The sequence below is a fragment of the Clupea harengus genome, chromosome 1 (assembly GCF_900700415.2).
Source record: "Clupea harengus chromosome 1, Ch_v2.0.2, whole genome shotgun sequence".
Lineage (NCBI taxonomy): Eukaryota > Metazoa > Chordata > Actinopteri > Clupeiformes > Clupeidae > Clupea > Clupea harengus.
Genome location: NC_045152.1, coordinates 32285978 through 32355977, shown reverse-complemented (window position 1 = coordinate 32355977; position 70000 = coordinate 32285978). Strand labels below are relative to the sequence as shown.

Below are 70000 nucleotides of genomic sequence, written 5' to 3'. Positions count from 1 at the left end.
CAGACTACCGATAGCTGGGCCGGCCCTACTCCAACGATACGCGTCAGAGAGGATGGATGGGAGGAAGAGGGGCTGAAAAAGCCAGGTTGAAAAAAAGAAAGGCATTGGAGGAGGATGCTGCCAAATGTGCCAAGCTTACCGATTTATTTTCAAGAGGACAAACACAAGTGGCAACTGGTAAAGAGAGACATAGGCCTAGTGCAGGGGTGGCGAACCTGCGGCTCGCGAGCCGCATGCGGCTCTTTGCCGGCTGACGTGCGGCTCGGGTCCAGCTCGATTGCTTACTGACTTTGCTCTTGGTGTACAGAATTTTCATATTGTAAAATAAACATCTAAAATGCATATGCATATATTTGGCAATACAGACAAAAAGCTGTCCGATTTGAATGTGGTATTTATTCATGTATATTTTGTCATCACGCGATCTTGAGAGATGTCTAACGTTAATGTTCCAAACATGAAACATTCTAATGTGTGCACCGTCTCAGAGTTACTAGCCAGACTAGCAGTAGCTACCTACTGACATAATGCCATGGATCCAGGAAGCGTAAAGCTAAACGAAAATATGAAGATGAACACCGGACGTTTTTTGCCTGAATGGGAGGAATTATTTGCGCAGCGAAATGGAAAACCCCTCTGCTTAATATGCCAGACGTCACTGTCGCATTTCAAAGCCTCAAACTTGGAGCGCCGTCTCTTCACACACCATGCTAACATAGCCCAGGAGTTCCTAAAGGCACAGAGCTGTGCAAGCACAAGGTAAATACTTTGAAACGTCAGTCAGAGAAAAAGACTCAGCTTTTTCGGAAATTCACGAAGTACTCTGAAACGGTCACGTTGGCATCGTATCAGGTGGCATGGAATATTGCTCGAGCAAAAAAGTAATATAGTGAGGGAGAGTTTGTGAAGTCTTTAGTGTACGTGATGTCGTTGCTATCCTCAACCCTGAAAATGACGGATCATAGCGGTCTGTGTCAGACCTGCAGCTGTCAGGCACGAAAATTGAACAGAGGATATCTGACATTAACAACATAATTGAGACACAGTTATGTACAGATCTTGAGAAGTGATCCCTGGAATAGCCCCCCCAAAAGTTTCTTTAGCCCCACCGAAAAATATATATGAAGTTTAAAATAGTAAAAGAAACGAAATGGTTAAATCATCTCAAGTTAATTGTAGATGTCGTGGCTCTCTTTTATCATGCCGGTTCATTGATCCTATAACTAGCTAGTGAACTCTAGCCTACAATGTTAACCTACTCACTTGAGCTGCAAATTCCTACCATGCTACAGTATAATTAGCACCTATCTCAGTAGATGTCTTCAATATGTTTATTTTTGTGCCATATTTTAAATCAAAATGTGTTAATTTCTCTTCCTAAAACCCACTAGAGGACACTATTTAAAAGGTTATTTTCAAAAAAATCTTATGGGGGAGCATGCCCCCAGACCCCCCTAGTTTTGCTGGGTCACAGGAAAAATAATAGGTTTTATGTAGGGGCTTTCCCCCCCCCCCCCCCAAACCTAGATTTGTGTGGCTCTTCGAAATGGTGTTGGGTTTTGTTGTGGCTCTTTGAGCTGGCCTGGTTAGCCACCCCTAGGCCCTAGTGATTAGCAACGTAACTATTAGGCTAACGTTGTAGCGTTGGTTAATATCGTTGTAGCGTTGTCAACCTATTCGCAAGCAAAATATTACCAGAGATGGAGCTTGAAAGCAGGACCTGTTCCTCCTGCAAAAACTGTGCCATTTGTGTCCATTTCTCACTCACGGTACAACCTCCTCACAGATGCTTATCATGTCATTGGCATATAAGTTTCTGTTGACTTTGTCCATCACACCGGTTGCATGTGAGAGAAGCTTCTCAACCTTAACATTTGTGAAGAATAGGCTACGAAGCTCATTGAGTCAGGACAACTTGAAGGCTTTGATGTTAATGTGCACAGAGAAGGAAATAATCATGTCTATAAGCAACGACACAGTTATAGATTAAGTGGCTGAAACCAGTGCACTGCTTAGGCGGTTACTGATGCTGTAGATGCTGTTGGTGCTATTCGCAATGTAACTGTATACTGTACTGTGAGTTGAACTGTAAACATTAGTTCAATATGCCTCTTTGTTGAAGAGTAGGATACGTTTCAAATGCTTTATTTATTTATTTCTGCTTTTGTTAATTTATCAACCTATCCTTGTGGAATAGTGGAATATTTTTTGTTAACTTCTCAGTTTAAGTGGATTATTATTTAACCTTTACATTATTTGTTGAACCATGGTATTAATAAAGAGAAAACTACAGGATAGTAAGAGCTGAACTGTTGCTTCATTTATCCAATTTCCACTACCATGGAAAAAGTGGGCCGGTCTTGGGCCTGAAATTCCCGGGCTGAAAAGTGGCCCCACTCCGGCCCTGTCTGCAATGATGATTTACATTCCTTCATTTAGCATAGGCGTTTATTCAAAGACAGGTAGAGAGGGAGAGAAAGAGGGAGAGAGAGTGAGGTGAGAAAGGTCAGAAAGGAAACCTGAGTTTGTGTGTGTGTGTGTGTGTGTGTGTGTGTGTGTGTGTGTGTGTGTGTGTGTGTGTGTGTGTGTGTGTCTGTGTGTGAAGCAGACTGAATGACATTATTGAAAATGCATGGCATAAGTTTCACAAAGCAGCCATTTGCCATTTCCATGTACAGTACGTGAGCGTTAAAGAGTCGGCCATATTGCTTCAGTTATTCGACTGTCTCGACTGCCGCCATTCTGCTTGTGCGGTATTGTGGCAGATCAATGATCATTGTAGCAGATCAACAGTAAGCCAAAACAGCGATCATCGACTCTAACTTAGGAAGTATGGAATATGCTGGAAGACACCACACATCAAGTAGTCCAAGTAACATATGTTAGTGTAAATGAATGGTAAGGAAATGACATACAGAGTAACATATGTTAGTGTAAATAAATAGTAAGGACAGACATACAGAGTAACATATGTGAGTGTAAATTAATACTAAGGACAGACATACAGAGTAACATATGTTAGTGTAAATTAATAGTAAGGACAGACATACAGGATAACATATGTTAGTGTAAATAAATAGTAAGGACATACATACAGAGTAACAGCAGCATGTGATTCCTGAGACAGGTGACGAGACTGGAGCCAGTGTACGCAGCACATATGCAGCAGAGGAGTTTTATCACAATGTTAGAGACACAGACACAATGCTCTTCTTTTACAAAAGACTGCATTTGAATGTAAACAGGGTGGTTCATGTACTAACTCTCCTGATTCCATCTCACTGTCCTCTCTCTCCTCACCTGTGGCACGTCCTCCACTCTCCTCCTGTCTCTAAACTGCTCTCTCTCTCATGTTGCTCTCTTCATTGCCCCCTCCCTCCCTCTCCTCTCCTCTCCTCCCCTCTCCTCTCCTCTCCTCCCTCTCTCTCTCCTTACGTCTCACATGCATCTCTCTAGGCTCCAGCCTGAGCGTCAACATAACAATAACAATATTAATAATATAAAGTACACATGCTTTGTTACTGTGAAGGACCCAACTTTTCAGGCCAGGCTGTGTTGTATCTAAATGTATGTGACTCTTAAGTACAAAATGCTAGGATAAAGAATGGACTACTTTATTTTATATAATTCTTTTGTCTTTGAGTTATACATAAATAAGAAATTTGAGAAAAATGAGTCAGGCCGGCATAATAGATGTACTTAATAATAATAATAACAGGCATGATATGGGCAGACTACAGTAGTAGGCTACTTAATGTACAACATTTAAATGTAGAGCAACATAGCCTATGTATGATTATTGTTGTTGTCATTTTTTTTTTTATTACTATTTATTACTGTTGTTGTTATTGTGTTTATATTCATATGAATGCACAGGAAAAGGGAATGTGAGTTTGATGGGCCATTTTGACAATCCTGCCGAGTTTTTAGGATCATTGCATTATTTGTATGCATTCATTTTGAATGCGTAGGCTTATGGTCTCAGTAGATTTTAGTACCCCAGCCTTTGCTGGGGGGGGGGGGGGATTCCAGGAAGTGTTTTTTGTTAAAAGTTTGTTTACCCTGAGATTAGAGAAACTGTGTTTTCCATTCCATTCCAAACTTTGGTTCAGTTACCATAGTAACTGACTAAATGAACTTAAAAACGATCCGAATTTACAGAAGTAATAATAAGGAATGATTGGCTTATATAGCAGGACCTTTATTGGTCTTTGAGTAACAATTGATTCTAGGCTATAATTAAAGTTAATCAGCCTCTTTGTTACACATGCTCTCTATCATTTTCTCGACCTTTTTCTTTTTCCTCACGTTTTTTTTCTCTCTCTCTCTCTCTCTCTCTCTCTCTCTCTCTCTCTCCTCTCAACTCTTTCTGAAGTTTCTCACAGCTCATGTCAAACTTTCTCTCCTCATTCACAGGAGCTTGTGGGAACTGTGCGTGTGACTGCCTGCAGACATCAGTAGGCGGTTGCACATCTGTGGCGGCAGAGACTCATAATGAGTTTGATTGCCATGGCAGCTGGAAGCAGGTACAACTTAAATCATTATCCAAGTGGCAGGGAGACCCCCCCCCCCCCCCCCCCCCGTTTCTTGGAACTGGCATACACACGTGTTATTTCAATTTCTCTCTCCACTACCTCGTCCTCTCCTATATTTCACTCACTCAAGACCACTATCTTGCACTACCCATCCTCTCAAGCACAGGAACATTATTTATATTTTTTGCACTATCCACACCAGCAGCACAAGATCACTTTCCTCCTGGACACAGACACTGTCAAAATCATTGCACATTACAATAGGGTTTCCTGTATCTGGAAACACTCTGTGTGAAAATGTTCTCCCTATGTGTATGTATATATGTTCTCCCTATGTGTATGTATATGTGATTTATGTATGTATGTCGGTGAGGTGTATAAGTGTATATGTGTATAAGCTACTGGATGACCTAAATTTCCCTCAGGATTAATAAAGTATCCATCTTTCCCAGATATAGGGTTTATTTTGTTACGTGTGATATTCCAGCCTGAAATCTCCCTCTCCCTACATGTCCTTGACACCAGATCCTGCTTCTGTGCATGACATACATTTTTCATTACATTCATTTTCTATTTAGTCATTTAGCAGACGCTTTTATCCAAAGCGACTTACATATGTGCGACTTACAATGTATACATTTTACATTTACACTGATGGCACACTGCAAATCAGGAGCAATTAGGGGTTCAGTGATAGGTTCGCCTCGACAGGGAATCGAACTAGCAACCTTCGTGATTACTAAACGACTTCTCTACCTCCTGTACCACTGTCGCCCCCATCATTCCTGCACTGTGGAGACGACACGAGGAAAAGCCACGACATCTCTGCAACCTTCTGCGACTGCATACAACAAGAGTCGCGACTTCTACTAAGGCCACACTATTACAGCCGTTCACGGAGCTTCTGGAAGGTCACATTGAGCTTCTGGAAGGTCACATTGAGAAGTACAGTAGGTAAATGCCAGCTGTCACCATTCAGAAACGAAACACAATTATCTTGACTGGTGCCAGGTTAGCGCCCCACTTCTAAGATTGACTGTTACATAAGCCACAGATGGATTTATGTAACCACCATTTTCCCCCCTCCTACTGCCCCTCCATCTGAAGGTAAAACACAAGCACCTCTCTCTCTCTCTCTCTCTCTCTCTCTCTCTCTCTCTCTCTCTCTCTACCTTTCTTTAAGCCAGAATAACATCACAATGCAGCATTCTCAGAACCATACACGCTCTGTGCTGCAATAAACAACGGCCAGCTCAGGGAGAAGAAAAGACTCCCTGATTGGATCGGAGCCAACCTGTAGAACAGCACAAAATACCCTAACAAGAGAGAGAGAGGGCAGCGTGCTGGCGGTGGTGCCTGGGGAGGACAATGGGAAGTGATGCGCGTGTACTGAAATGAAATGGCACACAGGCGATGAGAGTAAGCATACAAAGCCACAAACATCTCACACACACACACACACACACACACACACACACACACACACACACACACACATAACACACACACACACACACACACACCCTCTAAGCTCTCCACGGACAGGTGAAAACATCCTCTGAGAGGGCTAGGGCTGACAATGTGCACAGGGAACATGTGTGCCATTATTATTACTGAGGCGAGGAACCTGCAGATTATTTCAGAGATGTACACAATACACAGTAGCAAATGAGACACACACACACACACACACACACACACACACACACAATACACAGTAGCAAATGAGACACACACACACACACACAATACACAGTAGCAAAGGAGACTGAATAGGGTACACATAATGGAGGTGACTGGAAGAGATGATCACTGGTCCATGGGTGATGCCTCTACCTAGGCTTTAGAGTGTGTCGTTCAAATGACAGACACAACATATAGACACACAAAAACACACACACAGACACAGACACAGACACAGACACAGACACACACAGACACACACACACACACACACACACACACACACACACACACACACACACACACACACACACACACTAACACACACACACAAACACACAGTTGCCTGAACTGTGCATTTCCTCAACTGGAGTCTACTGCCAAAATATCTCTTGGTCTTCCTGCATAGAAAGCTCCCAAAGATGTGCTAAGTGTGTCACTGTGTGACGCAGAAGAAGCAGGCTATGAGAAGTAAGGGTCAGCCCTACCCCACCTGCCACCTGCCACTGCTTGAGGTTTGGACAGTGTGTATGAACAGTATGTTCCATATGTAGCTTGACGTTGGCGAGAACAACGAACACTGCTCAGATGGAAGCAGATCTCACACTCTCATGGGTTAGCTGATGCAAATTATCCCTTTTCTTGGACTGACGGCTGAGTGTGTTTATTTAAAATTCTTACTCTATGGGGTTACAATTACCATATCTTCCCTCCCTTTACAGTAGAGATGTCCTCCTCATTTTAGAGCCCTATTTGGTTGATGTGTGGTATTTAAATACAGGAAAAGGAGTATACAGAGACTGAAAGTAGCTTACAATGATGCTTTTAGATTGCTGCTTCATGTGCCTAGGTGGCATAGTGCTAGTCAGTTGTTTGTGTCTAAGCACGTACCAACCTGTGAGGCGCTCTTGAGACAATTGATGTATGGTTTCATGTGTCGACTGGACAAATCTGAGAACTGTATAGTAGAGGCTCTGGTCAACCCTCTAAAGAGCTGCTATCGATTTACTTCGACATTAAGACGACATTGGCACAAAAGTCTTCATACTTTTTAATGAACTGTATTATGTATGTTGTATCTTCTTGTTTTTCTCTCTTTTTTATAGTTGTATGTCTGTTATTGTATATGGAACTTGGCGTCTGAAATAAAGATTTATGTATATTTAAGCACAAGTGTCAGCAGCACCTCGCCTCACTATATTCGAGTGTTTTATTTGTCACATACAACGAATGTAGTGAAATGTAAAAGGGTCTACGCTCCACACTGTTACATTTCACTATACATTCGTTCCTCAGGGCGGAGGAAGGACTAACCCTGATTGGATCGGAGCCAACCTTGTAGAACAGCACAAAATACCCTGACAAGGGAGAGAGAGGGCAGCGTGCTAGCGGCTATAAATCTATAGAATTCATTCGTGATGATAATTAACATTATTTTGGCAGAATAGTTTATTAAAGGAGACTTATAAGTGTACAGAATGGCACAGGTGTACATTTGTATCCGTATCAGTACCAAAGCAGAACAATCAATTCAAAGAGTGGTCAAAGAATCGACAGCAGCTCCTGTGTGCAGTTGCCCGGGGAACAGCTGTGTGTGTGTGTGTGTATGTGTATGTGTGTGTGTGTGTGTGTGTGTGTGTGTGTGTGTGTGTGTGTGTGTGGGTGTGTGTGTAGGTGTGTGTGTGTAGGTGTGTGTGTGTGTGTATGTGTGTGTAAGTGTGTGTGTGTGTGTGTGTGTTTGTGTGTAGGTGTGTGTAGGTGTGTGTGTGTGTGTGTAGGTGTGTGTGTGTGTGTGTGTGTGTGTGTGTGTGTGTGTGTGTGTGTGTGTGTGTGTGTGTGTGTGTGTGTGTGTGTGTGTGTGTGTGCAGCAGCAGCCTGACCCCTGGTCAATACAGACGTGTAAGCAGGGCAGGATCAGCTCATTACCAGGAAAGATTTGACTGCTGAGCAGGACCTCGTAATGAATCACACACACTACACACTACACACACACTACACAAACACTACACACACACACTACACACACACTACACAAACACTACACAATAATAATGAATAATAATGAATCTAATGGTGGCATTAGCACTAATGAAAGTGAGCTGGCCATGCTCTCTCTGGATGTGAGAGAGAGACCAGTGGAGAACTGGACAATGGTCCTTTCACATCTTCGTAAAAAGGAGTACAAAGACTCCACCGGGGCATTGTTTGCCATTTCCCCCATTCATCCCAGCCAGCGGGTTTCATTCCCACCGGTCAAAATAGGTTTGTTTACATTTACTTGTTCCTACTCCCCTTACCCCTGTAACAGTAAACCTTTGAGCACAGTGTATACCCACTAAACTGGTCTTGTTTGTATCATGTATTTACCACCGGATGTCTGTATATATATTATGTACACCTACCAAATGCAGGATATGTACAACACCTGTTGTTTCCCATCCCCTTCTGCCACACAACCCTCCCCCATCCCCCCCTTCCTATCTCCACCCGGCCGACCTCAAGCAGATGGGTCCCCTCTTATGTGCCGTGGTTCTGCTTAAGGTTCCTTCCTGACTAGCAGGGAGTTTTTCCTTGCCCGTGTTGCCAATGTGCTTGCACTAAGAGGGTTCAGGCTCTGGGCTCTGTAAAGCGCCTAGAGACAATTGTATTGTTATGGCGCTATATAAATAACATTGAATTGAATTGAATTGAATTAAAGTGCAAACATCAGTTTCTGGTACACCAAACATGTGCCATAAAGTGTAACTTCACCCCCAGCACTGCACGGAGCCTAACTCTACCTACTGCATCATTTTAGAAAAACGCCAAAAAGAGGGAAAGGGGCTGAGAGGGGGCGCAGAGTAGGGCTTAGGAGGAGGAAGAGGAGGAGGAGGAGGAAGAGGAGGAGGAAGAGGAGTAGGGCTTAGGAGGAGGTGGAGGAGGAGGAGGTGGAGGTGGAGGTGGAGGAGGAGGAGGAGGAGGAGGAAGAGGAGGAGGAAGAGAAGTAGGGCTTAGGAGGAGGAGTGGGAGAGGTCTGTGTGCTGTGTGAGATTGAACGTCCCATCATAGCTACAGAGCGACTAGGTCTGTGTGCTGTGTGAGATTGAACGTCCCATCATAGCTACAGAGCGACCAGGTCTGTGTGCTGTGTGAGATTGAACGTCCCATCATAGCTACAGAGCGACCAGGTCTGTGTGCTGTGTGAGATTGAACGTCACATCATGACTGGGGCCCTGTGGAGCTCAGAAGGAGTGAGCTCCTGATCTCAGGCCACTTTGACCTGCGCTGTGCTGACCTCCACTCAGTCATTCGGACAAATCACTGCTTAATGCAACAAGGAGGGCGTAACGTCCTCATTAAAAAGACCAAGACAAATCACTGCTTAATGCAACAAGGAGGGAAAACACGCCCTCATGGAAGACCCAGTCAAGGGAGACATTATTGGCTCCACTCAGAGAGAGTGACTGACTGAGCAGCTGCTGCAGAAACAGAGAGACCTTATGTTTGATAGATTTCTGTTCTATAGACTACTGGGGAACGCTTGCACTTACTGATGATTTATCAGATCTGTTGACACAGGGACACAGTGTTGTGTCAAACCAATCACTATTACAAATCCAACAGTTAAATGTAGTTAATGTAATGATTAATAAAGTTCAAGATTTTTGTTACATTTGTAATTCTAAGTGCTTTTGTTATTTTGTCTTGTAAAAGAGCACTTATTGTATTGTGTGTATTTATTAACGTATTGGATTCCCGAAGAATCATTGCATCACCAGGGGGGAGAAGATGTAGGACTTGAGGCAGGGGGCCTAGACCCGTGTGTCAGCTGAGGGTGCTCAGTACTGCCATGATGCTGTGTGTGTGTGTGTCATCAGTCAGCCTTATTCTGAGCCGTCTGCCATCTGCATAGCAACATCAGGCTGCTCATCTTCTCCGTCACACCTTTGCTGCCCCAGCGTAAACTCTGTCTTGTGTTTGGTGGTTACGCAAGTATTTCTCTTTGTGACAGCAGACTCAAGATGAACGTCATCCCTTAACCCATTTCTGGTATTTATTTACTGAATATGAAATGTGAATAATAATGCTCCATGGCCTTCCTTTATGCTTCTATTGCATGTTTGCTTTGATAAGATTTACTTTAAGAGGGACTTTAAGAAGGACACATTCACATACTCAACATTCTTAGTTCAGTCAAATTGGCTCTTCTAGATTATTCCTTTAGATTTATTCCGTTTAGAGTATTTGTTTGCCCTTTACCTCAATCGTATTCTTAATTTTTTTTGTCCATTCCTTACTACTTTGTCCATTCCTTTTGTCCATTCCTTACTTCTTACTTTCTCTTGTCAGTAAACCTGTCTGGCCTGTTTAGTATGTTACAAGTGTGCACGCACCAGGTACAGATTCCTTGTATGTGTAACATACTTCGCGAAATAAAGTGATTCTGATGAATGTAATCTAATATGCAGCATCCATTGTTATTGCATTTATCTTATGTTGTTTATTATCTTTTTGTTTTTACATTGTACAATTATACAGTCATATATGACTAGTGGTAGTAATTAAAACCAGCAATGCCAGTAAGCTAAAAAAAATAAACTATCCAAGGTACATTATTGCAATCTGTGTAAGCAAAACATTTGTTTATTTATTATTATTCTAAAACTAAAGATATTTTAAGGTAAGTTGCGTTAAGTCCAATATATTATCCTGCTTCAGGGAACCAAAATGCTTTAGAGTGTTCAGAGCCCTCTCTTTTCAAACACCCTTACCAGAGTGTATTATCAGAAAGACACCATAATGTTTAATCAGCAGTGTCCGACAGTTTCCTCCCATTTAGTCTATATCCTTGATGATCTTGTGACCTGTCACAGCTCCCAACGTCACAGCTCCCAACGCCAACCATTATCATGCCACATTACTCTAACCCAATACTGGATACTGAGTTAATGGGCTCACTTTACAAACAGGTTCAGAACGGGTGAGCGTTTGTTTTGGTGGAGACGTCACCGGCATACCCTGAACGTGCTGGTCAGTTGAGTGAGTTGTGAGTGTGTGTGTATGTGTGTGTAGGTGTGTATGTGTTTGTCTGTCTGGGTGTGTGTGTGTGTGTGATTGTGTTACTCACGTATCCCATGGCTGCACTGTGCCTGAAGTGCAGCTCTGTGTGTATATTTGAGTCCATTCAAGCGAACGGTAAAGCTAAACACACAGGAGCAGCAGACACACAGGAAGGCTGATAAAACCGAGCCAGAGTCATGTGAGAGGAGTGGAGAGGTAGCGGGCTGGTGTGAAAGTGGCTCATGGTTAACAGCGGAGCGGAGATTTTGGGGAAATCCCCCCGAAGCCGTGAGGGAACGGGCGAGGTGCAGATCGACTTGCATGTAATCACGTGACTCTCTCCATTTCAAATGAGCACACTCATGAATACATTCATGGCACGAGCTGAATCAGTTCGGTGGTTGTGCATACTGTATGCCTGTAGAGGCCCCTGAATACAATTGGTTCATTACAGAGCATCAGTTATGAATGTGTTTATGGGAAAAAGCAAAAGAATAGATAAATAGATAAGTTCACAATAACGTCCATACCACGCAACATATCCACACTACTCAATAGCTAAATGTGTGTTCTGTAGGACACAGAATTAGACGTTACGTGTACATTGAATGTGTCGTAAATATTTGTAAATCTAAATCAAATAGTTAGAGTTTTAATGTTGATGGTGTCACAGAAATAGGAACATATTTCTGCCGTCAACATAAGAGATGATCCTTGTTTTCAAGGTTGAGCACTCTTCTCAGGATAGTATGACTGTTGTAACAGTATTAGAAGAACAAGTGCATTCTCTCTCTCTCTCTCTCATACACACACACACAGATCCTACAAATAGCGCTTCCCAAAATCTCATTAACCATTTGTGTGTGTCTTTGGTCAATAAGTTGCATCATAATGGCACCTTCTGGAGTCTCCAAGGAGACGGGCATAAACAAGGAGACAGGATAGCAGGCACAGCAGGGCAGAGACTTCCAGAGCACCGCACATCTCTCCCTCAATCAAGGACTCTACAGGGAGGCCAAGCAGCAGCCATTTACATGTCCAAGTCTTCTGTTCCTCACTTTTTCTGCATAATAGCTGGACTCGTTTTAGACCCCCCCGTCCCCCCCCCCCCCCTCTCCGTCAGAGACCCTGTAAACAGAATTCAGACGTGTTGACAGCTCAGGGGTAGAAAGCCCAGCGGGGTTGTTTGTAATGGACGGTGCACGGCGGACTGAGGAGTGCAGCATTCTGTGTATGCAGCGACCCTGAACACATAGCTGGCCACATCAGCACGACCTATCAATCAATCAATTCAATCTTATATAGCGCTTCTCTATATACCCGAAGTCGCTTTACAGAGTCCAGCAGTCATTCATACACAGTCATACCGGTGGTGGTAAGCTACCTCAGTAGCCACAGCTATTGTGCTATATAAATAAAATTGCCTTGCCTTGCCTTGCCTCTACATGGAGGCTTGAACACCTCCAGCCTCCATGTGATGCTCTGGCAGCTTCATTCCTCTCTCTATGTTATGGTTATGGTAGATGCTTTTACAAAACACACAAAAAGATAGAATATTAATAATGACAAAAATAAAGCAGAATGCATAATACAACAAAATGTAAATAGCAAAATTGAACATCAGATTATAGTGCAATTAATAACTAGAAATACCAGTGCATGAAATGCAAAAGTTAAGAAAGGAAAGAAGAAAGGAAAGAAGAGTGAACAAGATTGAAAGAAGAAAGGACAAAAGAGTGAAGAAGAGTGGATTATGGATAAAGACAGTAAAGACAGAGTGAAAATACTGAAAGAAGGAGAGAAAATGGAGTGAAGCAGAGAGATGGAGTGTGAGTAAGAGGAGTTGGAGAGGGATAGAAAAAATAAGTGGATGGAGGTTCTACAGAGAATAAGTGAAAATAGGAAAGAGAATGGACTGGAGGATGTTAGAATGATCGATGGAAAAAGTGGAAGATATAGACATGGCATGGAGGATGTAAAAGAAATGGAAGGGAGGATAGAGGACTGTAAAGTCAAAGAAGGCTGACAAAAAAGTTGAAAAAAGTAGGAATTGAGTAATTGAAAGAAGAACTGAAAGAAGAGTGAACGGGAGTGAGAGAATTATTCTGCCTATGAGAGAATGAATCGGACTCTCACAGACTGCTTGCTCTCTGTGAAACTGATCCTTCTGCAGAAAATCTTTTTTGTAATCTAGCGTTCTCTGATGCATACTCACACCTGTGCTAATATGTAATTTAGCTAACATTACTGTAATAGACTGGGTTTCTCAGGTTAAGAGTTATCAGTAATGTGATTGGTTCTCGAAGTCACCTGACTTAGTGTAACGAGTAAGCTAAGAAGTTAGTTCTGGAGCGGGAGACTTGTGTGTATGCTAGTGATTTCTATCTGTCTTAGTAAACGTGTTCAGTTATATAAACCATCGACTGAGTGCTTAATATAAACCCACCAAGATATCACAATTACTGTGGAAACATAAAAATGAGTTGCTTATTGTTATATTTGTACTGTGTGTTGGTTTAAAATAAAAAAAGATGTATATGTGAGATATGAAGTATTGTGTGATGACAGGAAAAAAGATGCCAGTCATTGATTGGAAACTAATAGCGTTGAGTCCAGATGATTGCTAACTCCTCTGGTTCCTGGCCTCAGTGAACAAACATAGGGTGAGAGTCAATCACCACATCTGCAGTGGTCTGTGCCAGGGAGATTGGAGACCTGTGTTTACTACCCAGTGTTCTCCCCCAAACAAACCAGAGATGGACTTGACAGAGGTTTAAGTGCTCCTGTGCTTCCATTTCCTCTGCACATGTTGTGAGGCAAACACATTTTTGAACTGGAGCCAGGGACATTGTTTTCGACAGAACTAGTTAAAAGGATGGGAGGTTTGCTGAAAGCCAGTAGGGTTTTTGCAACAAAGCAAATATTTCAGGACATAAGGAAGTTCAAAGTACGCAATAAAGTGTGTGTGTGTGTGTTTATGTGTTTGTGTGTGAGAGAGATTTCGCATTCAACAACGATTGCACTGTAATTAGTAAGGTATGGAAGGTGTCCCTTATTAATATTCCTAGTTATACAGTTGAATGGAGAGGGACAGAGAGAAGAGGAGCCTTGGAATTTGCGCAGGCGTCAGTGAAGCACAGGTGCAAGCCAGTTTAATGACCCTATTATGAAAGTATTTTGGATAATTTGTATTAGTTTTTCTTTAATATCTTAAAAAGAAGAAAAATTAAAAATACATAGCTGAAGTGTCCTTTAGAAGACCTACGCAACAAAGTTTGAACGAAGTTTCTACGGTAATCGCATGTCATACACTGTAATTACTTCAAACCTCATAATAATTCAGCTTGGTATACAATGAGTGCATGGATCTGAAGCCTCATACAAACTGCATATGCTTACAAACACAGGGCTCAAATATACACGAGCATCAAAAGGAAGAACATTCTTGTTAAAGCAAAATGCAAATACCTTCGAACATTTTTTCCAATTTGCAGGTTGTTATGTTAATCTGTCATCTCCTTTCCCTTGAGATTTATTCTTCACAGAGAAACCCAAAGTAGTGCACGTGTTCGTCTAATGCTGACTAAAGCATCAAAGATCTGTCTAAGTCTCCCATTACCATGTTAGAAAGCAAGGTTACCCCTATAACATCAGTCTGCACACGTTCCCCTCAGATAACCGCAAGCTTCAGAGGATTGGGAAAAGACGCTGTGACAACACACCGCTGACGACACGCCGCTGACTACACGCCGCTGACTACACGCCGCTGACTACACGCCGCTGGCGACACGCCGCTGACTACACGCCGCTGACTACACGCTGTGACAACACGCCGCTGACGACACGCCGCTGACGACACGCCGCTGACGACACGCCGCTGACTACACGCCGCTGACTACACGCCGCTGACGACACGCCGCTGACGACGCGCCGCTGACAACACGCCGCTGACGACACGCCGCTGACAAACACGCCGCTGACTACACACCGCTGACTACACACCGTTGACTACACACCGCTGACTACACACCGCAGCCACTGGTGCCCTCTGGGGGGAACGGCGTCGGGGTGAAGAGCAGTGGGTTAGTTGCACAAGGCCCTCTGGGATATCTTCCCTTCTCTCTCGCTGAGAAGACCCCGCCGCATTGGAAGTTCTTCGCTCATGTTAGATGCATGGTGCAAGACAGCACCTGCATACCAAGAGCTGCTATAAACATGGGCCCCCTCACATCACGCAAGGAAAGCTACCCGGCACCCCCCCTGAAAACAGCAAACCGACTACTGTTTCCTGAGCCACCAGAAAGCTTTCAAGTATAGAAGGCTGGTTTTCTTTGGTCCACAAGGATGCGCTGGACAACTCTGGAGTTGATCCTTGATGATTTCCTCCAGGTTTCTGCCGGTGAGAAAGGCGGCTCCTGATCGATGGGCCGTGGTTCTGTCCCCGTCCACCTTGGCTAAGGTGCTCATGTCTCAGGTCACCCATTCACACACTCCAAAAGGTGACAGAGGGGTCGCCCATTCACACACTCCAAAAGGTGACAGAGGGGTCGCCCATTCACACACTCCAAAAGGTGACATTCACACACGCCAAAAGGTGTGACATGCACATGGAGGGTCAAAGGTTTTCAGCACGTATCCAGTGTTGTGCAACCTGTGCCAGCTTGTCCAACCCCTTCTCAATGGACTCTTCGAGCTTTCACACCTATTATACACACACTCCATATAGAACCTCTGGCTCTCCATCCCCATCCAGGCACACCCTGCTGACCCCAGATGATGGCAAAAAGCTTCTCTCTCCCTGTGAGAAACGGCTCTTAATCCCCTTCTGGATTGAATGCATTTTCACTCAGGCTGTCTGACTGCAGAGGAGTCTTCTTCCAGTGCACATTGTAAGGACTGGATTGGCTCTCATGAAGGAGGTTTTCATGATGAAAGCAGATTACACAGGCAGATCTCCAGATTACAGCTCCCTGTGACACTTCAGCAGATTACACAGCAGATCTCATGATTACACAGGCAGATCTCCAGATTACAGCGCCCTGATAAAAATTGTTCCTGTGCACTGGGGGAGCTGAGAAGAACAAAGGTGCTTTTAAAAGACACGAGCTGGCAGGAGAGCGTGAGATGGAGGTAGAACATTAAGGGTCTTACATGATGGACAGGGGTGAATGTGGCTGCATATTGCATACAGTATATAAAGTATATATATGCTATATACACTACATAGCATTCATATAGCATATAGAGCAACAGGGGCAGAATTCCTTCATCGCTAGGCTAGGTTTATTCTTCATTTGTAGCGTTCCCTAGTTAGACTGTGCCTGGAATCATCCTGACAGTATGCAGAGGGATCTGGAAATGGATAATGGGACTGTAATGGGGTGCCATATGCTGTGCACGACATCTATTGTCTTTGTCCTCTACTGCCACTAAATAAGCAAGAGAGATGCAGGTTCCTCTGTTCTGCTTTTCAAAGGCGATTTTTTGCGAGCTCAGTAAACAACATAGAAGAGGCACCATGGTAACGCAGACAATTGCTGCATCTGAAAATGACCAGAAAGGAATCCATTTTGAAAGGAGCTCAGTCCCCCCCCCCCATCCCCCCATCCCCCCTACCCTCCTCCACCACTCTGGCCTCCTCCCGCTGGTCTATGGCCTCTGGCTGCTCACGCGGTGCGGTGCTGCACGACACTGGGGAGGAGGAGAGACATCGCCCCAGAGAGGTTGTACCAGCTTTACCTCAGTGTGTGTGCGCTGCTCTCGACCAGCGCGATGACCTTTATAACATTTACATTTACATTCAGTCATTTAGCAGACGCTTTTGTCCAAAGCGACATACAAGGGAGAGAACAGTCAAGCTACGAGCAATAGAACCTGGTGTAACAATAAATAAATACTACTTTACATAAGAAATATAACAAAATGAAATAAAAAAGGAAAAAAGAAGTGCAGAAATGTAACTGCTGTAATTGCAAGTTACGCACTAGTCGAAGTGCCAGTTAGGACGGGAAGTGCTCTCTGAAGAGTAAGACTTCACACCCCCCCAGGAGGATGTGAAAAGACTTTGCATGATGCAAATTCGTGGTAATTATTTTCACGGCTATACCGCCAAATCTATGTAGTGGCTAGACGGAGACAGACTGCGGAGAAAGCCAAGGCATGGAGAAGAGAAACGATCAGAGAGAGAGAGAGAGAGAGAGAGAAACAACCCGAAAAAAAAACAGTCAAGTTTCTTTTACTGTCGGGGAAAATTTCATAAAATGTGCTTGTGCTCCGGTGAAGGAGACTGCTGCAGGGAAGTTCTTGTCTTTTCACGTCACATTTGTGTTGTCTGTGTGTGTGTGTGTGTGTGTGTGTGTGTGTGTGTGTGTGTGTGTGTGTTGTGTTTCTCTAGCCTACACCCAATTAGCAATGCTGGGTGAACAGACTTGGGGAGGTAAGGTAAGGTTTGTGCCATTAGGCTACATCAAAAGGTGAGATCTTTAAAAAAGAGAGAATGACACATAAAACAGTTGGAGTGTAGTAGTCATCTAATGATCTGCCTCAAGGAATATTTGAATGAAGAAGTCTCCTTAAGCCATTCATTTCATGTAGTGCTGCCGGCACAAGGCTATGAATCGATCTTGAAATGTTTTCACATAAAGTTATGTTAGTTTCATATAAAGTTAAATGCAGAAGGCTTCCTTCTCAGGCTTGGGTGAGCCAGAGTAAACTTCTATATGCTTGCATAACCCTCACAAGAGATAAGAAAGAAAAACATTACTAGGGAGTGTCTGATATCTTGATACTGTTACCACAGAGAAAGGTCATATTTATTGTAGTATTCGTTTAGCATATAGTGATTTATAGCGTTTTCAGTGACAAATAATAACAGCACAAATCAAATCCAAAGTCTGTAGGGAGAAACTCATGTTCATGCATTATGTGATTGCACACATAAATACCCTATATGGCAGTTCTTGCCAGAGGCGACACTGGCCGGCGCCCTGGGTGATTTTTGACAGAGCAGACACCAAATTGATACATTCTCCTCAGGCAATTGGTGAGCCAGGTTGGTCGCTGAAACCCAATCACTAACACAGTGGTGGCAGCTTGCTATATATAGAGAACATAATATGTTACACATGGTAAGAGTTAAATAACCTCTCTCCATTTTGCGGCTTATGGCCACACCGGGGAAGGGGGGGGGGGACTGGGTTAAGTGAAAAGATGGGTGACATGTCGTCGGGGCTGACACAACGCTAATGGTGACAGACTCAGTATCCAGTCACAGGCCAACCACCTTGTACCGCAGAGCCCACTTAGCGCTACAATAATGAGAGTATATGGACAGGAGGAATCTGGCCTCCATTGGCCATCGTAGACTGTACTGATAGCTGGGGTTATATCCGCTGACATCCACCCAGCTCCATAGAGAACAGCATGTCACTACTTGAGTCACAGAAAGCTGTTTTAGAGGCCACATTTCTCTAGAGGTCACAGATTAAGAACATCATTGTGACCAAGATCTTGGACCAAATTCACCCCTGTATTCATCAATACAGCTTGGTACCTACAGAAACGTTTGACCAAAATAGAAACAGAAGAACTGAAAGCCAGATACACTAGCTTTGCGATAGTGTAGCATTGGAACTTAGGTAGTCATAATTCAAATTGAATTGTAAAAAAAATCTAAATGTCAGAGACCGTATTGAAGCTAATCTTATTAACATAATATGAAAGTGGGTTAATTTCCTGTCTTAAGGTCTCCAGACAATAATGGCACATTGTGGGGTTCCAGTGGTACAGGAGGTAGAGAAGTCGTTTAGTAGTCTCAAGGTTGCTAGTTCGATTCTCTGTCGAAGCGTCCTTGAGCAAGACACTGAACCCCTAATTGCTCCTGATGTGCAGTGTGCCATCAGTGTAAATGTAAAATGTGTATACATTGTAAGTCGCACATATGTAAGTCGCTTTGGATAAAAGCGTCTACTAAATGACTAAATGTAATTTTCCCAAACAGTATCTCAGCTCCCATTGCACAGGGCATTACAACCCTCTGTTAATAAGAGGTTTACCAAGTAGGAAATGGGCAAGATACAAGAACTGGTTAAGGCAATGACAGCTATTAAAAGCACTAAGCTGATATACAGCCACAAGAATACGTCTCCGGTCCAAAAGGTTAGCAGAGATGGCATTGCTGACTCAACATTTTGTGAATAAAGTCCTGGAAACCTGAACTGACAGTCCTATGAGCCCTTATTAAAAAAAATGTCACGTTCAATGAGCCTGATTTATTATCTATAGCTGCAGAGAGCCAGTGTAAATCTCTGAGGATCCGTTTTTTACAAGAGCGACTAGCTGAGCCAATTCCTTCTGACATCATTTTGATTGACGTTCATTACCCAAATGAAAATCCAGTGGACTATCTCTAGACCACAATGAATAAGAATTTCATTTTGACAGAGTTTTGGTTTGTACATGCATGATGCAGTCAACACTAAATGCTGAAAAAAGATGAGAATGCGTGCGCATTTAATGTTGGAAAGCCCCATGGCATGTGTGTGTGTGTGTGTGTGTGTGTGTGTGTGGGGGGGGGGGGGTATTCTTCCCTTTTGTTAGAAAGTCAAAGCACTGCCACTGACCTGCACCAAGGTTAACCATCAAACAGCGTCTACAAGCCATTTTCTCATCCATGAGTGATAACTTGGACGCAGGGGGAGCCGATAGCCTTCTCCGCCTTGACAGCAAACAGTGCTAAAAAAGGAACACAGTGTCCCACTCTACGGCAAGAAAGCAATGGATTGAGTGAGGCCAGTGAGTCAGGATCAAAGGCCAAAGAACCTTCCTATTCGCAGATGGAAGCCCTTTGGTGTTGTCATGGCAACCCTGGATTTGAAAGGTGTGTGTGTGTGCGTGAGTGAGTGTGATAAGGGGGGGGGGGGGGGGTTGGTGGAATCATGATCATCAGGATTGGTAGACATTTACATTTACATTTAGTCATTTAGCAGACGCTTTTGTCCAAAGCGACGTACAAGGGTAGAGCCATTAAAGACTTTCAGTAAAGCTCTTTCCACTGGGACTCAGCGAGCTATAATAATAATAATAATAATAATAATAATAAAACTTTATTTATATAGCACCTTTCATGCAAAAGAATGCAGCTCAAAGTGCTATGTCAATGTACTAACGACACGCCACGCCACGGGAGGAAGCAGTGGTGATGTTGTTTTTTTTTTTTACAAAAGGCTTTGACATACGGGCTCTAGGGTACAAATGCGAAAAGGTACAGGCATGGCTGGGTCAGTGGGGAGAATATACCCTCTTTCACCCATCTTAGGCTGTAGTAAGAACATACAGTATAAGGGTAATTCAATGTATTTTATACGGTGATATACTGTTTTAGATTTTACGGTCTTTTACTGTTGCTATTTGACAGTTTTTTACTGTAATTTCTAAGATTTTTTCTTACAGTGTACGTTACGCCTCTTTCACCCATCTTAGGCTGTAGTAAGAACATATAGTAAGCAGAGCCTACCTAACTTAAAGAGATATACTAGTAACAACAGTTCTTAAAAATCAAATACAGTACAAATCAAATACCATTTGTTATCGAAAAAAAATCCATCCCACTAACTTGAGAATGAAAATAACAAATCATTCAATTAGTTGTTTCTTTCTGGAGGAAAAGTTGATATTGCATTGCCCGTCAAGTGGTTCAAATCGCAATTATCATTCACAACTCACCTTGCCTTCCAAAGACTCCAAACCAGGTCAAGGCTTATGGAGCTTTGAGGAACCACTTTCCAGACCAACGACGGAACTGGGAGTGGGTGAAGGGTTTCTGCGTGTTTGTCTTTCTGCACTTTGCTGAAATGCAATGTTTTTATAAAGGACACTATCTTGGTAAACCTGGTAAATCTGACTCCGCTCAATTTAGGAACTAAGTGCACAGGCTGGACGGCAATCCACCGCTGTATAATACAGTGGAACAGTTCTTCTGCAGTGTGTCCAACCCAGGTGATTAGCCAGGTACCAGGTAGACTTACATCACTGTTTTTTGGTTTTAAACTAGTTCTAGTCTTGTGTTGCGGAAACACAGTTACCGAGTAATTAGTATGTTACTAATTTAGTTGCACATTCAAACTACTCTCAAGTGAATAATCTAAAAATGACAAATACCTAAGAGAAAACATATGAAACCTCAAACATTTAGAGATTATGGTAGTGTGTGGCTACAGAATACTCAAAGTGCTTGCTTGTCACTATCTTTCCCTTAAATACTCAGTTCATTCAGTCCTACATCTGGCATAATAATCAATCACATGGAATTCGGGTGTTTACACTGATAGAGATCACACAGAGAGGACCGGGTTACCTGCAGCCGACCGAGACCAGAATTCCCAAGTTCTATGATCTGATAGATAGATAGATAGATGGATACTTTATTAATCCCGAGGGAAATTTAGGTCATCCAGTAGCTTATACACATATACACTTATACGCTGCAGGACTGAGACCACTGTACCACTCAGACTGAGCCCATTCAAATTAACCCAAACATGACAAAGAAATCATCTTATAATGCAACACCACACTTAGTACCCTTAATTCTAATTGTCCTTCCCTTACTTTAATCCTTGTGTGGAAAAGCACAGGGAGAGAGCCAGAGACAGAGGGTAGAGATAAGAACATTAACAGGGGTGTGAGAAAAGTAAACAGAGAAAAATAACACACCCCTGGAATGTTTTTAGAGACATAATCTGTAAACAACTGACCCACAGCTAATTGCTGCCGAGTAATTGTAACTAGAAGACCATCAGTGTTATACAATCCAAGGATTCTCAGCCTGCAGTTTAGAGCCTTACAGAGTTCACTTGTGATTATTACTTTGGGTCTTGCTTATTGAAGCTGAAAACAAGACTAAGTCATAAGCTTTCACCATCATTTAAATACATTTTTAAGTGTGGCCCAACTGTAACACAAACTTTTTCATAACTGTTACACGAATACTGTAAACATATCACTTGACCCTGGCTCTCATACAATAACTAATGAATCACATATACTACAGGAAGGAAGAGGTTGTGAAATCATAATAGTACTTTCCTGTTTTCGAGAAGAATTATTGTTTGTGACCCTAACGAGAAAAAAAGTGGCTTCTCAAGCCTTTGATTGTTTAGGCATATCAGTTTGTTTCACTCTAGGATCATATCATAATGAAGACAAAGCTGTCTACTAACACATACGGCACTTTTCCCAAAGGATGTAGGCCTGGAACTCGTTTGTCTTCATATATCTTGCTTTCAACTCAGCCGTGGATATGAAATGACCACAATGGCATACTGGCATATCAGGTCTTGTAGTTCTGGGTCGGCTCTGCCAGTACAGATTCAGGAGTGGGCACCTGCACCTCGTCCAGCCTCAACCACAGTGACCCAGCAGGCCCTGGGAAAAGCCCAGACCCACGGATGAGGCCTCGGTAGAGGCAGCCATGTTTGCCCTCCTCTTTGTTTTGTGATTGGGTCAATACCTGTTGTATAAGTGGATTCTATAGCTGCCATAAAGCCCTTACTCCACCACGGCAGATGGCCGTGATTGTCTCTCAGTGGAAGTGAATTGCATAACGGCTGTGGTTATTATACTCATTAACCTCTGCACTCGTCTGAGCCATGGTAAGGACTGGTCCTCTACTTATCAGTAATCACTGTCTGTGTGTGTGTTGTGTGTGAGAGAGAGAGTCGGTTACTTTGTGTACATGTGTCTGTGTGTAAATGAGCGAGGGAGAGAGAGAGAGAAAGAAAGAGAAAGAGAGAGAGAGAGAGAGAGAGAGAGAAAGAGAAAGATTCAGTGACTGCGTGTGTGTGTGTGTCAGTGATAATAGTTGTCAGAAAGCTCGTTCAATGAGCCTTATCTCTGCCGGTTTCACTGTGTGTGTGTGTGTGTGTGTGTGTGGGTGTGTGTCCAGACCGCCTGGACTCAAAACCCACATCCAGAGCCCCTGTGAGCTCAGCTCCCAGACTGTATCTTCCGTCTCTGTTTACAGAGGCCTTATTACCACTGCCGAGAAGACCAGTAACCGCCCACAGATACAGCTCCTATCAGTGACCGCCCACAGATACAGCTCCTATCAGTGACGCAGAAATCCAGCATTTATTTCTAGTCACAGGAAGCCTGGGTAAACTGAATCCTGAACTTACACAACACATTTTCTAATTATCCTCCAGCCAGTACATCCAGTCACACACCTATCAAAGTGTCATTGAACCATCAGTGGTGAAAGCACATGTGTTTGTGTTCAAAGTGTCCTCCTCGTGATGGCCTAGGCTACATTTCCCTAAAAGGTGTATTGTGCTACAATCATTGTTAAATGAGACGGTAGGTCGTGATGGTGGTTGCCAGACAACGCCGTGGGAAATGCAGCGGTGACTCTTGCAGTGGAATGTCTTCGTGAAGGATGGAAAGATGCAGAGACAGAGGCCACGGAGGACGTGGCCGCAGACAGACGGCTCACAGGTGTCCTATCCTCCAGGCCCCCGAACAATAGAAGCAGGATGATGGTGGTAGACCCCTTGATGACAACCCCAGCCACCACAGACAGAGGAGTTTTTGACTGCTGAGTGGAGAGCGTAGTCAATTTATTACAGAGCTCTACTTCACAAAAAAAAAGATGTCTGCTGTGAGTGCCTTTGATCTCTTCAAAGGGCTGGGGAGCGTCGGCCATCTCTCAATGCAGGTTTTCATCCATGTACCCTCAATGACCTACATTCATAACTGCCAGCACAGAAAAACCCCGGGGGCTTAAAAACAAACTAAAAAAAATAGTAATATTGTGAAACCACCTCACCACCACTTTGGGATGTCTTCTGCGAGTTTCTCTGTGGCATAAATGAGTGTGCGCTCTCGGACACTGGGTCGAGATGTGTTAGCGTAAATGCATGGCTTAGAGGTGCACAGCTAGCTACTGGGCCTACTGTCTGCTGTAGCGCCTGCAACCCGTGCATCAAAAGGCCAGGAGTTGGCCGAGTGTGGCGTTTTCAGACAGATGGCTAAGTGCCGTAGATTAAATACCGCTGAATGTTCTAGACAGGAGAAAAGGCAGCTAACAACCACACTTATCTGAGATGCACAAAATGACACGAAATGCTGAGAGCAATCACTCTCATGGAAATTGTGATTGAGACATTGCACACTGCTGAGATAAAAAAAAGACCTGCCTTGGCCAATATCCAGATGCGCCTGTTACACAAATGGGTTTGGTTATCATGGCAACCTGTGACAATCACTGGACAGCGCAAGCGGGAGAAAAACAGACAGACAGACAGACAGACAGACAGAGAGGGAAAGAGTGAGAGAGAGAGAGAGAGTGAGAGAGAGAGGAGAAGCACAAGAGAGTGAGACAGACAGAGCGTGACAAAGTCGGAGATGGAGAGAAAGACAGAAGAGAAGGGGGCAAATAGGAAAGAGATAGTCAAAGAGAAGCGAGATGAGGAGGAACAGGGAGAAAGAGAGACAGAGTGGTAGAGAGAGAGAGAGAGAGAGAGAGAGAGAGAGTAGGAGGGAGTCTGAGTAACTAAAACTCAGCACACACTTGAAAGCCGCTGCCCAGGGAGCTGAGGGTGCAGGTGGACTGGTTACCCTTGGCTCTCCTGGTCAAGAGAGGCTGCATGTGTGTGTGTGTGTGTGTGTGTGTGTGTGTGTGTGTGTGTGTGTGTGTGTGTGTGTGTGTGTGTGTGTGCATGTGGGTGGGGGCAGCGCTGCAGTGAGGGCCCTGGAGGGGGGGCCAGAGAGCGGACCTCTTCAAGGCCGACAGATGGGGGGATTAAAAGCACAAGAGACACTCAGGCCAGCTAAGGAGAGTGAGACTGCTGAAGAGGGGGCACACAGGCTAAGTCCACTCAGTGTAAGAGCCTGGGAAACACCTTTTCACTGCGGGAAAGAGGAGAGAGGAGCGGTAGATAGGGAAAGGGCTGATAGAGGAAGGTAGAGAGAGAGAGAGAGAGAGAGAGAGAGAGAAGAGGAAGAAGGAAGAGAAAAAGTGAGAGCGAAAGAGAAGGAAGAGGAGGGGAGAAAGAGGACACGGAAGGCAAATAAAGCGGTCATGCAAGATTAAACTGACCAAAAAGGGTTGAAAAGGTTTCAAAAGAGATTCAATGTGGCAAAGAACGGCTGATAGGGGCCATTTCATATGATTTAATCCCCCATCCCCCACTGTAATAGTGAAGGTGTGCAAATGAATAAGAGTGAGAGAGCATGAAAGAAGCATGCAAGCAAACAGGATCTCTATGTGTGTGTGTGTGTGTGTGTGTGTGTGTGTGTGTGTGTGACAAAGAGAGAGAGAGAGAGAGAGAGAGAGAGAGAGAGAGAGAGAGAGAGAGAGAGAGGTGATTGAATTCCACCATGGCAGCACGCGTGTGAAGATAAGCTAGAAGTTAATAGGCTGGTAGATGAGATCAGTTTTATCAGGTTGCCCACCTCCAGTACCGGTAGATATCCTTTCTCCATCCCCCCATCCCCTGTCCAGTCAGCCACACACAGAGACTGATCCAGCTGCCTGACTGAGCTCAGCCCTGATAACAGTCAACTCAATTCCACAGGCCCACACCAAAGACCTGTTTAATCAACAGGTAAATTAGGAGAGGCTGAGGGAAAATATCCATTCGTACATAATGTATACATACATACATACATACACGCACGCACGCACGCACGCACGCACGCACACACACACACACACATACATACATACATACATACATACATACATACATACATACATACATTATGACTATATCCATACGTATATCTACTATTATTCTTTTCTACGAAAAGGTGCAGCCATTTTCTGTGAGAAGCATAGTATTGTTTTCTCCAAGTGTGTGTAACAGAATCGTGTTGACCTCAGGTTGAATTAATTTGGGCCATTTCAGGGGAGGTCAGGATGGTGGATGAAGGATCACTGAGCAGTGAGAAGAATAAAGCTCCTTTTCTCCATCTTTCACCCTCTACCTCCCACACACACATGCACACGCAGAACAACCAAGACAGAGGCACAAGCACAGACTGGCATCAAGACCTTTTCATTACCCTGGCACAAGACAAGTGCCTAGAATACACAAAATGGATATGTTGATATCCAAAGGTCAATTTTTTACTGTCTCTCCAATCAAAAGAAACAACTTTTAATCTAGTAACGGCTCCAGCTGAGAATTTTGCAGTGCCTTCATAAATCCTTTGGAATTCACAGATTCATTAAAGACCTCAAGACCTTCACCTTGTTTCCACGGTGACAAAGGGGGATAATATTCTGAATGACAAACATATGCTTTGAACATGCTGTGATGGAGATGTAGATAAATACATGAAAAGATGATCATTATTTACAACAATATTTTTTCGGAAATTCTTCAGATAAAAAAACAAGGCCGTGGTTGGCTGATTAAAAGCAATCAAGTCTAAATTCAGCAGAACCTAGGCAAAGAGACTAAAAATAAGTGAATGTCTATTGCTTAATCTTCTAGCATTATTCACACCATAGAAAACCCTTACATGGTTATCAAGCCCTTCAAGACCATCTCGCTCTCCCTACAAGTGCAGACTCTTGTGGCGCGAATTGCTTCAAGGTGGATTCTCAAGCACAGCCTCCTTTTTTGTCCATCCCACTCTGTCTCTCATCTGCATACAACCCTGTGATTGGCTGCTGAGTACACAATAAATCCTGCTGCCACAGACTGATTGGCCCGGCAGCAGGAGAGGGCGTTGAGGCAGGATGATTGAAAATATCCATAAATACTGCACCCGGGCACAGGCAGAGACACATCTGTATCTGACAGGCATTGATTCGGTCTTACTACGGCTTACGCAGTCTGTTCTACTGCTGTTTATATTCCAGCAGTGAAGATTTGTTGTACTACTCCTCTTCTCAACGTTAGTCAAGCTCTTCTATAGGTTTTTCAACAAGCTTTAAGTCCTTATTTTCTTTTTTTTAAACCAAAAGGACTTGTGGAAGAAACCAGCATCAGTGAGTGCAAGAACAACAGAGAGTCAGAAGCAGATAGGAAGTGAGAGAGAGAGAGAGAGAGAGAGAGAGAGAGAGAGAGAGAGAGAGAGAGAGAGGTGAGAGGACCATGTCGCTGAAAGTGAAGGATAAGACGGAGGTGCGTCTGGTGTTCCTGGGCGCAGCCGGCGTAGGGAAGACCGCTCTAATCCGCCGCTTCCTGCAGGACTCCTTCGAGTCCAAGCACCGGCGCACGGTGGAGGAGCTGCACAGCAAGGAGTACGAGGTGGATGGCACGAAGGTCACCGTCCACATCCTGGACACCAGTGGCAGCTATCCCTTCCCGGCCATGCGCAAACTCAGCATCCAGACCGGCGACGCCTTCGCGCTGGTCTACGCTGTGGACGACGCCGACTCGCTGGAGACGGTCAAGCGTCTGCGCGAGGAGATACTGGAAGTCAAGCAGGACAAGTGCACGCCCATCGTGGTGGTGGGCAACAAGTGTGACCGGGAAGACGTGCGCCAGGTGTCTGGCAAGGAGGTGCTGTCCATGGTTGAGCTGGACTGGAACAGCAACTTCCTGGAAGCCTCGGCCAAGGAGAACAAGGACGTGCTGGAGGTGTTCCGTGAGCTGCTGCGGCAGGTCCATCTGCCCAGCCGCCTGAGCCCGGCGCTCAGGCGCCGCCGCGAGACCTTCCCCAACGAAAACGACGCCCGGCCGCCCATGAACAAGGCCAACAGCTGTACCATGTGCTAACTTCACAAGCACACAACTGCCTGAGAGTTAGTGTGTGTGTGTGTGTGTGTATGTGTGTGAGAATGTGTTCAAAGACACAGGCTGCACACTGTCACTCACACATGTGCCAACATGGTGTGTTGATGAAGCAGGTCAAACTGTGTGGAAAATCTGACAAAGGTTGAAAACACTGATTTTTAGCTCAGGCCTTTTGCAGCTCTGTTGCAAGCCTGAACCACTTTTTAACAACTTGTCCAAGAGCAGGAAAGAGCCATACACAGACTGCCAGAGAGGCATGAGCAGGGTTTCTGCAGGTTAAATCTGGGAATTGAGGCAGTCTACCCTCTTTCCATAGTTCAGGAAATGTTATTTTGTTAATTTGTTAAATGTTATTATGTAACATTGTTAAAGTAAAAAGGACTGATATATTAAAAAGAAAAGCAAGTTTCTTTAAGGTTTAAGACTGTTAGAAAATAATAATCAATACAGTGAATATTACTTTTACTTATGGGGATTTAAAAGTAAAGGGGGAGGAATGTTGTGTATTGATATTGAATTAAGTTTGTTCCCTCGGGGCATCCGTAATACCCCACTATTAACCTGCATAGAATGCTGGGTATTTTTGTCCTATGAAACATACAGTAAAGAATGCACGTGATTTCTATCACGGTCTCATGTCAGATCATTACTTTGTTGTATAGCACACTCTATACTGATACAACTGTCTCTCAATGAAATCTGCCAATCCAAATCGCGTAATGTAAGACGTCTTGTCCTTTCCCAACTTGAAGGTTTTAGCGATGTCAGAATCAGGGAACATGGTTTGAAACACCTCACTTATGTCATCATTGCTTATATAGGACTGATGTTTTGCTACCGTGTGTAAAGTCCAGAGCACCTCCGCTTTTAATGTTGGCATAGATCCGAACGCTGTCCGGATGTCGCTTACCGGAGTTGTAGGCGACAAATTTGATAGAGCAGACAGGGTCGCACTGGGGCCGGGTGATGCTCCCAATGAACCAGAACAAAATTGGGTGGTTTGCTGCTGGCTTTTTAGAGTGGCGTTATGTTTTTCTGACCTTCCATACGACTCTAATGCTTTCATACCCAAATAAGCTAATTTCAGCGTTTTCTTGCACAAAGTGCAGCTGGCTTCAAATGGGTTATTTTCGACTGGCTTCAACCAAGCACTAAATGCACTGTTCTCGAGACAGATCTCGTTGAACTTGCACTTACCCATATTCGAAGCAACGTTAACATAAACAATTTTAAGGCACCACGTTATCACACAACGCACATCGCAACACACTACCTTGGCGTGCTCCGATAAATCCTGACCGGGCTGAAGTTTGCCGTGTTTTTATTGTTTCCATTTTAGGTTTCGTTTTGTTGTGGAGTGATCCCCAAAACAAGTTTAAAACTTTATTTAAGTCACATATAATCCAATAAATTTTTATGACCAGTCAAAATCGTAATTAAGACTTTTTATGACTTTTTAAGGACCCGCGGAAACCCTGATGAGGAAGCAGGATGGAAAATGACTATAACGCTGGTGATTTGAGGAAATGTGATATAAAATACCATTGTGGTGTGAGGGAATATGTGAAGAATGTAAAAGTGCTGTCGTATTGTGGAGGGAAGGGGGAAAAGGACACATGTGCCAGACTAAGGGTACCCAAACCCAAAACCTGTTAAATGTTATGTGTGTGGGTGTGTATGTGTGTGGTGTGTGTTTGGAAGGGAAAAGAAAGCTTACTATTCTTAAATGTCTGATCAATATCAAGCTGATTTGAACAAGTTGTCTCGGCATTGGCAACATTTGGATGCGTTTCACTTGTATTACAACAAGCTAACAATGTACTTGAGTGAATTACAATGAAGTAAAAAAGCATTTTTTATTATATATGCTTTGAGAAAAGAGTTTCTTGTATCCTAATGCACTTGACAGGCACCGTATCAAACCACTGCCTTTTCAGCAGAGATTGTTCATTGCAGTTGATGGCTTGCACATTCATGTGGTAATTTCATCTATGCTTTTTGTAAAACACCGTGAAAACCAGTGGTTGCTACATGTATTTTTCAGGTTTGATGACTGGAAAGAAATGTTGACAATAAAACATGTACAAGACGAGTGTCGTTGATGTTTGCATGACAGGTGAATAACCTGTCTGTTTCACAATTAATTCTTCACATACATGGGAAATAATACAAACGTATGTTTCGTATGTTTGTTTGATCTCCTATAATGGTAAACATGACCATTAGAGAATGGATTCTCTTCACATTTATAAAGGTAATTCTTTAGAGAAGAGAGAATCCTGTTGAACCAGTCTCAGAGTTTATACTGAGACGTTTTTCTCAGGAACAGGACAGCACATTAACAGTATTGACAGCACAAAGGTATCAAATGTCTGAGGAGTGGCTTTCCAGATTAAATTATATTTTTGGACTCGAGGTCACATTCCCTAGAGAAGCAGAACAAGATACGCAGGTTGTGTGTATGTGTGGCCACAGAAAACAGGATACTTACTTAAGCAATAAGCCCCAAGAGGCCGTGTTTTGCGCTGATTTTAGAACAGGTAAGGGGAGTTGTTAGGCACGACGCAAAGCGGATTAGATTACATGTATCTATACATGAAACATCTTATCATCATCATATACTACATGTATCTAAACATGAAACATCTCATCATATACTACATGTATCTAAACATGAAACATCTTATCATCATATACTACATGTATCTAAACATGAAACATCTTATCATATACTACATGTATCTAAACATGAAACATCTTATCATCATCATATACTACATGTATCTAAACATGAAACATCTCATCATATACTACATGTATCTAAACATGAAACATCTTATCATCATATACTACATGTATCTAAACATGAAACATCTTATCATCATATACTACATGTATCTAAACATGAAACATCTTATCATCATATACTACATGTATCTAAACATGAAACATCTTATCATATACTACATGTATCTAAACATGAAACATCTTATCATCATCATATACTACATGTATCTAAACATGAAACATCTCATCATATACTACATGTATCTAAACATGAAACATCTTATCATCATATACTACATGTATCTAAACATGAAACATCTTATCATCATATACTTTATGTATCTAAACATGAAACATCTTATCATCATATACTACATGTATCTAAACATGAAACATCTTATCATCATATACTTTATGTATCTAAACATGAAACATCTTATCATCATATACTACATGTATCTAAACATGAAACATCTCATCATATACTACATGTATCTAAACATGAAACATCTTATCATCATCATATACTACATGTATCTAAACATTAAACATCATATACTACATGCATCTAAACATGAAACATCTTATCATCATATACTACATGTATCTACACATGAAACATCTTATCATCATATACTACATGTATCTACATGAAACATCTTATCATCATCATATACTACATGTATCTAAACATGAAACATCTTATCATCATATACTACATGTATCTAAACATTAAACATCTTATCATGTATCTAAACATTAAACATCTTATCATCATGTATCTAAACATGAAACATCTTATCATCATATAGTACATATATCTAAACATGAAACATCTTATCATATACTAGATGTATCTAAACATTAAACATCTTATCATCATGTATCTAAACATTAAACATCTTATCATCATGTATCTAAACATTAAACATCTTATCATCATCTATCTAAACATTAAACATCTTATCAACAATGTACATGTATCTAAACATTAAACATCTTATCATCATGTATCTAAACATTAAACATCTTATCATCATATAGTACATGCATGTAAACATTAAACATCTTATCATATACTACATGTATCTAAACATTAAACATCTTATCATCATGGATCTAAACATTAAACATCTTATCATCATATAGTACATGCATGTAAACATTAAACATCTTATCATCATGTATCTAAACATTAAACATCTTATCATATACTACATGTATCTAAACATTAAACATCTTATCATCATGTATCTAAACATTAAACATCTTATCATATACTACATGTATCTAAACATTAAACATCTTATCATCATGTATCTAAACATTAAACATCTTATCATATACTACATGTATCTAAACATTAAACATCTTATCATCATGTATCTAAACATTAAAAATCCTATCATCATATAGTACATGTATGTAAACATTAAACATCGTATCATATACTACATGTATCTAAACATTAAACATCTTATCATCATGTATCTAAACATTAAACATCTTATCATATACTACATGTATCTAAACATTAAACATCTTATCATCATGTATCTAAACATTAAACATCTTATCATCATATACTACATGTATCTAAACATTAAACATCATATCATCATGTATCTAAACATTAAACATCTTATCATCATGTATCTAAACATTAAACATCTTATCATCATATACTACATGTATCTAAACATTAAACATCTTATCATATACTACATGTATCTAAACATGAAACATCTTATCATCATATAGTACATGTATGTAAACATTAAACATCTTATCATGTATCTAAACATTAAACATCTTATCATCATGTATCTAAACATTAAACATCTTATCATCATGTATCTAAACATTAAACATCTTATCATCATATACTACATGTATCTAAACATTAAACATCTTATCATCATATACTACATGTATCTAAACATTAAACATCATATCATCATGTATCTAAACATTAAACATCTTATCATCATATACTACATGTATCTAAACATGAAACATATCATCATCATATACTACATGTATCTAAACATGAAACATCTTATCATCATATACTACATGTATCTAAACATTAAACATCTTATCATGTATCTAAACATTAAACATCTTATCATCATGTATCTAAACATGAAACATCTTATCATCATGTATGTAAACATTAAACATCTTATCATCATATAGTACATGTATGTAAACATTAAACATCTTATCATATACTACATGTATCTAAACATTAAACATCTTATCATCATGTATCTAAACATTAAACATCTTATCATATACTACATGTATCTAAACATTAAACATCTTATCATCATGTATCTAAACATTAAACATCTTATCATCATATAGTACATGCATGTAAACATTAAACATCTTATCATCATGTATCTAAACATTAAACATCTTATCATATACTACATGTATCTAAACATTAAACATCTTATCATCATGTATCTAAACATTAAACATCTTATCATCATGTATGTAAACATTAAACATCTTATCATCATATAGTACATGTATGTAAACATTAAACATCTTATCATATACTACATGTATCTAAACATTAAACATCTTATCATCATGTATCTAAACATTAAACATCTTATCATATACTACATGTATCTAAACATTAAACATCTTATCATCATGTATCTAAACATTAAACATCTTATCATCATGTATCTAAACATTAAACATTTTATCTTCATGTATCTAAACATTAAACATCTTATCATCATGTATGTAAACATTAAACATCTTATCATCATATAGTACATGTATGTAAACATTAAACATCTTATCATATACTACATGTATCTAAACATTAAACATCTTATCATCATGTATCTAAACATTAAACATCGTATCATATACTACATGTATCTAAACATTAAACATCTTGTCATCATGTATCTAAACATTAAACATCTTATCATCATATACTACATGTATGTAAACATTAAACATCTTATCATATACTACATGTATCTAAACATTAAACATCTTATCATCATGTAACTAAACATGAAACATCTTATCATCATGTATCTAAACATTAAACATCTTATCATCATGTATGTAAACATTAAACATTTTATCATCATGTATCTAAACATTAAACATCTTATCATCATATAGTGCATGTATGTAAACATTAAACATCTTATCATCATGTATCTAAACATTAAACATCTTATCATCATATACTACATGTATCTAAACATTCAACATCTTCACTGCAAAAAAGGTTGGCCCCAATTTTAGATATAAACACTTATATCTAGCAAAAAATTATTCAAAAGTAGTGAAATTATCTGTCCATGCAGCAAGATAATTTTACTTGACAAGTTATCTTAAAATAAGCTAGCTCTAGTCTAGAATCAAGCAGTCTCTGATTAGTGTTCATGTCCTGGAAGTAAGTTCATAGATGCTAAATTCTAGATAAAAGTGCTTATAACCAGTCTCTGATTAGTGTTCATGTGCTGGAAGTAAGTTCATAAATGCTAAATTCTAGATAAAAGTGCTTATAACCAGTCTCTGATTAGTGTTCATGTGCTGGAAGTAAGTTCATAAATGCTAAATTCTAGATAAAAGTGCTTATAACCAGTCTCTGATGATAGGCACGTCCAGAAAGACACACAAACTTTGTGGCGTATACTGGATTTTGAATAATTTACCACCTGGGTCTCATTCAGCACTTTCTTCTATCTATCTAGCAGTCTTATGCAAAAGTGATGATGTTAAGGCGTATGGCTACGAAAAGGTTCTTGAGCCCCTTTTATACAAGATTTGATTACTTTAGAGGAACATGGTGTTTTCATTTCAGGACTTGGGTGCTTTGTGAAAGGAACAGTCCAATCTGTCATAGCAGATAACTTAGGAGCCCACGGGATAGCAGGCTTTGTGGAAAGCTTCTCGGGTGAGTACTACTGTAGGTTTTGTACAGGTCATAGATTAGATATTAAGGCTAAATCTGTTCAGTCTGGTTCTTTTGACCCTCGAACGAAAGACATACATGAGGCACACATTAAGTCTGCAAAGGAAAACGCAGCTTTTTGTTTCGGAGTAAAGAGAGGGTGTGTGTTGACAGAGAAGCTATCTCATTTTCACGTTACTCGTGGCTACCCTCCTGACATTGTGCACGACTTATTTGAGGGCATCATTCCAGTTGAGATTGCTCTCTGTGTAAGTGTATTCATTTCCAAGAAGTATCTCTCTCTTAATTCTCTGAACACAGCAATCCTTAACTTCCCATATAAGTGGGGGGATAGAACTAATAGACCTCATATTGTACCACACGCATATGCCTCCAAGAGGACCATTGGAGGTAATGCTCACGAAAATTGGAATTTATTGAGGTTACTTCCATTCATTATTGGAGACTTGATACCAGAGGCTGAGCCAGCCTGGCTTGTCCTCCTTGATTTGAGAGAGATAGTTGAACTTTCGGTTGCATATTTGAACTGCAAAATTGCAGACCACAGACTCAGGTTCCTAGAGCTCTTCCCTGAGCGTCTCCTGCCAAAACACCACTATATTGAACATTACCCTCAAATGATTCAGTGTTTTGGTCCTTTAGTGGGGCAATGGACCATGAGGTTTGAAGCTAAAAACATAGCTTCTTCAAACAAGTTGCTCGTCAGACGAACTGTTTCAAAAACATTGCACTCACACTAGCAGCCAAACATCAGCAAATGATTGCTTATCATCTCCATTCTCCTAGTCTTAAGAAGTCCACATTGGGAGTTGCAAAAGTCTCCACACTTCCTGTGGATGTTCTAAACAAGGAGGTAGGGGCAAGTCTAAAGCAGAAATACCCAAACATCAGTGAGGTTCATCTTGCTAAAAATGTGACAAGCAGAGGCATCAATTACAGAGTTGGCATGCTAATAGCACATGGGTCAGCTGGTGGACTGCCAGAGTTTGCGGAAATCATTCAAATGTGCATTGTCAACAACAGTTTGAGTTTTGTGGTGCAAGTTTTGTGTGCATGGTATTGAGAACACTTTAGAGCGTTTGAGTTGACTTTATCTCCTGATAAAGAGGTTGCCTTGGTCAGTCTTGAACAGCTGACGGATGCTTATCCACTGTCTGACTACGCAGTAGGAGCACATCGAATGGTTGCCTTGAAAAGGCACATCCTCATATAAGGTTGGTTTACGATATTCAGATGAACCTGCAGCGATGGTGTAGTGCTCTTTACTAACTGCTGCAACCCCCCCCCCCCCCCTCTTTTGCTGTCTAGAACGAGAGAAAGATGTCATGTCCAGTCAACCTAAGGATCATTTTCGAAGGGGATGACGACTCCAGGAAACTAACCCTTACCTCAGGAATTCCAACATCTGTGGATGAACTTCTTCTTGAGATAAAGACTGCATTTGGACTGAAAGAGCAGTTCAGGGTCCAGTATAAAGACGTGGACTTTGGAAACGAGTACATGAATCTGATGTCGACCAGCGAAATTCAAGACAAAAGTACATTGAAACTGATATTCTTATCATGTGTCGACACTATCTCTAGCATTCCAGGGACATCTAGGTCTGTGACCCCAGTTAGTAGTGCCAACAGCCCCCATGACATTGAATCTCACCTCCAAGACCAAGACTGCTCATTAAATAGTAGCAGTGACACAATCGTTTTACACATTCTTCCTCCAGAGTCACTCGAGCCCTCTCCTCCAGGGGAATTTGCATCTTTTCTTGCAGAGGTACACATGTCCCCTCCTCCCATGTCCTCTTCTCCAGTTGAACGCATGTCCTCTCCAGAGTCAAGGACCTATTCTTGGCCTGAAGTCTTTAATGTACCTCAGTTTTCGTATTCTGCTGAAATTCAGCTACAACAAGCAAATACAGAGTTCAGCACAAGTGGTACTCTTCTTATCCCTCCGCCAAAGCTAAGATCGGATATTCTTCAAGGAATGGCTGAAGAGATTGTAAGATACACGGCATATGCCAGTGATCGTCAGCTTGAGGAAGCTGCTGCTGCCTTGGTAAAAGCCCACCCGTACTTGAGTGAGAGAGGAACGCGCACCGGCCATGAGGGATGGAAGCACTATTTAAAGATCAAGATGGCTAATTTTCGCACAAAACTTGGCCGTCTTGGACACCCTGAAGTCAGTGTTAACTCGCTCAAGAATAAGCGCAAAGGTCAGGGGAAAACAGCTGCAAACATAAAAAAAACCTAGAAAAGCAGAGGTCAACTTCCTTCCTAGCCTCCCAAAAGGAGCAACCACTGCAAGCCTGGAGGAAGAAAGAGTTGCCCTCTTGACCGAGGTGAAAAAGAAGAAGAATGAGGCTGTGATCAAGGACAAAATGCATCAGACCTTCTCCTACAGGCGACAGGAAGTGGTTCAGGACATGCCAATGGTAGCTGAATTCCAAAACAGATGGCCTGCCCTGTTTACAATGAGCGAAGTAAGGGTAATATTATAGAACAATTCAAAAGTTTTAGTTTTTCAGTTCTCAATTCAACATCTGATGAAAAGTTTACATTCTTAGTTGTGATGAGGTGTGCCCTCTTCCCCCACAACCACTTTCCCACAGCGCTTTGAGCATCTTATTGATGGAAAGGTTTTTTAATGCAATATATATTATAATAACTCCAATGCTGCCTTTGCCTTTGTTACTTTTCTCAGGTTAATGCAGAATTCATGCGGATCACAACTATGCCTCTGCAAACCAAGTTCATGGCACAACTTGACAGATACTCAGCTGACCTAACCAAGCTCTTCAGCAAGAGAGGCGGGGCTGCTGGGAAGAAGATTAGACACATCATGGAGAGGACGGCTCAGGTATATGAACTTTGCCATTTAGTTGTTGACACTGTAAGAGAATAGAATAGAATATATTTATTTGTCATTGCACAAGTACAACGGAATTGAGGTAGCAGCTCTCAGACACAAAAACAATAAAAATATAGATTGAACATATATATATACATATTTACACTATAAAAACACAAGACATATAACACAACAGAGAGACAAATACAGGTCAGTTTTGTGCATTGTTAAGTGCTATGATGGCTCTGGGATAGAAGCTGTTTCTCAGCCTGTCTGTTTTTGCTATGATGGTCCTAAAGCGTCTCCCTGAGGGCAACAGTTCAAATAGGTGGTAACCAGGGTGTGTTGAGTCTCTGAGGATACTGTGAGCTTTTCTGAGGCAGCGTGTTTTATAAATGTCCTCAAGAGGTGGAAGAGAGCAGCCAATTACTTTTTGCGCTGTGTTAATGACCCTCTGGAGTACCTTTCTTTCTGCTGCCGTGCAGCTGGCAAACCACAGCGAGATGCCATAGCTTAACACTGACTCCACAGAGCAGCGGTAAAAGGACACTAACAGTTTCTTTTTTAATTTGTTCTTCCTGAGTAACCTCAGGAAATACAGCCTCTGTTGTGCCTTTTTCAGCAGTGCAGTGGTGTTTCTGGTCCAGGAAAGGTCCTCCTTGATGTGAGTGCCCCGGAAGCTGAAGTCTGATACCCTCTCCACTCTCTCCCCATTGATGGCAATAGGCTGCATGTCCGATTTTTTCCTCCTATAGTCGACTATCAGCTCTTTTGTCTTGGAGGTGTTGAGGACAAGATTGTTCAAGGTGCACCATGTCGACAGCCTTTGCACCTCCAACCTGTATGCAGTCTCATCTCCTCCTGAGATGAGCCCCACCACGGTTGTATCATTTGCAAACTTAATGATGGCATTGCTCGGGTGGGTGGGGGTGCAGTCATGGGTATAGATGGTGTAGAGTAGGGGGCTCAACACGCAGCCCTGCGGGGAGCCGATGCTGATGCTGAGAGCTGAGGAGAGATGGGATCCTACTCTAACCCTCTGGGAGCGGTCTGTCAGGAAATTTCTGATCCAGTAGCAGATTTGCTGTGAGAGCCCTAAGTCCATCAGTTTGGTGACCAGTCTGCTTGGTATGACCGTGTTGAAAGCAGAGCTGAAGTCTATGAAGAGCAGCCTGGCGTAATTCCCTCTCTGTTCCACGTGTGTAAGTGTGGTGTGGAGAGCCGTGGCAATAGCATCTTCTGTAGCCCTGTTTGCTCTGTATGCAAACTGGTGGGAGTCAAAAGTGGGTGGCAGGCTTGTTGTGATGTGACTCCGGACATTTTATTTGTGATGGATCTGATGGACAAGTTGTGTACATGTCGCCATGGCAACCAACTAAGCGATTTGACTAAAACTAAACTACAACGAAACAGTTTACAAACAATGGCATCTTATAATCGGGAGAACCCCGAGCCGCTATTACACTTAAAACTTAACTAAAACTAAACTAAAACTACAAATAAACAATTACTAAAAACAAAATCCTAGTCTGGAGAGCCCCCAGCCGCTGCGTGTTTACGCGCCGCCAACGTCACGAGACCTCACTAAGAGCCTGGCTGAGCAATGACATGTCCAAACATGGAACACGGAAGGCAAAGTCAGGGTTAAAATGCCGAGATATGTTTATTGCACGAAGACAGGTAGGCCTCTAAATAATAATAATCAGTCACTTAAAGGTAACCAACGGAGCATGAATCAAAAAAACTAGTTTTTTTTGTTTCTTTTCCAAATTCCTTGATTATATGGTTCCTTGTTGTCTAATAAATATGTTGAATCGCTCTAATGTATGTCCTACCTTCTAATTTCTTCGCAAAATGATATTTAACTAATGTTTTTGTAAACAGCGATGTTTACTTCAAAAGTAGAGTTGGATACCTTCTAAGTCAAGCTCAGTCCAGTGTGTGGTTACCCTCTCCAGGAAACAACAGCACTCCAGCTTAGTCCTGATTCAGTTCTTCTGCACAAAAGACAAGTCAGCCTTAATAGTGAGTTGAGAGAGAAATTCCCCAGCATGATGGTCGGCAAATCATAACAGGTTAAGCCTGATATCCGCTGTCCCCTTCCGCAACTCCATGTGCCTCCCAGGTCCTTCTCTTCTTGCTGGCTGCCCTGGCTCCTGGTCTGGCTTTGCTCAGGTCTGGCCTGGCCTGGCTCCCGCCTTGTTTTTTATGGGATAGTAATCATAAATGTTCTCTGTTAAATTGCAGTGTGATGACATAAACTCCAGACGAGAACGTGTCCTAAGAAGCCTCTGTGTCTACCTCAATGAGGATGATGAAACTCTCATCAAGGAATACATGGTAAGTAGATGTTATTTCACTCTGGTCTTTGACTACTTGTTTGAATCTTTTTAGTATTTAAGCGGCACTCGGGTCAATTTGTGGTTTCTTGCCCATAGAACCGCAACGTGGAAGAAGCGGACAGGGAGTCGGCCACCATGGGACTTCATATCGTCCGGAAAGAGGGTGCGGATGCAGGGGAAGAGCCTGAGCATGTCGGAGTGGTGATCGAGGGTGTGGAGCTGCTGAGCAACCTGGGAAGCGTTTCTTTTGGATTTTCCATGCTTTTTGGACTGATTTACTGTCTTAACATGAGCTACCCACAAGGGCTCAAATTCACATTTGAGTTCCTCCAGAAGGTGCTGATGAACTTGGATGGCAACAATCTTTCTCCTAAGGTTCAAGCACTTAAAATGAAGATGCTCCAGTGAACTCACTTATAGGTCTGAAGGCCTCATGTTTTGTTTTACATTGTATTTTAGATCTTAAAGAGCAATCAGGATTGTCTTTTTCTCTCTCTCCACTTAAGGAGCCAAAACAAATTTTAATTTGTATTGATATTTGCTCATTAACAATATTATTTGTGTTTAAAAGGTGGTATATTAAGACTAATCTTGTTCATGGGTCAAGATCATTCCCTTTCACTGACACCTGGTGCTAATGTTCGTTGGTCAATATTATTCCCTCTCACTGAGGCCTGCCATTTATTCCAGAAGCTTCCAAATTGTGTTAATTTAAGTGGTATGGCGAGGCAAAAAAAAACTCTGAAGAGTTGTGATGTTAATAAATATTTGACTTCAATTTGACATGTGTGGCTTTTTCAAAATATTAGGTTCATGTAATCTAACCAAATACATTGGTACACCTGAGTAAGTCCAATTTAATTGATTTAATGTTGAGTTATCTAATTGATTCATGTTGAATGAACATGATTAAGAAACATGGATTGAAAATATTAGGTTAATGTAATCTAACCAAATACATTGGGTTCATGCATAATACCTGAGTAAGTCCAATTTAAATGATTTAATGTTGAGTTATGTAATTTATTCATGTTCAATGAACATGATTAAGAAACATGGATTGAAATTTCATTTTTTACATTGGAGTTATGTGATCAAAATAGATGGAAAATTGTCATGTAATTGAAATGCATCCATTTTAACTTTTGGGCTTAAATATTTTTTGGAGTGTAGCCTAACCTAAGTCTTGGTATTTGTGATTGATCAGGAAGAAGCTGCAGTTCCAACCAGTTCTGTAACCAGGCCTGACATTGCCAGATCTGCAGCAGCTTTTGCACTAAGTGTTCGGGAACAATGCCACTTATCACAGGTAAGCATTTCCAGATGTCAGAACAATAGTTAATTGGATAAAATGGTCATGGTCATCCCTTGTAATGACTTTAACTTAAAACTTTTCACAGAGGACCGTCAACAACATTGTTGCGGGGGTGCAGCAATACCAAGCCACTCTCCTGGATACATTGAGGAACAGAGTGAGAAAAGTGTTTGAAGAACACCCAGGGACATCTACTCAACTTCAAGAGGATGCACTGGCTACCTTTGATACTTTCGTAGACCCCTTCTCCACTACTGCGTACAGACAGAATAGAACTATTTCAGAACTTTTCAGTCCAGTCAGTCCAGAGGAAGTCACAGTCTCTCGGAAAATTTGTTGGGTCAAGCAAGGCAATTCAAAAGTTATGGCCATAAGAAACAAATGCTTTTACTATGTGCCGCTAATTGAAAGCTTAAACCAGCTTTTCTCAAATTCGAGAATCTTCACTATGTTGAATAGTGTACCACAGAAAAGCACAGAGGGATTCTTATATGACTTTACTGATGGGCAAATTTTCACAACTCATCCATTGTATTCTGTAAGGCCTAATGCATTACAAATCATTCTGTATACAGATGACATCCAAATATGCAACCCCTTAGGTTCTTATGCCCATCCAAATAAATTGTTAATGGTTTATTACACCTTAGGTAACAGTGATCCAAAATTTAGGTCTAAGTTAGCAGCAATACGACTCCTAGCTATTGCAAAAGCTGAGGATGTTTCACAGTGGGGTGTCGATGTTGTTTTACAAAGAATTCTGAAAGATGTGGATTTGCTCTATAATGGTGTTAAAATTGAAACATCAAATGGTGACATGGACTTGCATGGTGCTGTGATAGCTGTGTGTGGAGACACCCTTGCCCAACATGAGCTTGCGGGGTTCAAAGAAGGTGTTGGCTTTGCCTATAGCAAGTGCAGACACTGTGAATGCACTTTTGAGGATATGCAAACATGTTTTGACGAAAATGAGTTTGTCCGAAGAACTTTGGAGAATCATTGTAGGCAGTGCCTTGAAATAGACAAAGCTAGCACAGATAATTTGAAGGCCTCCCTCAGAACCACTTATGGAATTAACAGAAGAAGCAGACTAGTGGATTTTCCTGCATTTGACCTAATCAATCAAACTCCTCAGGACATAATGCATGTCATTTTCGAGGGTGTAGCTCCAATGGAAATTAAGCTTGTGTTAAAAAAACGTATTCTGTCAGGAGAATTAGAATTAGATGCCTTCAATTCAGCCCGTCAGAGTTTTCCTTACTCACCCCTTGATATACGTGATAAGCCTTGCCCTATTAGTGTCAGCACTTTGGCAGCTAATGATAACAAATTGAAACAGTCTTGTGGGCAAATGTTTATACTTTTGAAAATACTACCTGATAGGTGAAAATTCACCCTAGTTACCTCAGGACTCCGGAGCGGCATATAAGTATATTTATTAGACAAACAACAATTGCAATCGGGCTCACCCCCAGCACAAGGCTGAAAGTGAAGCCATGATAAACCCAGAGTCAGTGTGATGCAGGGGGCTTGTTTGTGAGCACCACTGCCGTGGGGAAAAAACTGTTCAGGTGGCGCGAGGTTTTGGTCTTTATAGCCCGGAACCTTCTGCCAGATGGGAGTCTTTGGAATAGGTGGTGACCGGGATGGGAAGGATCAGCAATGATCTTGCATGCTCTCTTGCTGGTCCTGGAGTGAAACAGGTCTAGGAGAGACGGCAGGTCGCAGCCGATGACCTTCTCGGCTGACCGAATGATCCGCTGCAGTCTGCCTTTGTCCTTTGCAGTAGAGGCAGCGAACCAGATGGTAATAGATGAGGTGAGGATTGACTCAATGATGGCTGTGTAGAACTCGACCATCACTTTCTGCGGCATGTTGAATTTTTTTAGCTGCCGAAGGAAGAACATCCTTTGCTGGGCCTTCTTGATTGTGGAGGTGATGTTCTCCGCCCACCTTAGGTCCTGTGCCATAATTGTTCCCAGGAATCTGAAAGACTTTACAGTGTTAACTGGGGAGTCACACATGATGAGGGGGATGGTTGGGGCTGGGCTCCTCCTGAAGTCTGCTACCATCTCTACTGTTTTACAGGCGTTCAGCTCCAGGTGATTCTGGCTGTACCAGAAAGCCAGGCTGTCAACTTCTTTTCTGTTGGCTGCCTCGTCCCCATTGGAGAATAGTCCAATGAGGGTTGTGTCATCCGCAAATGTAAGGAGTTTGACAGAGGGGTGGCTGGAGGTGCAGTTGTTGGTGTAGAGGGAGAAGAGTAAAGGAGAGAACACACAGCCTTGTGGGGCTCCAGTGCTGATGGTCCGGGGCTCCGAGACAAGCTTGCCCAGCCTCACACGCTGCTTCCTGTCTGACAGGAAGTCAGTGATTCACCTGCAGGTGGGCTCAGGCACGCTCAGCTGTGTTAGCTTGTCTTGGAGGAGAGCTGGGGCGATGGTGTTGAATGCGGAGCTGAAATCCACAAACAGGATCCTGGCGTAGGTGTCGGGGGAATCAAGGTGCTGGAGGATGAAGTGGAGTCCCATGTTAATTGCGTCATCTACAGACCTGTTGGCTCTGTAGGCAAACTGCAGTGGGTCGAGGAGGTGGTTGGTGATGGCCTTGAGGTGGGTCAGCATGAGGCGCTCAAAGGTCTTCATTACCACAGAGGTCAGGGCGACTGGTCTATAGTCATTAAGGCCTGTGATCCTCTGCTTTTTGTGAACGGGGATGATGGTGGAGGTTTTAAAGCAGGCAGGGACCACGCATTCAGCCAGTGAGGTGTTAAAGATGTCCGTGAACACTGGAGACAGCTGGTCCGCACAGTACCTTAGTGTGGAGGGAGAGACAGCATCTGGTCCAGCTGCTTTGCGGGGGTTCTGTCTTTTTAAGAGCTTATTGACATCCCTCTCCTGAATGGAGAGAGGTGTGATGGGGGGGGAGAGGGCTGTCTGGGATAATTCTGTGGGAGAGGGTGGAGTCTTTGTCCAGGCTGGGAAGAGTAGATGTGATAGCTGTGGTGGGGACAGGGTTAGGACTGGTCCATTGTCTGTCGAATCTACAGTAGAAGTCATTCAGATCATTTGCCAGTCTAAGGTCTTCCATAGAGTGGGGGGATTTGGTTTTGCAGCCTGTGATCACCTGAAGGCCTTTCCAGACTGACGAGGAGTCATTGGCTGCAAATTGATGTTCCAACTTCTTAGAGTACTGTCGTTTGGCCTCCTTAATCTCCTTGCCAAAAGAGTATTTCGCCAGTCTGAACCTATCCTTGTCCCCACTCTTGAAAGCCTCCTCCTTCTCCAAACGAAGCTGTTTGAGTCTTGCAGTGAACCAAGGCTTGTCGTTGTTGTAGATAACCCTGGTGCGTGTTGGAATACAGCTGTCCTCGCAGAAGCTAATGTATGACGTCACAGCCTCTGTGTATTCGTCCAGACTGCTGAAAGAAGTTCTAAAAATGTCCCAGTTTGTGTCATCCAGGCAGCCACGCAGCTCCTCCACAGCTTCTCTGTTGTTCCAGTTTTTTGTTCTCCGCACAGCAGGTTTAGAAATTTTAAGTTTTTGTCTGTAAGCCGGGATCAGGTGAATAAGAGCGTGGTCGGATAGCCCCAGAGCAGCGTGTAAAACTGCATGATAAGCCCTGCTGACGGTGCTGTAGCAGTGGTCCAAAGTATTCTCCTCCCTGGTCGGGCATTTGACTAACTGTTTGTATTTCGGGAGTTCGTGAGTGAGGTTGCCCTTATTAAAATCTCCAATGACAATAACAGGAGAATATGTATTATCTCTCCTACTCTCCACTCCTAATATCTGATCAGCGAGTTGACGTTGAGCCTCTCGCACGTCAGCTTGCGGTGGGATGTAAACTCCAGCTAGAATAAAAGAAGTGAATTCACGGGGAGAGTAGAACGGTCTGCAGGTGATGAAAAATGATTCTAAGTCGGGAGAACAGGATTGTAATATCACTTTCACGTCATTGCACCAACACTGGTTTATATAGAAACAAATCCCTCCGCCTTTTGATTTGCCTGAAAGAATCGGATCGCGGTCTGCACGTAACAGCTGAAAGCCGGTCAGCTGTGCTGCAGAGTCCGGTGTGGATTCAGTCAGCCAGGATTCCGTAAAACACAAGACAGAAGAAAGAGAAAAGTCCCTGTTAGTCCTGATGAGAAGGCGTAGTTCATCAATTTTGTTGCACAGTGAGCGGACGTTGGAGAGGAGAATACTCGGTAGAGGCGACCGCACACCTCTCTTCCTAAATCGCACCAGGGCTCCTGCGCGTTTTCCTCTCTGTCTCCTTCTCACTGTGTGGCCAAGGCCTTGGATTAGTAGGTCTAGTAAATCCACGGGAGAGGCGAGAAAATTGGGACATAAATCAGATGGTGTTGAGTCCCTGATGTTAAGTATCTCATCTCTCGTAAAAATAATCCGTGACATCGCCATAGCAACACAATAAGAAAAATTTAAAAAAAATGCGAAGATAATTGTGGTAATGTGGAAGATACTTTACCCGTGTTTGGATTGGTGAAGGACATCTTAATTGTAGATTCATCTTTTGTTGCTTTTGAAACGATGCGCTATGAAACATTACATTTTGACAAGGATTTGATGGCATATAAAGTGACACTTCCTGTTCTTGCTCAGGCAACAGAACTAGCGCACAAGCTTATTGATTACACTTCATATTTTTCTGTTACGTTCAAAGAAAGTGTGTTTCTGCCAATAAAATATAATCTTAGTGACATCATTGCAAATAGAAATGGTCCTGGCCCATCATGAGTTCTAACTGAAGTCATTGCACTCATCATTATGTATAAATAACCAGTTGTCACTGAGTAGGCACATTTTGTTTATGGTGATTCTCCCTTTGAGGTTGAGCATGTTTTTTGTTGAATAAAAGTGTCTTTCCTGACCAAATTATGCAGTCACTCTAAGTACAATGTCTTGAATTGTTTTTCTCATTTTTTATCAATCAAACAAATCCCTCCCACCCTTACCACCCACATACTGAAAAATAAATAAATAATAAAAAAGATTAAAAATAAAACAACAATCAAAACAAAACAAAACAAAAAGAAGAAACAAAAATAAATAATAAATAAATAGATAAATAGAGGAGGAAAGGGAAAAGGTGGGGAATAGGCACTCCACAGTTAACTTAAAGCACATGTCTCTGTTATGTAGGTTTGATAAGACAGCCAGGGCCCTATGATCCTATGGGAGAGTGTTTAGCCTATCGAAATATGAAATCAGCGGGTCCCATATTTTGTGGAAAGTTTTAATTGATCCTCTGGTAAAATACTTAATTTTCTCTAATTTCAGGAATAGCATCAGGTCACTGAGCCAAACAGAAACTTTTGGTGGGTTAGGAGATTTCCATTTTAGAACTATTCTTCTACGGGCTAGAAGGGAGGCGAAAGCAAAAGCATTTTTATGATGTGTGGCCATTGTGATCTCGTTAACGAACACTCCAAAGATGGCCATTTCTGCAGAGGGTTTCATTTTGGTACCAAATGCATCATTCAAAGTTTTGCAAACAGATGACCAAAATTCCCTTAACTTAGGACAAGTCCAAAACGTGTGGGCCATATCAGCTGGAGTAGTATTACAGCGCTCACACCTGTCATCAATGTCAGGGTAAATTTTAGATAGTTTGGATTTTGTGTAGTAGATTCTGTGAAAGATTTTGAACTGTATCAGACTGAGACGGGCACAGGAAGACGTTCCATTTACTCTAGTCTGAGCACAGTTCCAGGCTGCATCAGATATTTCCATCCCAAGCTCTTCAGCCCATTTAACTCTAATCTGGTCTAATGATATGTTTTGAAGGGAAGTGATTATGTTTGAGATGTTTGAGATCTGTCCCCTATGCTGCACAGGAGCCCTCAAAACTGTCTCAAGTCCTGAGTCTGCTGGTAAGGCAGGAAAGGTTGGACTATTGGTTTGAACAAAGTGACGGACCTGAAAGTATCTGAATAAATCTGACCGCTGTAGCTGAAACTTTTCAGAAAGAGCTGTGAAGGTGCCAAAAATACCATCTATGTAAAGGTTATAACATGTAGCAAGACCATCTCCGTGCCACTGGGTAAAGGTGTGATCCAGTCTGGCTGCGGGGAAAAGGTGATTATTACAAATAGGGCTGAACACTGAGAGCTCTGTAAGCTTGAATGCCTGTCTGAATTGTGCCCATATTTTAAGAGTGGAAGTTACTACAGGGCTTAAAGTGAACTTTGATGGTGAGAATGGTAATTTTGCCGTAATTAAGGCAGAGAGTGATGGAGACAGGAGTTCGCCTCAATTTTGCACCAATCCAGTTTTGGAGCCTGATACCAGAATATTACTTTTTGTATATTGGATGCCCAGTAGTATTTCTTCATGTTGGGAAGTGCTAGGCCGCCCTGGTCCCTAGGTCTTTCCAAAAATTCTCTGCGGATTCTGTTTTTTTACCAGCCCACAGAAATGAAGAGATTCATTTATCTAATGACTGAAAGAAGGCTTTAGACAGAAAAACTGGGAGACATTGAAACAGGTACAGAAATCTAGGTAAAACGTTCATCTTTATGCAATTAACTCTACCCGCAAGAGATAAATAAAGCACAGACCATCTCTTCAAATCTGATTCCAATTTGTTCATGAGAACTTTGAAATTTTTTCCATAAAGGTCAGAGAAAACACGGGTGACATGTATGCCTAAATACTTAAAGCCAGACTTTGACAGGCGGAAAGGAAGTTCATTGTCTGATATCTGAAGGGCTAGATTATTAATTGGAAAGCATTCGCTTTTGGACAGATTTAACTTATAACCAGAGAAAAGCCCAAACTCATTCAAGATAGTCACAATATTAGGGACACATGACACTGGATCTGAAATATACAACAGCAGGTCATCTGCATACAGAGACACTCTGTGTTCAGTTTCCATCCTATGAATTCCGTTTATGTTATGTGCTGTTCTGAACTTAATTGACAAAGGCTCTATAGCTAAAGCAAATAACAGAGGGCTGAGGGGACATCCTTGTCGTGTACCCCTTGACAGAGGGAAAAGTTGGGAGACTAACTTATTTGTTATTACTGATGCTTTTGGAGAGGTATATAACAGGTGGATCTAAGAAATAAATGTAGGGCCAAACCCAAATTTCTCTAGTACAGCAAATAGGTAACCCCACTCAATTCTGTCAAACGCTTTCTCAGCATCCAGGGAGACCACCACTTCTGGTATCCCCCTAGAAGCAGGAGAGTGCAAAACATTGAGGAGTTTGCGGATATTTGTGAAGGAGTGACGGCCCCTCATGAATCCAGTTTGGTCCATTGAGACTACATTAGTCTTGAGGCAAGAAGTTTAGCCAAAATCTTCACATCTGCATTCAATAAAGAGATAGGCCGATACGACCCACACTCAAGTGGGTCCTTGCCTGGTTTTAAAATAAGTGAAATTGATGCCTCCGTCAAACTCAGTGGTAGATTTTTCTGGCTAAAAGAGTGATTAAACATTTCAAGGGGAATGGGAGCAAGCTGAGTAGAGAATTTTTTGTAGAATTCCATCGGATAGCCATCGGGCCCACAAATTTTACCAGTTTGCATTTGCTTGATGGAATCAACAATTTCCTGCAGCTGTATGGGCTTATCAAGATTGTCTTTAGCATCCCCGTCTATCCTTGGAATATCTAAGTTTTCTAAAAAAATTGTCATGTTTGAGATATCATGTGGAAATGCTGATGTATATAAGTCTGAGTAAAATTTTTGAAACGTATTACTAATTTCCAATGGATCTATGGTCAATAACTGTGAAGTATTACGAATCTGTGGAATCAGACGAGATGCAGATCTGCATTTCAGCTGGTAGGCCAGAAGACGGCCTGCTTTTTCTCCGTGCTCATAATAGTGACCTTTTGACCACAAGTGGTGCTTCTCAGTTCTTTCTGTTGATAATAAATCATATTGAGTTTTCAGTGCAATCCTCTCTTTATGTAATTCTGTAGTTGGGGTGATGGAATACTGCTGATCTATGTTTCTAATTGATGTAATAAGTTGTTGCTCTTTCTGCTTTCTCTCTTTATTGTGTGAAATGGTGTATGATATAATCGCGCCTCTTATGACGACTTTCAGTGTCTCCCATAAGGTGGATGGGGATATTGAGTCTGACTTATTAAATGTCAAAAACTCATCTATTGCCTTAGATATGAGTTTGCAAAACTGATTGTCTGCCAGCAGGGTTGTGTTTAATCTCCAGGCATTACGCTGTGATAAGTTTTGAGAAAATGAAAGATCAAGAGTCACTGGTGCATGATCAGACTCCACAATGGCAGTGTACTCTGTTTTCTTTACGGCAGGAAGAAATGTTTTGTCAATATAAAAATAATTAAGAAGAAAAAGGAAAATGAGAGAAAGTGTGCCCCATACCATTTTTCAGAACCCTCTAAAATCATAAGCATCATACAAAACTTACTAAAATCCCCCTTGACAGTAAATAAACCCCATTCAGTGCAAAATAAAACAGTTGGGTCAGTAATTATTGCCATCCCAACCTCGAACAAAACACACAACTTGCCTATGCCTGCCTCATGAACATAGGCAGACTGCAGGCCCCCTCCTAAGCTAGGCTCGTCCTCTGAACACTGACGAACCGTAGCCCTATAGTGCTTCAGCTTCCAACGGTCCATCTTCACGTTACCCTCCCCACGTTGCTCCCCTTTATGCTAAATAAGTAAACGCCGGCAGTCAACATTCCGACTCAGCGCAAGTGAATTAGCCTATTCAGCAAGTACACTTAAACAACTAGTTACAGTTTTTCTCGATTGCTTTCACACATTTAGCGAATCATGGGTCAACTTAATCTAATGCTCACATCTTCTTTACACAGCAAGAGTCTTCTCTGGCGAATGGGTTAACTATTTCTCATTGCTTTCACACAAATTTCTTTGAGTTTTAACACACTTTTCAAAACAGTTAACACACTTCTCAGAGAAAGACACGAAACCTAATTGAATAACCATGTCAACACATTGCAAACACCTAGTAGCAGCCAACTGAAACTGCTCTCTATATTCTAAATATCGTCAGCACCTGTGTGAACTCTCTGTGCACAACTAATCAAGTAGTTCTCAACCTCTAAAAGAGGTAAAAAGATTGAAGTTGATACCAAGAATGGATCAAGGAGGCCACCACCAACAACCTCAGCAAGGACAAGGACAAGGACAAGGAAGAGGCCGTGGTAGGGTAGAGGGGCCCCTGTCAGGGGACGTGGCATTCGTGTAAGATGCTCTAATGAAATTACAGTAGGGCAACAGTCATTGATCACGTAGTCAATCATGACCTCTCCATGAGAGAGGCTGGCCAAAGGGTTCAGCCATACCTGAGCCGTCATACTGTGGCATCAATTGTTTGTACGTTCGGCAATGACAATGACACTTTGTTGGCCTTTGCAGTCAATTTACTGTACTGTGTTTCACTGTATTTGCACTCTTGGCAACAACCATTTCTATACTTTTGTAAAGTGTGTTGCCACAATACAATGTAGTACTATAGTTTCACTAAAGTTATTTACAACATATACGGTAGAAGTCTGATTACTGTATATTTACAGCCTATTGCACTATCTTTACAGAATCAACACACTGGCCCACACTGGTGGCAGGGGGAGAATGTTCACTGCAGAACAGATTTGACCTTTTTACTGTAAATTGAAACCTGTCATTTTGACTTCTTACAGTATATACATGTAATGTGGAAAAATGACTGCAATAAATATTTTTGTGTCAGAATCTTTGCCATTTTGTACACAGTAGAACAAATGTAAATCAATGGTGTTGACAGGTCCTTGTTTAGAATATCTTTTATAGTATTTAGCAATACAAAAACAGAACTACAATATTTTTCTGTATACAAATTTTCAGATTTCAAATACTTTCTGACAGTATATTCCCTAAGTAAGAGTGCTCAGTACAAAACACAAATTGTAGTATGTTGTCAGTGGTAAAATTGTCAATACTGTGAGGGTGTTGCACAAAAGTTGAAGTGATGGTCTCAGAGGTTGATATTGATAGCTGTAGTTTGAGTTTTGTTATCCATTGTTAAATAAATGAGAAAACATACATTTTCAATTGAGCACAAATTGTAGGTTTTGATGGAAATGTTTGGCTTTGATGGGTGTGTGATAAGTTTTGAGAAGGTGGTGTCATTCTGAAAACATCATAAAGTGTTTTGGTCATTTCAGCTTATGTTAAGGGCTGTGTGTGAGCTGTTTTGAAAATGTAAACAGTGAATGGAAAAATGTGCCAAAGCAATCGAGAAAAACTGTAAGTAACAACATTCGAGCAAAGATTGAACTTGTTTAAGTGATAGAATACCGAGATGACTTTACAACATAATAAATACCCTCTAATTACAACAACACTCCGTAAATTGGCATATGCATAACACACATTATGTAACTTACCGATCTCCATTCTATTTCACCCATATAGTAAGACCAACTTAGCCTAATCACCATCATTTTGGTACCCATGTCCATCTGTCTGTGCGTGAGTGGCAACTCGGCGGTCATAGAATTGTTGCGCTTCTTCGGGTGAAGAAAAGATGAATGTTTGCTTGTCAAATTCAACTCGAAGTCGTGCAGGGTGGAGCAAGTTGAATCGCACATTCTTCTTGTACAAGAGATGTTTGATTTCCTTAAATGTTGCGCGTTTTCTAGCCAATGCTGCTGACAAGTCTGGGTATATCCTCAGCGGAGTGCCTTGGAACTTCACGTCGTTCGCCCGAGCCCACCGCAATGCCTTTTCCTTCTCCTGAAACCGGTGAAAGCAAACCACAAACGGCCGGGGTGGTCGTTCTTCTTTGGGCTTTTGGCCAAGAGAGCGATGTGCTCGTTCCAGTTCAGGTGGTTTGTCGAAAACTCCTGGCATCGCCTCCATTAGCATGTTGGATACAAACTTCACTGTAGGCTGACCTCTCTCGCTGTCCTCCGGAACATTTAAGATCCTAAGATTAGCCCGTTTAGAGCGATTTTCAAGGTCATCCAGTCTGTCAAATAGACTCGCATTTTGTTCCTCCAGTTGGTTTATCTTTTTTTCCGCAACGTTTAATGCAGTGAAATTGTCACCAGCAAGAGCTTCAGTTGCATTAAGCTGAGTCTGGAAGTGTGTTACAGTCTCATTCAAAGTGTTCACAGAGGCTTGGAGAGGGGCAATAGAATCTTGAATTAAGGCAGAAATGTCCTCTTTCAGCGAAGTTCGTTGTTTGCCCAGTTCAGCAACGAGTTCACTCATGGAAACTCCGTTTGGCGTTAATGTTTCCTCACTAGCATGACTAGCCATGGCGGCGACTTTGCTAGCAAGAGTGGTTCTTGGCGTAGCCGTGGACGAAGATCTTTGCTTGCTCATATTTTCGGTATATTCAGACAATATGCTGTATATATCTTCTCAGTAGAAATGTAATGTTTTGTAAATTAAATTTGACGATCAAAATTGGCCTTAGTGGCGTTTTTAAAAGTTATATTGAAAGGTTAAGCAGGGAGCTCTGCTGTTCTGCGACTTATCTCCTCATGGTCCAACCGGAAACCCTCCATGCAGTCACTCTTAAATCAAGCAAGTGTGTGTCATTTAATCTTGAAATGAATTGAGTTTTATGGAGAAAATGTAAGGTGAATTGATGTTTGAGATATTTTATCTTATTTTAAAAGTAAATTACCTAGATTTAAGATTTCCTGACTTATTAAGGCATAAAAGACATATTGGTGTGAACATTTAAGAATACGTAACCAGAGGTTCCGGTCATGACGTGGACGTGAGAAGTCGCAGAACCCATGTGCTCCGGTGAAATATATCACATATAAAAGTAAACCTGTTTGTTTGATGTTGTAAAAAGTCTTAGTCGAGTAATATAAGTGCAAGATATCAGTAGGATCCAAAATGAAGTCGTAAACCCAGTTCAAGAGGTAAAGAGAAGAAGAGAGATGGCGATTTGGAGTTAGCTCATGGGCTAGCTGAAGCCCCAGAAACCCAAGCTAGGGAGGATGGAATTTTAGCAGCTATTCACGCTCTTCGGAAAGACTTCTCTGCCCAGCTCAAAGAATCACCTCAAACCACGAGATCAAAGAAGCCTTAGACTCCTTCTCCGAAAGACTAAGTGGAGCAGAAACCCGTATAAGTTCCGCTGAGGACCAATTGAACAACCTAGCTAACATTTCTGCAACCACTCAAAGAAAGATGCTAGCACTCACCAGATCAGTGGAGACCATGGAGAACCGCAAGCGCCGCCTGAATTTGAGACTGGTGGGCTTGCCAGAGGGCAGAGAGAAAGGTGACCTGGTGTCCTTCCTCAACATGTGGCTACCCGACCTCCTTGGTCAAGAAAATTTCCCGATCCCACCTTCCATCGACCAAGCATTCAGGCTTCCAGGGGCAGCAACTTCTAAGGCTAGCAAGCCAAACCGAAAACCGTTTCCTCGGGCGATCCTCGTGAAATTCCGCTGGCTGGCCGACAGAGACCGAGTGATGAAGGCTGCTCGCAAGATGAAATTGCTACAGTTCGAAGAGAACAGTTTGATGTTTTTTCCAGACCTTTCCGCGGAGATCCAGCAGCAGAGGAGAATGTTCGATGGCGTGAAGAGCCGACTGCATAATCTGGATATTGAGTTTGGATTACAGTTCCCAGCAAAGATGAGAATCTACCACAAGGATAAACTGCTCACGTTTCTTACTCCATCAGATGTAGAGGCCTTCATCCAAAAGATCGAGACAGAACGGTCTCAGACTGAACGGGACAATTATGTGAGTGAGTCTAGCTAGACTTTGCTAGCATGCCTGGATCCAAAATAATGAACGACTTAGACTAAGCTTTATTGGATAAGAGTATTGTGTATCACATTGGCTGTATTATAGCTGGCCCTCGGTTTGTTTGTAATCATACGTTTGGTTTTATTGTACATAATGTCATGGGTCAATAATCACACATACTTGGGTATACTTTTAGTTTTTTATACGTAATTCTTTCTGCCGGACGTGGGTTCCACCCAAATTTGTTTAATGTTTTGTATCTGCTCCTTAGTTAAGGATCAATGTAAGTTGTCCGGAATTTCAGTGTATTGCAAGAGTGTGAGTGGGGTCTGTGCAATTAGGGAGCGCAGGAATTTAGGAGAGCTCCGTCTCTGTTCTAGAGAGGGGGCGTTTGTTACTATTTTTTCTTTTCTTTCTTTTTCATGTTTTGATGGCACACTGGTCTCCTATAGAGGAGTTGAAATTTTAATGATAATATTACTAAGGCGGGGTTATGAGTAATGCCCCTTTTCTCAATATTACTTCATGGAATGTCAGGGGTAGGGGTGGGCGATATGACCAAAATCTTCTATCACGGTATTTGTAATTTTATATCACGGTTAAGGTATATATCACGGTTTATTATACGTAGGGTGACCAGATTTGGGTTTTTGAAAAAGAGGACACTTCAGCGGTGGCGAAATGTGTCCACAGACATTTATTTATTGACCCTTTAAGAACACTAAGGTGCAGAAACAATACTGCCTCAATAGGCTATTGGCCTAAGCAATAGTGGCCAGTATCCATTGAATCTTTAAATAGTAAAATAAAAGCAAAGTGTATGTAAAAAGAAAAAGGAAAAATCTTTCTGTGGCATTTAATGCAGTGCTTATGTTTCAGTGGTTCTTTAATGTACTTTCAGAAGATAACTCAAGTGTTAAAACTCTCTTTTCAATGTGTGTCCATATGTTAACACAATAATTATGAGATATTTTCTTTATATGGCCACATATTAAAATAAAAAAATTAAGAAGTTGGCCATTACACATAGACATATATACATAGACGCTCCATTGACCAGTGGTGGAGGAAGTACTGAAGTTTAGTACTTAAGTAAAAGTACAAGTACCCAGAAAGATCAAAGTAAAAGTAAAAGTAAAAGTACTACATCAACAATCCTACTTAAGTAAAAGTAAAAAGTACTTACTTTTAAATTTACTTTACAGTTTTTCACAGTTGTTAACACCCAAAAAGCGAAAATTCGGCACAATTTGCACAACCTTCACTTCATGTACCAATCGCTCGACCCAATTTGGCACTACTTCACACTGCCTTATCTGCATTAGACTCTGATTTTCTTTGTTAACACTCTGATGTCAATTACACATCACCTTGTTGTCAAAACACAACACACAATGTTCAGTTGTTGCACACACTTCTCAAGTAAAATATCAAAGCATCAACCTACAACACACAAATAGTCAAATCTCTAAACATTCAGGTCTGTTGAGCAATTTGCAATCAGGACTGCAGCATAAAAGTGCCTTGAGCCTCTGTTTTGTTTGATGAGCAATGGAGAACGTGGCAGATAACGACAACCAGAGAAGGAGAGGGGTAAGAGTGAGAGGAGGAGGAGGAGGAGGAAGAGGAGGAGGAGGAGGAAGAGGACAGAGAGAAGTAAGAGGAGGAGGAAGAGGAGGACAAGAAGGAAGAGGGAGAGGAAGAGGAGGCAGAGGAGGACAGAGAGAAGTAAGAGGAGGAGGAAGAGGAGGACAAGAAGAAGGAGGAGGGAGAGGAAGAGGAGGCAGAGGAGGACAGAGAGAAGTAAGAGGAGAAGGAAGAGGAGGACAAGAAGAAGGAGGAGGGAGAGGAAGAGGAGGCAGAGGAGGAGGAGGAGGACAAGGGGGAGGAGAAGGACAAGGAGAAGAAGGGGAAGGAGGAGGAGAGAGAAGAAGGAGAATGGTGATCTCAAATGAAATCCGGGCAACTGTTGTAGACCATGTTCTCAACCATGGGTTGAGCATGAGGGAGGCTGGCCAGAGGGTCCAACCTAACCTCAGCCGCTTCACAGTTGCTGCCATCATAAGTTGAGCAGGCCGGTTTACAGTATTGTACTGTTGACTCTGTGTGCCAGAATAAACCTTTTTTTGCTGCATATTTGTGTGCTGTTTGACTATGAAAAAAGTAGGCCTACACTGAGACATTTTACAAAAGGAGAAATGGCTCATTCTGTAATACTTACTGTATGAACTATATGTAATACTTACTGCATTGACTTAATGAACTATATGTAATACTTACTGTATTGACTTAATGAACTATATGGAATATTGTTGAACTATATGAACTATATGGAATACATTCTCCAGAGTCATTGTCATTCGTATGGTGTGTTCCATTTCGATGATTGTGTTTTCAATTTTGCCCTTCTGTGTGCTGTAAATGCTTGGTAGTGTGCAGCAAATGCTTAGTTGTGTGTACTCAATGAATGTATGTGTGTGTCTTTTGAAAAAATGGCTGTGTGTACCAAATGAAAACACGAGTTCCATTTTGTGAACAGTTAAGAGATTTGATGGCAAAGAGTCATCTTGCAAAGGGAGTGTCAGGTTTAGCTCTTTGTGTGAGAGGTTTTCAGTTTTCTGTGTTCAGTTTTGAGAAAGCCGTTATTGTTTTGAAAAACGTGTGTTAGCAATTGTGAAAAACTGTAAGTATTAAAAGTAAAAGTACTCACGCAATGGGTTGTCTCTCAATGTCTAGGCTGTGCCATTTTGATAAAGAAATAGCTACTGGTAATAAATGCCTCTACAGATGTCAGTACTAGTAATAATTATAAGCAACAACATTTGTTAATTGGAAAGGTTGGTGTACTTATTGTGCCTACCATCTGTAATACTGTTCACACTATATCTTACAATTCTGCGGATGACAAGTTATCTACCAGGGATTATTTGCAAAGTTAATACCATTAAGCCAAACCAATAAAGACACCATGTGATATCTTTAAATCTTTTATTTAATTGTAAACGTGTAAAAAAGGGAAACATGGAACATGAAAAACAAATGTGACTGTAAAACTGGACAGAACAAGGCACGCTAGCTTGACATAGCTAACCTACCAGCTTTATCTTACCACTACGTTAAATATATAATGAAGGGGGGGCACTGTGGCGCAAGCAGTAGCCCCGACCATATACGGGCTTGAATGCCCACGGGGACACGGGTTCGAATCCGACCTGCTGTCATTTCCCGATCCCACTCCCCACCTCTTCTCTCCATCTCATTTCCTGTCCAAACCTTCACTGTCCTATCTCATTAAAGGCAAAAAGCCCAAAAACAAATCTTTAAAAAAATATATATATATATATATAATGAAGGTCCAATCATGTTTTTTTGATGCTATTGCTGTATGTCAACATGCATTTCGCTAGATAACATTATAATATCATGTCAGTAAACGAATTAAATACATATATCAATATTCAAAAGTCAGGGACATTAACTTAGCATAGCAATCACTCTGCTTACCTCGATATGCTACTTTAAATTTGAGGGCGAATTATTGAAGGCTAGCAACTCCTTTTTTTGAGGGAGACAGGAAACGCATTGAAACCTCCAGGAGTCATTCTTGGGGCCTTTGAACTCGAACATATCTTTTAAATAGGGCCAAGGGTGGCTCATATCAGAGGGCTCAGTTCAGGCCGACTCTGGATCCATGTTGAATAGGCAGTAGTCAGGCTGAATGTTCAACTATAACAGGCAAAGCTACCGCTAGTGCTGCTGCCAAACGCGCACTCTGATATCATTGGAGTTGATAGAGCTGATTGGTTTAAACTTCCAAAACAGCAATGCAATCCATAGTTTTGTGTAGGCAACATTTTGGCGAAACTATGTTCATAAAATGTAACGAGTAACAGCACATATTGTAGAAATGTAGCGGAGTAAAAGTATAGATAATAGCTAAAAAATGTAATGGAGTAAAAGTAAAAAGTATGCACTATTATTTTTACTTAAGTAAAGTACAGATAAGTAAAAATTTACTTAAGTAAAGTAGCGAAGTAAAAATACTTTGTTACATTCCACCACTGCCATTGACCGCCTCAGCCTGTTGCTGCGACGTGCTAACGTGATGACGAGGTGATGACTGGTCTGTAAACAGACGCAAGTAAATGATGGAGCTGCAGTTTTTCTGGATAAAAAGCACTATAGATAGCGTTTATATTTCTCAACCGATTTCACTGAGTCGTTTTTATATTCAAGGGTTTATGATCTACGTGGAGTAGCAAAAAAAGTTTTGTCTCCATATTACTTAGAATCTCGTTGGTTTGGCCGTAATCGCCGTTGACATACATACATGTATATGATAATCGCTGCTAGACGCTCACTGTTCTTGTGCTCTCACAGCTCATTCACTTTGAAATACTGAAAAATAAATGCCTACACTAGACACTTTTCAGTCCATATTTTTCAGTATATTGAATCTTGCCCAACAGTCGAGGATTACTCAACAAGTAGGCATGACAGTCCTTGCAGGTTATGTGCTTCAAAATTGTACTGGGTATCGTATTATACGGCTCTTCAGAATGTTCAAAAAAGTTCCGTTGATTTGAATGGGCCACCCCAACGTTCGCAGGTCTGTAATTTCTTTATTTTCACTGCTGCGAAAATGTAATGACCGCTGACCATCTTTCATATCATTCCGCAAGTAGTCCGGTCATTTAACGTTACGGGAAGTAATGGGTTGCTACGCAACACCTGAAACTTTAGAGTTCTATTTTATTTCTCAGCAGAAATCACAAAACGGCTTCAAAATCGTTAAAGAGGTATTTTGTTTTGGCGAGTTACTGTATAATAAGAGGGATGAAGTATAGTTCGGAGGTCATTATCTAAAAATAAATCGATTGGATTTCAAAATAAGAGTATACCGCGGTTGAAACGGTATGGCCAAATCTCTCCCGGTAGAAACATTTCTACCGTTGCACGGTATATACCGTCATACCGCCCAGCCCTAGTCAGGGGTATGAGAAAATTAGTTAAAATTAAACAAATACTGTCCAGACTTAAACACCTCCAAGCAAAAGTCATATTTCTCCAAGAAACTAATGTATTGCCAGATGAGATTGTGCGCATAAGGAAGAGATGGCCTGGGCAAATTCTAGCTTCTTGCTGCTCTTCACAGGCAAGAGGAGTAGCAATCCTTATCCATAAATCAGTCCCCTTTAGGATTCACAAACTTCTTCAGGATCCTGCGGGTAGATTTGTGGTGGTTGGGGGAACTCTTTTGAATCAAGAAATTATTCTTGTAAATGTTTATGGGCCCAACAATGACGATGCCACATTCTTTAGGAACCTCTTGATGACCATTTCCTCTTTTCGAGGTGAAATAATTATGGGTGGAGATTTTAATTGTGCTCCTAACCCCCTTCTAGACCGTTCATCGAGAAATGACTCCTCCCACACAAATACCCGAAGGGTGATAGGCCACTTCATGTCAGAGCTGCATCTTTGTGATATCTGGAGAATTAGAAATCCCACCACACTAGAATATTCATGCCACTCAAACACACACCAAACACAATCCCGCATAGATTCTTTTTTAATCTCTGTGACTCTTGCGGCCAATGTACAGGACTGTGGACACAAAGGAATAGTTATTTCAGATCATGCCCTATTGTTTTTGCATTACCGCCTCACTTCAGATGCCAGGGGCCAAACAGTGTGGAGGCTTAGCCCGAGATGGCTACATGATCAGAATTTTCTATACTTTGTGAAAACGAATATTGAGTTTTTCTTTGCTACAAATACAGATGAAACCTCAGCATCTATTAGATGGGAAGCCTTTAAAGCCTGTAAGCTGTGTAATGATTTCTTATACTAGTAGCAATACAAATAAGACCCATCTCCTTATGACTGAACTTGAGCAAGATATTAAAGACCTAGAAAGGGAGCTCTCAGTGAATAATACACCGGAGAATCTACAGAGGCTCTCAGAATTAAGGGCTAAATATAATAATGTCACAGGCCTTAAACAGTATCACTCGGTTAAAGCAGACGTATTATGATCAGGGAGAATCAGCGGGTAAATTACTAGCTTGAAGGATTAAAACACTGCAAAATGAAAGGGCTATCACTGAGATTGAAACTGAAAGTGGGACAACAACTAATCCAGCAGAAATTAACAGAGCTTTTCAAAAATATTATATGAACCTTTATACGTCAGAGTCCCCGGATACTAATGACCTACACCCCTTTTTGGATCAGCTTTCCATTCCAACTTTAGAGGAAAGGGTTAAAGAGGAGCTAGACTCTCCCATTACAAAGGAGGAACTGTTTGAAGCGCTGTCCCATATGAACGGAGGGAAAGCTTCCGGTCCTTCTGGTCTACCCATTGACATCTACAAATGCTTTAAGGAGATGCTTGTGCCACCCCTCTTTGATATGTTAGTCGAATCAATTGAAGCCGAACATTTACCACCTTCCTTATCAAAGGCCTTAATAACACTGATTCTAAAGCCAGATAAACCCCACATAAAATGTGGGTCATATCGTCCTATTTCACTAATAAACTCAGATGCTAAGATTATAGCAAAGGTGTTTGCGAGACGTCTTGAAAACCATCTTCCTTCTCTGATCACCTCTGACCAAAATGGTTTCATAAAGGGTCGTCAAGGTTTCCATAATATTCGAAGACTACTAAATATTATAGATGTGAGGAAGGAAAGCCCAGACACAGCAATAGTCTCCCTGGACGCTGAAAAAGCGTTTGACAGGGTGGAACACAATTATCTTTTTGAAGTGCTTCAGCGGTTTGGGTTTGGGGAATACATCTGTAAGTGTGTGAAAATGTTATATCACTCCCCAAGCGCGTCAGTCATGACAAATTTCTTGACCTCCCAACCCTTCAAACTCCAACGAGGGACCAGACAGGGGTGCCCCCTTTCGCCCCTTCTGTTTGCATTAGCAATCGAGCCACTTGCAATCGCAATTAGACGAAACAGCAGTATAACAGGTATCACAATAGGGAATGTGGAGAATAAAATAGGATTATTCGCAGATGACATAGTTTTGTTCCTGACCCAGCTAAAGTGCTCTATTCCAAATCTCCTTAGATTAATAAATACTTTTGGATCAATTTCAGGATATAAACTGAATGAATCCAAGTAAAACATCCTCTTTCTTAAACAATCAGAGAGAAGTTGTCCTCCAATACAAACCACATACTTCTAGTTTTACTTATTTGGGGATCAAAATACTCATTCAACAGAAGACCTTGTATCCACTAACTATAGCCCAGTGATATCAGGAGTGACTAACCTTATTAACAGATGGACAACAATGCCAATTTCAATGATTGGCAGGATTAATATCCTCAAAATGAATGTCCTACCTAAATTTCTTTACTTATTCCAATGCATACCACTTCCACCTCCAACAAACTTCTTCTCAAATCTGACTAAAGTCTTCAGAAATTTCATATGGAGTAACAGACGAGCAAGATTACGCCTCTCTCTGCTATATCTGCCATATGACAGGGGAGGGTTGAAACTCCCCAACCTCAAATGGTACTACTGGGCATGCCAGTTTTGGACAACCTCCTTCTGGTTCAGACCCAGTCCATCCCTCTCATGGGTGGAAATGGAAAGAGAAACTTCAGCCAATATACCTCTTCATATGTATTATCTATACTCAGATAAACCGGATAAACTAAAGAAATTCACAGGTAACCCATTTGTTTCCAACTCAATTCGTGTTTGGCATGACGTTCATAGCTACCTAAAGGTTCCCCTTAAGCTATCACAGTTCACACCCATTTGGGGAAACAACAATTTTCATCCAGGGGCAAAAGACAAGGGATTTAAACTATGGGCAGACAAAGGTATTGGCCAAATAGCAGATCTCTTTCAGGAGGATGTTCTCATGCAATTTGAAGATATCAGAAAACAATTTGACATACCCGCTAAACATTTCTTCAAATACCTACAAGTCAGAGACTTCATCTATAAGACTAAAAAAAAGCTCTCAATACCTGACCTCTCAGCAGTAGAAAAAATTGTAAAAAGCCCTCACCAGAGAAGACTTATTTCCATCTTTTATAAGATTTTGTCATCTGTGTCACCAGAGACATCAGAGGACAAGAGACTTGCTTGGTGGGCAGACTTAGGGGAGGAGATAACTGGGTCTGAATGGCAAAATATTTGTACCCTATCACAAACACAATCATCTAATTCAGGTTTCAGACTGTTGCAGTATAAATGGTCCATGAGGCTGTATATCACTCCTGAGCTTTTGAATCATTTCAATGAGAATATTCCTGATGTATGTATTAAATGTGAAACGCATAAAGGGACGCTTTTCCATTGTTTATGGTCCTGTTCAAAAGTACTAGAATTTTGGAGGGAGGTTGTTGAGACACTCTCAAATACATCAGGGGCAACTCTTCCTATGTGCCCAAGAATGTGCGTTTTGGGACTCATACCAAAGGACATTAATCTCAACAGAGCTAACAGAAAGATGGTTACCCTAAGCCTACTACAAGCCAGACGGACTATTGCAAAATGTTGGAAATCTATACAGAGGCCGACTACCAAAGGCTGGCTAGAGGACATTGTACAAGTTATAGCCATGGAAAAAATAACATATTCACTGAAAGGAAAATATGCACAGTTTGAAGAAATGTGGACTTCCTTCTTGGACTTTGTAAAGGGCCCTCAATCTCTTACATGTCTGTAATGTAATGTCTGTATTTCTTCCATACAGACATTACCCCTGTACAATCGATGGGCAACCCACTGTCTAAATACCCCTTGCCAATGTACCAATGAACGTGCCATCTGGTTTTGAGTGTGTCATTTTATATAATTTATTTTATTTGTATCATTATTATTATTATTATTTTTTATTTTTTTTATTTTTTTGTCAAATAGCTTGTTTCTTATGTTTACTGTATTTGTGAAAGGAAGGGGAAAAAAAAAGAAAAACCAATAAACACATTTGAAAAAAAAAAAAAAAGAATACGTAACCAACCTAGAACTGATAACTAGCAAATTAATCTAAAAAAACAAGATACATTTCCAGATCTAAGATTTTTAATCTTGGCAAGAATAGAAGAATTTGCAGATGTTTCATGTTTAGATACAGTAGTATATGATGATAAGATGTTTCATGTTTAGATACATGATGATAAGATGTTTCATGTTTAGATACATGATGATGAGATGTTTAATGTTTAGATACATGTAGTATACGATGATAAGATGTTTCTTGTTTAGATACATGATGATAAGATGTTTAATGTTTAGATACATGTAGTATATGATGATAAGATGTTTCATGTTTAGATACATGATGATAAGATGTTTAATGTTTAGATACATGTAGTATATGATGATGAGATGTTTCATGTTTAGATACATTTAGTATATAATGATAAGATGTTTCATGTTTAGATACATGTAGTATATGATAAGATGTTTCATGTTTAGATACATGATGATACGATGTTTCATGTTTAGATACATTTAGTATATAATGATAAGATGTTTCATGTTTAGATACATGTAGTATATGATGATAAGATGTTTCATGTTTAGATAGATACATGATGATAAGATGTTTAATGTTTAGATACATGTAGTATACGATGATAAGATGTTTCATGTTTAGATACATGATGATAAGATGTTTAATGTTTAGATACATGATGATAAGATGTTTAATATTTAGATACATGATGATAAGATGTTTAATGTTTAGATACATGTAGTATATAATGATATGTTTACATGTTTAGATACATGTAGTATATGATAAGATGTTTCATGTTTAGATACATGTAGTATATGATGATAAGATGTTTCATGTTTAGATACATGTAGTATATGATGATAAGATGTTTCATGTTTAGATACATGTAGTATATGATAAGATGTTTACATGTTTAGATACATGTAGTATATGATGATAAGATGTTTACATACATGTAGTATATGATAAGATGTTTACATGTTTAGATACATGTAGTATATAATGATAAGATGTTTACATGTTTAGATACATGTAGTATATGATAAGATGTTTCATGTTTAGATACATGTAGTATATGATGATAAGATGTTTCATGTTTAGATACATGTAGTATATGATAAGATGTTTACATGTTTAGATACATGTAGTATATGATGATAAGATGTTTACATGTTTAGATACATGTAGTATATGATAAGATACTTATCATACATGTAGTAGATACATGTATGATAATGATTTACTAAGTAGTATGTACTTAGATACATGTAGTATATAATGATGAGATGTTTCATGTTTAGATTCATGTAGTATATGATAAGATGTTTCATGTTTAGATACATGTAGTATATGATGATAAGATGTTTAATGTTTAGATACATGTAGTATATAATGATAAGATGTTTAGATACATGTAGTATATGATAAGATGTTTCATGTTTAGATACATGTAGTATATGATGATAAGATGTTTCATGTTTAGATACATGTAGTATATGATAAGATGTTTACATGTTTAGATACATGTAGTATATGATGATAAGATGTTTACATGTTTAGATACATGTAGTATATGATAAGATACTTATCATACATGTAGTAGATATGTACATGTAGTATATGATAAGATGTTTACATGTTTAGATACATGTAGTATATAATGATAAGATGTTTACATGTTTAGATACATGTAGTATATGATAAGATGTTTCATGTTTAGATACATGTAGTATATGATGATAAGATGTTTCATGTTTAGATACATGTAGTATATGATAAGATGTTTCATGTTTAGATACATGTAGTATATGATGATAAGATGTTTCATGTTTAGATACATGTAGTATATGGATGATAAGATGTTTCATGTTTAGATACATGATGATAAGATGTTTAATGTTTAGATACATGATGATGAGATGTTTCATGTTTAGATACATGATAAGATGTTTAATGTTTAGATACATGTAGTATATAATGATGATGTGTTTCATGTTTAGATACATGTAGTATATGATAAGATGTTTCATGTTTAGATACATGTAGTATATAATGATAAGATGTTTCATGTTTAGATACATGTAGTATATGATGAGATGTTTAATGTTTAGAAACATGTAGTATATAATGATAAGATGTTTACATGTTTAGATACATGTAGTATATGATAAGATTTTTCATGTTTAGTTACATGATGATATGATGTTTAATGTTTAGATGCATGTAGTATATGACGATAAGATGTTTACATGTTTAGATACATGTAGTATATGATGATAAGATGTTTAATGTTTAGATACATGATGAGATGTTTAATGTTTAGTTACATGATGATATGATGTTTAATGTTTAGATGCATGTAGTATATGACAATAAGATGTTTACATGTTTAGATACATGTAGTATATGATGATAAGATGTTTAATGTTTAGATACATGATGAGATGTTTAATGTTTAGATACATGATGATGATATGTTTAATGTTTAGATACATGATGATAAGATGTTTAATGTTTAGATACATGATGATGAGATGTTCAATGTTTAGATACATGTAGTATATGATGATAAGATGTTTCATGTTTAGATACATGATGATAAGATGTTTAATGTTTAGATACATGATGATAAGATGTTTCATGTTTAGATTCATGTAGTATATGATAAGATGTTTCATGTTTAGATACATGTAGTAGATGATGATAAGATGTTTACATGTTTAGATACATGTAGTATATAATGATAATATGTTTCATGTTTAGATACATGTAGTATATGATAAGATGTTTCATGTTTAGATACATGTAGTATATGATGATACATGTTTACATGTTTAGATACATGTAGTATATGATGATAAGATGTTTCATGTTTAGATACATGTAGTATATGATAAGATGTTTCATGTTTAGATACATGATGATAAGATGTTTAATGTTTAGATACATGTAGTAGATGATAAGATGTTTACATGTTTAGATACATGTAGTATATGATGATAAGATGTTTAATGTTTAGATACATGTAGTATATAATGATAAGATGTTTCATGTTTAGATACATGTAGTATATGATAAGATGTTTCATGTTTAGATACATGTAGTATATGATAAGATGTTTACATGTTTAGATACATGTAGTATATGATAAGATTTTTCATGTTTAGTTACATGTAGTATATGAAAAGATGTTTACATGTTTAGATACATGTAGTATGTGATAAGATGTTTCATGTTTAGATACATGATGATATGATGTTTAATGTTTAGATGCATGTAGTATATGACGATAAGATGTTTACATGTTTAGATACATGTAGTATATGATGATAAGATGTTTAATGTTTAGATACATGTAGTAGATGATAAGATGTTTACATGTTTAGATACATGTAGTATATAATGATAAGATGTTTCATGTTTAGATACATGTAGTATATGATGATAAGATGTTTAATGTTTAGATACATGTAGTATATGATAAGATGTTTCATGTTTAGATACATGTAGTATATGAGAAGATGTTTCATGTTTAGATAAATGATAAGATGTTTAATGTTTAGATACATGATGATAAGATGTTTCATGTTTAGATACATGATAAGATGTTTAATGTTTAGATACATGTAGTATATGATGATAAGATGTTTACATGTTTAGATACATGTAGTATATGATAAGATGTTTCATGTTTAGATACATGTAGTATATGATAAGATGTTTACATGTTTAGATACATGTAGTATATGATGATAAGATGTTTAGATACATGTAGTATATGATAAGATGTTTACATGTTTAGATACATGTAGTATATAATGATGAGATGTTTCATGTTTAGATTCATGTAGTATATGTAGATGTTTCATGTTTAGATACATGTAGTATATGATGATAAGATGTTTAATGTTTAGATACATGTAGTATATAATGATAAGATGTTTACATGTTTAGATACATGTAGTATATGATAAGATGTTTCATGTTTAGATACATGTAGTATATGATGATAAGATGTTTCATGTTTAGATACATGTAGTATATAATAAGATGTTTCATGTTTAGATACATGATGATATGATGTTTAATGTTTAGATGCATGTAGTATATGACGATAAGATGTTTACATGTTTAGATACATGTAGTATATGATGATAAGATGTTTAATGTTTAGATACATGATGAGATGTTTAATGTTTAGACACATGATGATGAGATGTTTAATGTTTAGATACATGTAGTATATGATGATAAGATGTTTCATGTTTAGATACATGATGATAAGATCTTTAATGTTTAGATACATGATGATAAGATGTTTCATGTTTAGATACATGATAAGATGTTTAATGTTTAGATACATGTAGTATATAATGATAATGTGTTTCATGTTTAGATACATGTAGTATATGATCAGATGTTTCATGTTTAGATACATGTAGTAGATGATGATAAGATGTTTACATGTTTAGATACATGTAGTATATAATGATAAGATGTTTCATGTTTAGATACATGTAGTATATGATGAGATGTTTAATGTTTAGAAACATGTAGTATATAATGATAAGATGTTTCATGTTTAGATACATGTAGTATATGATGATAAGATGTTTAATGTTTAGATACATGATGATAAGATGTTTAAAGTTTAGATACATGTAGTATATGATAAGATGTTTACATGTTTAGATACATGTAGTATATGATGATAAGATGTTTAATGTTTAGATACATGTAGTATATGATAAGATGTTTCATGTTTAGATACATGTAGTATATAATGATAAGATGTTTAATGTTTAGATACATGTAGTATATGATAAGATGTTTCATGTTTAGATACATGTAGTATTATGATAAGATGTTTCATGTTTAGATACATGATAAGATGTTTAATGTTTAGATACATGATGATAAGATGTTTCATGTTTAGATACATGATAAGATGTTTAATGTTTAGATACATGTAGTATATGATGATAAGATGTTTACATGTTTAGATACATGTAGTATATGATAAGATGTTTACATGTTTAGATACATGTAGTATATAATGATAAGATGTTTCATGTTTAGATACATGTAGTATATGATGATAAGATGTTTAATGTTTAGATACATGTAGTATATGATAAGATGTTTCATGTTTAGATACATGTAGTATTATGATAAGATGTTTCATGTTTAGATACATGATAAGATGTTTAATGTTTAGATACATGATGATAAGATGTTTCATGTTTAGATACATGATAAGATGTTTAATGTTTAGATACATGTAGTATATGATGATAAGATGTTTACATGTTTAGATACATGTAGTATATGATAAGATGTTTACATGTTTAGATACATGTAGTATATAATGATAAGATGTTTCATGTTTAGATACATGTAGTATATGATGATAAGATGTTTAATGTTTAGATACATGTAGTATATGATAAGATGTTTTCATGTTTAGATACATGTAGTATATGATAAGATGTTTCATGTTTAGATACATGATAAGATGTTTAATGTTTAGATACATGATGATAAGATGTTTCATGTTTAGATACATGATAAGATGTTGAATGTTTAGATACATGTAGTAGATGATGAGATGTTTCATGTTTAGATACATGTAGTAGATGATGATAAGATGTTTACATGTTTAGATACATGTAGTATATAATGATAATATGTTTCATGTTTAGATACATGTAGTATATGATAAGATGTTTCATGTTTAGATACATGTAGTATATGATGATAAGATGTTTACATGTTTAGATACATGTAGTATATGATCAGATGTTTACTGGTTTAGATACATGTAGTATATAATGATAAGATGTTTAATGTTTAGATACATGTAGTAGATGATGATAAGATGTTTACATGTTTAGATACATGTAGTATATAATGATAATATGTTTCATGTTTAGATACATGTAGTATATGATAAGATGTTTCATGTTTAGATACATGTAGTATATGATGATAAGATGTTTACATGTTTAGATACATGTAGTATATGATAAGATGTTTACTGGTTTAGATACATGTAGTATATAATGATAAGATGTTTAATGTTTAGATACATGTAGTATATAATGATAAGATGTTTACATGTTTAGATACATGTAGTATATGATAAGATGTTTCATGTTTAGATACATGTAGTATATGATGATAAGATGTTTAATGTTTAGATACATGTAGTATATAATGATAAGATGTTTACATGTTTAGATACATGTAGTATATGATAAGATGTTTCATGTTTAGATACATGTAGTATATGATGATAAGATGTTTACATGTTTAGATACATGTAGTATATGATAAGATGTTTACTGGTTTAGATACATGTAGTATATAATGATAAGATGTTTAATGTTTAGATACATGTAGTATATAATGATAAGATGTTTACATGTTTAGATACATGTAGTATATGATAAGATGTTTCATGTTTAGATACATGTAGTATATGATTATAAGATGTTTAATGTTTAGATACATGTAGTATATAATGATAAGATGTTTACATGTTTAGATACATGTAGTATATGATAAGATTTTTCATGTTTAGTTACATGTAGTATATGATGATAAGATGTTTACATGTTTAGATACATGATGATATGATGATTAATGTTTAGATGCATGTAGTATATGACGATAAGATGTTTAATGTTTAGATACATGTAGTATATAATGATATGTTTACATGTTTAGATATATGTAGTATATGAAAAGATGTTTCATGTTTAGTTACATGTAGTATATGATGATAAGATGTTTACATGTTTAGATACATGTAGTATATGATAAGATGTTTCATGTTTAGATACATGTAGTATATGATAAGATGTTTCATGTTTAGATACATGATAAGATGTTTAATGTTTAGATACATGATGATAAGATGTTTCATGTTTAGATACATGATAAGATGTTTAATGTTTAGATACATGTAGTATATTGATGATAAGATGTTTA

At 39.9% G+C, this 70000-nt stretch overlaps 1 protein-coding gene across 1 annotated transcript; it reads left to right on the top strand.

Moving 5' to 3' along the window:
* Nucleotides 1–26934: 26934 nt before the first annotated feature.
* Nucleotides 26935–30096, top strand: LOC105898417 (ras-related protein Rap-1b-like). The gene has a single exon (XM_012825452.3). It carries the CDS (start codon nucleotides 27362–27364, stop codon nucleotides 27986–27988), a length of 627 nt encoding a protein of 208 aa, XP_012680906.2. The 5' UTR covers nucleotides 26935–27361; the 3' UTR covers nucleotides 27989–30096.
* Nucleotides 30097–70000: the final 39904 nt, after the last annotated feature.

Coding starts and splice junctions, on each gene's coding strand:
- LOC105898417 (XM_012825452.3), top strand. CDS start 27,362: ATGTCGCTGAAAGTGAAGGATAAGACGGAGGTGCGTCTGGTGTTCCTG.